The sequence below is a fragment of the Desmodus rotundus genome, chromosome 1 (assembly GCF_022682495.2).
Source record: "Desmodus rotundus isolate HL8 chromosome 1, HLdesRot8A.1, whole genome shotgun sequence".
In the NCBI taxonomy this organism is placed as follows: Eukaryota; Metazoa; Chordata; class Mammalia; order Chiroptera; family Phyllostomidae; genus Desmodus; species Desmodus rotundus.
Genome location: NC_071387.1, coordinates 148,177,437 through 148,249,525, shown reverse-complemented (window position 1 = coordinate 148,249,525; position 72,089 = coordinate 148,177,437). Strand labels below are relative to the sequence as shown.

General features: G+C 38.8%; 1 protein-coding gene across 2 annotated transcripts; it reads left to right on the top strand.

The window, feature by feature from the left end:
• The first annotated feature begins 37,349 nt into the window (after positions 1–37,349).
• FEM1C (fem-1 homolog C) lies at positions 37,350–69,773 on the top strand. 2 transcript variants are annotated; one of them, XM_053911593.2, is made up of 3 exons: positions 37,350–37,683; positions 38,507–39,236; positions 66,980–69,773. In XM_053911593.2, exons 2-3 carry the CDS (start codon positions 38,693–38,695, stop codon positions 68,287–68,289), a joined length of 1,854 nt encoding a protein of 617 aa, XP_053767568.1. In that variant the 5' UTR covers positions 37,350–37,683; positions 38,507–38,692; the 3' UTR covers positions 68,290–69,773. The 2 variants fall into 2 exon arrangements, with proteins under 2 accessions (XP_053767568.1, XP_053767561.1); XM_053911586.1 differs by having other exon boundaries at positions 37,350–37,759.
• Positions 69,774–72,089: the final 2,316 nt, after the last annotated feature.

The window sequence follows — 72,089 nt, the reverse complement described above, 5'->3', positions numbered from 1 at the left end:
TGACCCATGACCGGGGTGGGGCTGTCCCAAGGCTGAGAAGCTGTTGCCACAGCTGCATTGCCAGCAAGGTGAGGTACAGTGTGTTTGCCTTGGGCACTCAACCCTGTGCCTTTCCTCCTCATTGCCAGGTCTTAATGTCACCTGCTGGGCAAGTCAAAGAAGGTGACTGTACTCTCTGTACCTGCAGGTAAGTCTGAAGGACAAGGAGGAAATTTCAGAGAGCTGTGGAGCACCTGATGAAATGAAACCATAGCATCTGAAAATTGTGGACCCTAGGCCAGTGACTAAAAGTAAAGAACTAACACAAGAGGACCGGTGGTGTTGTCCATGAACCTGATGTTTCTTATGAGATTCTGCGTAGAAAAAAAAATGTACTAGATTTGGAACATTTAGTAACTAGTTAAGAATAATACTCATATAAATTTTTATTTTAAGTCATATTTGGAAATCCACATTGTCAACATACTAAGTTTGAATTGGAGTAAATATTATAGTATTTGAAACTGCCACTAATTAATAACTCAGAGCATGGATATTATTTGATTAAAAGCTCACCAAGTTAACCTGTGTGTGTGTGTGTGTGTGTGTGTGTGTGTGTGTGTGTGTGTGGTGGGGTGGGGTGGGGTGGGGAGATGTTGCGCTCTCTCCTCCTCTGCCAGTGCACTGGCTTTCACGTCTGTTTACTCCAACATCTGTGCTGGTTCACACCTTCCTCCCTTTCTGGCTTCAGCAAGAGTTGTTCTGGGGAAAAATAACTCCTTTATTTAGTATAGCACTCCTCCCATTCTCTTCAAATAGAGTTAGTTCTGAGTCATTTTACTCTGAGGTGAATAAATAGGAATGCTTTTTATAGCAAATAACAGGAACCTGCATTTAAGCAGTTTCATAATCTAATTAGGTATGTTTCTTTCAGCCACCTACTCAAACAACAGGTTGAAAAACAAGGAAATCTGTACAAACTAGCTCCTCCCAGGGGATTTCCATGGATATATTGGACAGAACACATAACCAGTTCTACAGATAGATGTCTTAAGTCTATTTATAAATAAAAACATTATACATGAATCTAAAATTATATCGTGGTAACAGTTGCTCAGTTCAGCAAATATATAAAAACTATCATACACTTTAAATGGGTAAGTTTATGGCATGTAAAATATACCTCAACAAAGAATAAACAAACAAAAACTCCACAAACTGCAACAACAAAATGGTATTGTGATTTGGAACATAATTTGGCAATAGCTGGTAATGTTGAAAATGGGCATATTTACAAACCTAGCAATTCCTCCTCTGGATTTGTACCCTAGAGAAATTCTCCCATGAGTACCCAAAGAAGCAATTGCAAAGAGGATGTCTATTGCAATATTCTTTGTAAGTGAGGAAAAACTGGAAAAAATATAAATGTCCACCAGTAGGAGAATGCAGAAATACATTGTTAGGCACATACAATTGATCACTATAGAGCATTTAAAATAACTAACAAAGCTGCATATATCAACATGGGTAAATCTCAAAAAACATAAAACTGGGGAGAGTGGAGCAAGTTGCAGCATAATATGAATAATTTATGTTAAGTTTTAAGACAAGACAGCATATATTTTTAATGGATACTTACATAAGCGATAGTATATTATTTTCTGTGCTTTTCTGTATGTTTGAAGTAACTCAGTCATTTTCTAAGCACACACAGTCATGTTAAGTGCTACAGAATTTTAAGCCCTGGCTGGTGTGGCTCAGGGGATTGAGTGTGGGCCTGTAAACCAAAGGGTTGCCTGTTTGATTCCCAGTCTAGGGCATGTGCTGGGTTGCAGGCCAGGTTCCCAGTAGGGGACACTTGAGAGGCAACCACACATTGATGTTTCCCTCTCTTTCTCCTTCCCTTCCCCTCTCTAAGAATAAATAAATAAAATCTTTTTAAAAATTAATTACAGATGTGATGATTTGAGGAATGAAAAAATGAGGAAGACTCAGTGGACACATAAATTAGAGAAATCCATGCTGGTAATAATTGATTTCATTTTTTATCACCTAATGTGATGGACACTTACTTTACATCATCTCCATGTTCTACATGATAAGTCTTATTAATCCCTGCATAATGAAGTTGGGGACATAGTAATAAGCCCAAGATCACAGGCTGGTAGGTGATGGAATCATTGGAGTGATCTGGCTCTAAGGGGGGTGGTTCTTTGGCTTCATAATGCTGCTTCTCAATGGATCTGTCTGCTCTTCCCGTGGTGGAGAATTTAGAAGAGGGTGGTAGCACAAGGAGAAAACCATAGCAATTTCTAAGTAAAATCAATAAATGGCATGGTGGGTGAAGGTGCCCTATTTTTAGTCTTTGCCTACTATGAATAACTGGTGACTGGGAGTCAAGAGATACATGTCCCAACTCCATTGTGCTGCCATCTAGTAACTTTTCCAGTCTTGCGTCTTTTTAAAAATAATTAATTAATTAATTAATTAATTTTTTATTGTTGTTCAAGTACAGTTGTCTCCATTTTTCTCCCACCACTCTCCCTGCCCCACCCATCCCCACCTCCCACCCTCAATCCTACCCCCCTTTGGCTTTGTCCATATGTCCTTTATACATGTTCCTTGATAACCCTTCCCCTTTTCCCCCCTGTATTCCCTCTCCCCTCCCCTCTGGTTACTGTCGGTTTGTTCTTTGTTTCAATGTCTCTGGTTATATTTTGCTTGCTTGTTCGTTTTGTTGATTAGGTTCCATTTATAGGTGAGATCATATAAGACTGAAGTTTTGCCCTAAATTTTGCTTAGGACTCCTGTTTTATTTTATTTGCTTTCTTTGCTCATACTACATGATGTGTATATTAAATGAAATGCTGCTTTGATTTAGAGGGAAGAAGAAAAATAAGGGGGACAGGGCAAAAGAGAATTCTGTTTATTTCAAGAAAATTAGTGTTACAAAGCTCCTGGGTACATACAACTGAGGTTTTTTACGTCTTCATAACAACAAGGTTCAACCATGTACGAAACACTGACTAAAGGAAATAAATATAGACATCCACATACACTCTGATCTATGAGTTTCAGGAGGAGCTGGTTCAAACAAAAATTATTACTTTTCATACTGAGATCATACTATAGGTAAAATTGCTATGACAGAATGCCATATGTTTTGATGAGAGTGCAGCCACATTATCTGGGATCAATCCTAGTTCTGCTTTTTGCTCCTTGGGTAACTTTGGACCAATTAAACTTTTCATGTTTCAGTTGCCTCGTTTGTAAAATGGAAATCATAGTAATGACTACCTCTTAGAGTTGTTGTGAAAAGTATAGGAGTTAATACAAGTAAACTGATTAAGAGCGGGGCAAGGCATTCTAGGAAGCCCTTTTCATCATGACCTTGCCCATTAATCACGGCCGACTGCTAAGCGATTAGCTGAGTAGTTAGATGCAGATCTTTATAGTTGCCCTGTTTTTTTTTCCCTTCCAGACCATATGGGTTTACTTTCCTCACATAAATTTTCCTAAAGCCAAAGAACAATCCATCTGCTACTTAAACAAAAGCAGATTTGTTGCATTTAACTTTAAAAAGAATGTCTATAAAGATGAGCTCCACCTTGCGGTGGGCCTCATCTGCACTGCCTCCTTCTAGCCAAGGCTGGGTGGCTGATGTAGTCAGACATCCAATCACTGCAGAAGATCCAAGGGGGAGAACTCAAAGACTGTGCTGTAAAGCCGAGATGACATAAGGTCAGTAGTCACTGGTCTCAGTGACTCCCAATACTTTGTTTCACTAAGTTTAATATCAGCTAAAGAACTGGAAGGCTCCAGCCATTCTTCAGTTGGTCAGTCCAAGTGTGTGCTGCAGTGGCTTCTCCATTGCTAGCAAGCAAGGAGAGGAAGGTGAGGGCAGTAGCCCTGATTTCGGTCACCAAGTGAATTCTGGCATTGGCTAGTGCTTTGCTACCTGGTTGGCATGGGGAGTAGATAATTCAGACTACCGGACAATTGGGCACTTAGGGGAACAATAGGTCCCGAATATTATGCTCTGTGGAGATATTTTTCTTACTCTTTCTTAGACTGCCTCCTTAGTATCCAAGCTATTATCAGTGGTTACCAAGGCCTACTCAATTTAAAAAATTTAATTTATTTCTATTTAATTAAAAAAACATTATATATTCAAATGCTTCAAAATTCAAAGGGTACAAAGAAGCAATCCAGTTTCTATTCCCAAAGCCAATTACTAGGTCCTTGGTTCCTCTCCCAAAAATACTCTATGCATATTTTGGGGGGGTTGATTCCGCCTGTCTTGTGTATTAGGGCTTAGATGATCACCGCCAGTCGGCATCACTCACCTGCTGTCCTGCTCTGTGTGAGCAATCTCCAGACTCTAAATTAAGCCCATGAGATTGGTGTCAGGGAAGGAAAAAAAGCCCTAGGGACACATCACCACTTGAATACCTGTCTTTTTTATACATGTGTGCATGTACATGTATCTGTTCATATTTATCATTCAATCTATTTCAGAGGTCATCCCATATCAATACATGAAGAGCTTCCTCATTTCACTTTTCTTGACTATCTAATAGTTCATTGTTTCAATGTATCATGATTTATTTTAATCAGCTCCAAATGGTGGGCTTTTCGGTTGCTTCCAATCTGCCATTTCAATGCTTCTATAAAAAATAACCTTATATGTGTGATATTTTGTGCACGTATGAATGGTTATATCAGTAAGATAAAAAGCCCAGTAGTGGACTTGCTGCGTTAATGAGCATGTGCATGTGAAATTTTTACAGATACTGCCAAAGTACTCTCCACAAAATTTGTACCAATTTATACTCCCACCAGCGTTATATAAGAGTGGCTGTTCCCCAGATCCTTCCAAGAGTGTCACCAAACTTTTTGATCTTTGCCAATCTACTAGATAAAAGAAAAATAGCTTCTCAAAAATAGTATCTCATTGAAGTTTTAATTCATATCTTTTAAAAAGTAAAGTTGAACATCTTTTCATATATTTAAGAGCCTTTGGTGTTGCCTTTTATGTAAAGTATGTATGTATGCCTTTTGCCCAAGTTTCTATTGGATTATTTGTCTTTTTGTATTGATTTGTAGGAGTTTTTTATGTGTGGGATAAATTGGCCCCTGACTCAGATTTAAGTTGCAAATATTTTTCTCAGTGTAGGTTCCAACTAGGCTTATGGTAGTTTTTTCCATGCAAAACTTTTTTTTTAATTATAATAACATTATTTGTCAATTTTTTCTTTTATCTGAGTTTTTAATTTTCAAGATTAGAAAGGACTTCCTCATGTAAAGATTACTAAAAATTATCCTCTAGCCCTGGCCAGTGTGGATTGAGCATTGGCCTGTGAACTGAAAAGTCATCAGTTCAATTCCCAGTCAGGGAGTGCCTGGGTTGAGGGCCAGGTATTCGAGAAGCAACCAATCATGTCTCTCTCACACACTGATGTTTCTCTCCTTCTCTTCCCCTCTCTCTAAAGGTAAATAAATAAAATCTTAAAAAAAAATTATCCTCTAGTTTCTTCTAGTTCCTTTGTGGTTTTATTGTTCACATTAAAGTCTTAGACCTCTATGGAATTTATTTTCGTGTAAAGTGAGAGATGTTGGTGTAATTATTTTTTTCAAGTTACTCCAACACCCTTTTTTGATAATTGGTCTTTCTCCAATAATTTTAAATGCCACCTTTATCATCTATTAAATGTTCACATATGTATTTTAGGTCTATTCCTAGACTCCATAGTGTCTCCTGTTAATCTATCTATTCCTATATCTTTATCATACTGTTTGAATTATTGTCACCTTATAATATGCTTTAATATCTGAAAAAGCCAGTCTAACCTTATTACTCTTAATTTCAGAATTTTCTCCTATACTTGCTTATTTAATATTTCATATGAATGTGAAATATTAATTTTAATATACCAATATTAAAATATGCTCATATTGTTGTAAAAATTCTTCTGTTACTTTTATTAGGGCTGCTTTACATTTCTGGCCTAGTTTAGGAGATTCAATATCTTGATGATGTGTATCTTCTCATCTAGGAACATCTTATGCCAAAGAGTAACATAGATATGCCATCCGGAAGCTTTGAACAAAAATGCCAAACTTTTGTGTGCACTGCGTGTGCTAAGGGCTTAAAGTGGGCTTTGCACTGGAGAATCAACATTTTTACTTTGGGTCTTGGGCAAAATATGTATATCTCTGTGTTGTGATTATGTCTTTAAAATTAATAGTAAGTATTTTAATGTTTTTTCTATATCCTTATTTATTAGTCTATTTTATCTACTTATATCATAACAAGTGTGGTTACATTTCCCACAATAATTGCAGGCTTGTTTTCTTCTTCTTTTCCCTGTCCCCGCCCCCCTTTGTCAACCATCAGCTTATTCTCTATATCCATGGGTCTGTTTCTGTTTTGTTTTGTTAGATTCCACATATAGGTGAAATCATACAGTATTTGTCTTTCTCTGTCTGACTTACTTCACTTAGCAAAATACCTCCTAGGTCCATACATGTTTTTGCAAATAGCAAGATTTAATTCTTTTTTGTCACTAAGTAATATTCCATTGTATAAATACCACATCTTTATCCATTCACCTACCAATGGACACCTAGGTTGCTTCCATAGCTTAGCTATTATAAGTAATGCTGAGATGGACATAGGGGTGCATATATCTTTTTGAACTAGTGTTTTTTTCCCTTCAGATAAATACCCAGAAGTGTATTCCTGGGTTGTAGGGCAGTTCTATTTTTAACTTTTTTGAGGAACCTCCATACTGTTGTCCATAGTGACTGCGCTAATTTACAATCCCACCAATAGTGTACAAGGGATCCCTTTTCTCCACATTCTCACCAACACTTGTTTGTTGATTTTTATGATGATGGTCATTCTGACGGGTGTGATCTGGTATCTCATTGTGGTTTTGATTTGTATTTCCCTGATGATTAGTGACATTGAGCATCTTTTCCTATGTCTGTTGGGCATCTGTATGTCCTCTTTGGAGAAATGTCTGCTCAAGTCCTTTGTCCATTTTTTAATCAGATTGTTTGGAGGGTTTCTTTTGGTGTGAAGTTGTGTAAGTTCCATATATATTTTGGATATTAACCCTTTATCAGATGTATTATTTGCAAATACGGTATCTTCTGCCATTCAGTAGGTTGTCTTTTCATTTTGTTGATGGTTTCCTTTGCTATGCTACAACTTTTTAGTTTGATATGGTTTCAGTTGTTTATTTCTTCTTTAGTTGCCCAGCATTTATAATTTAAGAATATTAGGAACCTTAACAATTCATGTTTTAATATTCAATAATTATATTTCAAAGCAAAAAATGATTAAAAATATGTAGAAAACATGTTCAAGAATGCTTACATAGGGATCATTTCTTAAGTTGTATAAATGTCTGACCACTATGCTGTGCACCTGAGACTAATATAATACTGAATGTCAACTGTAACTTAGGGTTTTTAAATTTTCATTAATTAATTAATAGGAAATGATGTAAATGCATATCAGCAGTGGTTTGATTAAATTATGCTATCTTTATCTTCAAATACGGCTGAAACATTTTCTGATTCAAACATTTTCTTTTCATATTTATTAACATAAAAATTCCCATTATAATTGTAAGTGAAAAAAGCAAGAAACCAAAAGTATATTTAGTATGGGTCTAATTTGTTTCTAAAAGCTGGATGTGTATATACTCTGAAAAAAGACAAGAAGACAATAAACCAAAATGTTAACATTAGCTGTCTACAAGGTTGGATTTTGGGTAATTTGATTTTGTGTGTGTGTGTGTTTTGTTGTACTTCCCTACTTTTCTGCAAGAAGCATTATTATTTTATAATCTACATAATGTGATTATTAATGAAATCTTAACAATTAGCTTGCATAACAAGGTTATGGGTGAATAACAGGCATAGGAAGTATATTAGTGGTTAAAATATTTTCTAAAATTGGAGCAGCCAATAAATGCTGAATGCTCCTCCATTTTATTTATGACATAATTGCCTTTCCTGAAAGAGCCCTTATTGAAATTATGGTTTCCTAATGAATGTCTGATATATAACAATATAGCTTTAAAATTGGTAGCTTATAGAAAAGTTTTTTAAAGCAACACAGTAGGAAAATTAATTGCACATAATCAGATAAAAAGTAATCATTAGACAATTTTATTATTTACCAGTAGTTTGCTGCACACTTGTTATAAAACAAAACAAAATCAACCCTTGTTACAATTTTACCGTCAAAAGAAACTTTAACCATTTACTCATTAGCAAGAAGAAAGAGTCTAATAATATGATTGTGAAGTAGATCATGAGTAGGTGAGGTTACCAATACGGCTGCCCTGTTTTACTACCACTGAGATACCTATTCCACACAGAGCATCATTTTCCTGCGGTGTGTTCATCTGCTCCCAGGATGAGTGTCATGAACTGCTACTCATCCTGTGCTGAGGACTTGTGTTCACTATTCTCAGACACAAGGAAATGTGGGAAGTTGAACTCAGCTCTAAGAAAGGGACATTTCACCTAATTATGGTTTTATTTGAAATATTTCTAGATTGAATTTTCTTCTTATTCCAAAAAGTATCTTATTGCTGAGTTTTTAAATGTTATTTGAATTTCCTAAGGACTTCAATTTATACAGATTTTTATAGACTTTATAGATTTTTATAGACTTTTCTGACTTGGATAATAAACTACTTGGAGGTAAAATTTTGTTGATGCATTACTATACATTTTAGTCAATGAAAATCTGTCAAGGTTTAAAATGAAAGAAGATTTTTATAATAGCAGCCCTTCATTTTGTGGATTGGGATGAATACATTTTTTTTTTGAAGATATGTGGTTTTATTCATTGCTGAGGCTATTATTTAGACCTTCCTGTGTAACATATTTGTACTCCAGTGTTTTTCTGGGAAATGGTGATTTTTCTTTTTTCTTATTTTTTTAATCTAACTTTTTTGGACATTTTTAATTGTATTTTTTTCTATTACCATTTATCCCCCTGACACCCTTTTCTACCTCCCCCCACTCCCCTTTCTCCTGCAATCTTCACACTATTGTCCATTTCCATGAGTCCTTTTTCTCGATCTCTACCCCCTCCCCTCCACCCTGCTGAGCTGTCGGCCTGCTTTCTATCTCTGAGTCTGTTTCTATGTTCCTTGTTAGTTCAGTTTGTTCATTAGATTCCACATATGAGTGAAATCATATGGTATTTGTCTTTCTCTGACTGCCTTATTTCACTTAGCACAATGTTCTCCAGGTCCATCCATGCTGTCGCAATAATAATGACACCGTGGATGGACAATTATAATGGGCATTTTTACACTAATAATAGTCTTCTTGGTCAAAAGTATCTAAGTATGATTTTATTTTTTAGCTTTTGATCATTAGGAACTTGGATTTTTATTTTCTATTTTACCAACCATTTCTAAATTGACCAAATCTAAGCATACAAGTAATATATAAACCAAATAGTTGATGTTGTTTGACATCTTAAGGGATTAAACGTAGTGCAAAGGAACAGGAACAATTAGGTGAGTTGTCACAGAGCATTAAACTATTAGATGAGCTTCTGGATCAATCAATTACTTTCCAAATCTATAAGTTTTGTTAAAGAACCCTCATGAAAGAGACTTGCATTTTTAAAAATGAAAATAACATACAATTGACCATCAATCACACACATGTAGCTCTGTGCTTTGACGTGTAAAGATACAACTGTAAGTCATCAGTCTGAGGCTGAGAAGAGGGCTTGCGCCTGAGCTTAATCATTTTGGCACCGTCATTTCAGACTTCCAGCCTTCAGGACTGTGAGAAATACATTTCTGTTGTTTATGTGCAAAAAAGGAGAATGTGCCTATAGTTAAACAAGTTGGGTTTATTACTTGCAGCAGACAGGGAGATTGTACATCAACGGGATTTATGAAGCATCTCAGTAAAAGGGAATTAGAAAGAATGGATTATTGGATTGGGGCTCTAGAGCAAATGCTGTAGGAAAGTGGGGGCAATTCTACAATTGAGTATCAATAAGTGATATCCATAGAGAGGGGAAATTAGAACAAGGACAAAGTAAATAGCTAATAAGTATCAATCATCTTGGCCAAGGTAGGAGATATTTGGTATTTTATAGGCATCATGCTGCTTTTGTTTTTGACTGTGTTTAGGCTAAATTATGGAAGGGCCTTATTTTGTCTTATTTTATCATGGTCTTAGAATAACCTTGTCTGAGGTTCATGTTCTATGAGATGATTTATGTCTAATAGGAGATTAACATGGTCTAGTTGTGAGTGTAAGGCAAGCTTCTGAATGTTGAGTACTATCATTTTTGTTTTCGTTCTCAATGCAAAGTGCAACAATATAAGATGCACACATGATTTTCTAGATATAATGCTGTTTTGAAATTCAGAATCAAAGTTAATAAGGCAATGGTGCTTTAATATTAAGGGAGAAAAATGCTGTTGTTCCTTTTAATGGTTCATTTTGGAAAATTGTATAATCTCTTTGGCTGATTTAAGGAAGTTGGACTGGGAATATCCCAACAACAGCATGAAAATATTTCTTCAGAAGAGTGTGTCTCCGGTGGGCCATGTCCTCCATGCTGGTACAAAAGATTTTAAAAAAAGGAACTTTCTACTTTGTTTTATTCATCCACAGTTATATATTTTTGGCAATCAAATCCCAGTAATCATTCCTAGTTTTAAAAAAAATCTAGTGTTTATTTTTTAAAAATCCTTTGACGGGACTTGTTTTATCTATTCTTGTTTATATAGTTAACAGAAGATTACAGAATATCATGGTAATCACTTGTTAATTAATATACACGGAATGGTATTATAAGTCATATATTAGTTTCAGTTGATGATTTTCATTCTAGAAATACTGTAATGCCGTGTGGCCAGTTGCACACTAATAATAAATCATGAAGACATAGGGGTAGGAATAATGATAAAAGCTGCAAATGGATTCCATATCACAAGCTGGAAAATACATTACATAAGGAAAAGCCAAGGAAACAACAAAAAACATTTTAGTAAGTGTCATTTCTTAAATTTTTTTTAAATGGTAGTACTTGGATAATAAAATGACCCAAAATAGGTGCAAAACTCTCTGTCCCTCTCTCATGCACAGCACTCCTAATATGCATGATTTTAACTTAGACAGGATTTTATTTCTTATTTTATTCGTTCATTCATTTATTTCATCCACCCACCCTACCTCTCCTCCCCTTTTGGCAATCATCAGCTTGTTCTCTATATCTATGGCCCTGTTTCTGTTTTGCTTTATCTGTTTATTTGTTTTGATTTTTAGATTCCACATATAAGTTAGATCATATGGTATTTGTCTTTCTCTAATTTCACTTAGCAAAATATGCTCTAGGGGTATTATATTAATATCCTCCATATTTGTTGCAAAGACCATTTTTTTTTTTTCATTCCGAAAAACTATACAATGGTTGGACTTTTTCCAGACAGACCTCGTATATGAAAGGGACCCCAAACTCCCCTGGAATTTATTTACTGAAAAGCTGTGGATTTATTCTTACATGTTTAAACTTCAGTCACCTTCAAAGTACTCTCCATTTGATGCAGTACACCTATCGAAATGTTTCTTCCACTTCTCAAAACAGTTTTTGAAATCATCTACTTTAATGCCTTTTAGTGCTTCTGCAGTTTTTTGTTTCATTTCCCTCTTCTACATCAGCAAAACATTTCCCTTTGAGGACTTTTTTCATCCAGGTAAACAAAAAAAATTGCTAGGGGCCAGATCAGGTGAATAAGGAGAATGGGGGGAGGGGGACATGCTGTTTTTGGTCAAAAACTGCTGAACACTCAGCAGAGTGGGCAGGTGCGGTAATAAATCACCCATCATGAAATGGGCAAACATGTTGAAAGAGTCTTCAAAAAAGACTTCACTGAAGCTGAACGTGACCTTTCACAACACCACCTGGTGCACTGATAATAGACGGGTTCCTAGAACACTCACCTAGTGGGGGAAGCCTGTACTCCAAGGGGCCTGCCCTCCAGAATATAATTCCAGGTTTTCTGGGGTCCTCTCTCGTAAACACCCATATTCTAAAATCTTTTTGTTTTTCCTGCGAGGAATATCAAGAGTAAGGATCACCTTCAAGCTTTGTCACTGCTTTTTTGTTTTTCTTTCATGCCTGGCTATTGTAAGCTGCTGTTCGTTTTGCCCCTGCTCTTCTGAGTCGTATTCCACATAGACTTATTCCTGTGGTAATACAGGGTGGGGCAAAAGTAGGTGTACAGTTGTTCATATGGGAAATAATACAATAAATAATAATACAAGAATAAACCCTGTTTCACATGCTCACAACTGTAAACCTACTTTTCCTGTACCTTGTATTTGTAATCTATTATAAACCTGTCTTGAATTAATACGCATACAGGTAGCTCGACAATAATCTACTTTATGATGGTCCCAAAGTGAAAAGCAAAATGGACAGCCTTTTGACTGTAACGTCCCCTCCACATGTGCTGCCAGAAAGGCTCTAGTGTGAAAAGAGGGGAAGCAGGATACTGAGGAAAGAGGAAACTAGGCTAATGGCTTGGTTCTGCAGTTCTCAAGATCCTTGTCAGTGGAAGGTAAGGGTGAAGACACTATTATTGTGGTTCTCAAACTTTATTGCACACCAAAATGATCCAGAGGGTGTTTTAAAACACCAACTACTGAGCCCTACCTCCAAGAGTTTCTGATTGTTGAGGTCTCAGATAGGGCTGGAGAATTTGCATTTCCAATGAGTTCCCAGCTGATGCTGATATTGCTGATATAAAAGCCACACTTGAAAAACCTTTACTCTATGAGTACATTTCTATCTGTTGGACCCCTAGCGGTAAAGATTATATGTGCCTTTTTTTAAATTTACCTCTCAACAGGCTGAGATCAGTTCAGGGTAGCCTAGTCTCAAATCTCCTCTTGCTGCTAGTCCTGAAGTCTCTTTCCTGGACTCTTGTTTAGAGCCTGAGACTTGGATCCCAGTCTTCCAAGACCAGACCCTACTTTCTCCAATATCTTAGCCTGGGTTCTCCATCCTTAAAACATCTCTTGGCCTCACCTCCAGCCTGCCTCCCACACCCATGTAATTTGCAGTGCCTGCCAACCCCTCTTCTGCTTGTATCAACTATTCCTGGCCTGACATGTTCTGTTATCATCCAAATCCTTTGTGAAACTTACCACTTATAGAATTTTGATTTAGTACAGTTCCATTGCTGTGATTAGTATAATGAATTAGAATTTTGTTAGGGATTGAAAGGAAATAGAAATGTGTGATTTGATTGAATTTGGAAGTAGGACTATGTGATTGTTAGCTGTTGAATTATTATAACTGAAAAGAGAATGAGCAATTGATTTGAATAATAACTGACTTCAATTATACAAGGTAAACTTACACTGATCGTCAATATATATTTAAGAATTGTGTTAATTTTCTCTTGCTGCATAATAAAATTGCCACAAACTTAGTGACTTAAAGTCACACCCATTTATTAGCTCACAGTTCAATCTGTCAGAAATCTGGAAAGCAAGAGTCGTTCACTACTTGATGCTACAGAGGGCTGAAATCAGTGTCAGCTGTCTGCATTATCCTCTGGAGGCTTGATTGAGGAAGAGTCTGCTTCCAGCCTCATTCAGGTTGCTGACAGAAGTCAGTTCCTTGTGATTGCAGAACTGAGGTCCTTGTTTTCTTGCTGACTATCAGCTGGGAACCATTCTCCACTCTGAAAGAAAGATCACTGACATTCTCTTTTCACAAGCTATCTCACAACGGGGCAGCAATGGAATCCTTCATAGCCAGCGGCAGAATTTCCTTGCATTGAATCCTCCATGCTTTGAATCTCTCTGACTTCCTCTGCTTCCACCAGCCAGAGAAAACTGTCTCCTTTGAAGGGCTCACATAATGAGATTAGGCCTAGCTGGATAATCTCCCTTTTGACATTTGATGTTACATAATCATGTGAATGATATCTCATCATGTTCACAGGTCCCACCCACATTCAAAGTGGAGGTGATTATACAGGGCTGAGGGACATTGGGGTAGACTTCTGACTATTTCCATCCACCCTCTGACACCGATCATCCATGTCTGTTCCAGAGACAAAATACATGTACTTTCTTCCTAAGCTTCTCAAGGGACTTATCCCTATATAGCATCAAAGTCCAAAATCTATCTAAATATCATCAGCTCAAAAGTCCAAAATTCATCATATATATCAGGTATTGATGAGGCTTCTGGATATAATTAATTCTGGGCCCAATTCCTCTATATTTGTGGATCTGTGAAACTAAAGAGACAAGTTATCTGTCCCCATACGTCCAACATACAATAGTGGGACTGGCATAAGATAAAAGCCACAGGCATTTGAGTTCAAAGAGGGAGTAATGGAAGGTACAAAGGAGTTATCAGTCCAAAGCAGTTTTGAAATCCAGCTGGGCCAACTCTGATCTGTTTCAAGGCTTGAGAATATATCTCCTTCCCTCTCAGCTGCTTTATAGGCTCTTGGCTTCTCTCTCCTGGCTTTCGGTTCTGCCCTCTGGGTGAGGGTCATTATTAGAATAATGCTACTGTAGCAATTATTTTATTTTTTGTGTAGCTCACATTTCAGGTATCTTGAGGAATTCATGGCTGATACATAGGAATCTATGCGAACACATACTCTAATGATAAGCACAACCCCAATGTCTATAAAGCTGATAAAATGGTATCCCAATTTTTAAGCACAGTGATATTAACCACATATACCAAACCATGGGTCATACCCCCAGGAGTGAGCTCATGCTTACAAGATGACTTCTAAAAGAAAGGAGCACCCACTGGGAATGGTCATCTGATAGGCGATTGTCTCAATAATGGAGTATGAGGAAATTAAAGAACTGAGAAAAAGTTCACAAAATGCTTTAAACAAAGTCCACTAGCATTTCTTTAAGCCAAGGTTTCTCTAGAATAGTCAAATCTCATCAACAAGAAAAAGCCAACCAGACTACCAGTCAAGATGACGGGATAGGTCAACACGGCTTGCCTCCTTGCACAACCACATCAAAGTTACAACTAACATATAGAACAACCATCACTGAGAGCCATCAGAAATTGAGTTGAATGGAAGTCTGACAACTACAGAATTCAGTAGACCACACCCATCCAGGTTGGTAGGAGGGGCAGAGACATGGAATGGGCTGGTCCCACATCCATGTGTGGTGGGTAAAAATTTGGGAGGGATATCTTGGGAGTGAGGAGTCCCAGCTCCACACCAGGCCCCCCAGCCCAGGGTTCCAATCCCAGGAAGATAAGTCCCCATAATTTCTGGCTGAAAAAAACAGTGGGGGTTCAGTCAGAGGAGGAAACTTCTGGAGTTCAAACTTCTGGAGGTCCTCTTAGAGAACCAACACACAGACTTACTCAAGCTTGCTCCCTCTGAGCTCCAGCACCAGGGTAGCAGCTTGAAAGGCACCAGAAGCATAGAGGGAGAGACTGAAAGTCTGGCAGCTTTCTCTCAGACAGAAAGGCTAGAAGAGGCCATGTCCCTTTGCTGAGCCCTCCCCACACAGAGCCACACAGCCAGCAGGTGGGTGACATATCTAAGATTCCATCAACCTAGCCAATACTGTTTGCCCTGCTCTGGGGATCCCCAAGACTCCATCCCACCCAACTTATGGGCCCACCTAAACTGTTAACCATGACATTTGTGTGTGAATGGGGCTGGTCTTGGCTCATGCTTCACAGCTCCCTAAATCCTATCAAACGAGCCAGAGCCAGCCTCAGTGAGCCCCTAACCCCCATACCTCTTGCTAAGTAATCCAGGCCTGGCACTAACAACAGTCAGCCTAGGTTCACAGCTTGGCTTTGCCTACGAATCTCTAAGCCCAGCACAAGTAGCAGCCGTTTCAGATTACTTTAGAGCTCAGGCAGGGTGCCCTGGGCACAACACAGGTGGGGACTGATTTTGGACTGCACCACCCAGGAAACCCCTGAGCCTGCGCACACAGTGGGCAGCTATAAACCATGTCAGAGTACCACCACCCTACCCCTGCACAGCTGATCCGCCACAGAGGGTAGAGGTTAGTGTTCAGTGGTCACAGCCAGTTCTTGCAGCTGATTGGCCTCAGTAAATCCCTCCCATTGACCTGCCAACAACAATCAAGGCTCAACTACAAGAGGAGAGTGTACTCAGCCCACACAAAGGGTGCACCTCAAGTACCCAGCTTAGGTAATAGGGGAGGCTATGCCACTGGACCCTATAGGACATCTACTTCAGTAGGCCACACTAAAAAAGGAAGTCATAGCAACTCTACCTAATACACAGAAACAAACATAGGGAGGCTGCCAAAGTGAGGAGACAAAGACACATGGTCTAAATGAAAGAACAGATCAAAACTCCAGGAAAAGAACTAAACAAAATGGAGATCAGTGATCTACAGAAATAGAGTTCAAAACACCGGTTATAAGGATGCTCAAGGAACTTAGGACCTCAACAGCATAAAAAAGATCCAGTCAAAGAGGAAGGATACAATAATTGAAATAAAGAACAATTTACAGGGAAACAACAGTAGAGTAGATGAAGCCAAGAATCAAATCATTTAGAATCATTTAGAATTGAAGAGCAGATAAAGAGCTTCTCAGACAAGGAAAAAATTAAAGGAGTTCATCACCACCAAATCATTATTATATGAAATGTTAAAGGGACTTATTTAAGAAAAAAAAGATCAAAACTATGAACAATAAAAGGGCAATAAATACATATCTATCAACAATTGAATCTAAAAAACAAACTAAACAAACAAGAAGAACAGAGACAGAATCATGGATACGGAGAGGGTTTTGATGGTTGCCAGATGGGAGGCGGGTGTGCAGAAATGGGTTAAGAGGTGAGGGGACTAAGAAGCACAAATAGGTAGTTACAGAATAGCCATGGTGATGTAAAGTACATTATAGGAAATAGCTGAAGAACTTATACACATGACCCATGGACATGAACAACAGTATGGGAATGGTGAGGGAATGTGGGGTGCTGGGTGCAGGGGGGCAAGGGAAAAAATTGAGACAACTGTAACAGCATAGTCAATAAAATACAATTTAAAAGAAAAAGCTAACCAAATCTAATTTGCATGTGGGTAGCCCCCAAAACCTAATCTAGAGCACAGTGACCAGTGTATGAACGACTCTTGTGGTGGAATTTTGGAAGTGGCATTTCAATCATACAACCTTGGAGACCACGTCCATGCAAGGCTGTCCTGAGTGGGACACTTGGACAAAGCCATGAGATGGATGACATGGGCAAAAGACTGATCCTTAGTTTAATGACTTATAGCAGACAGGGGAGAGTTAAGAACCACTTAGAAGGGGAAGCCAAGAACATTCTTAATTTAATGGTTTGTAGCAGACAGGGTGAGCTAAGAACCACGTTAAAATTTAAAGGGGAAGCCTAGAACATAATTGTAAGTTTAATTTTGATTTAAAGGGAATTTTTGAGGTTTCTAAGTAGAGGGAATAGGATTAATGTTGGCACTAGAGTAAAAAATGGACTAGTGGGAGAGGTGAGAAGTGGATGGGGAAAGTAGTTACAGTGATAATGTGGACATTTCGTCCTTCACATATTTAAACAAGGGTTCAGACTCACTGTCAGCGTAGGATCTTCGCTGAGATGGTGTTTGAGTAGCAGTCATAGATTTGTGCTAATACAGTCATCAGTTCTTGTCCAGACTCTACTGTGAACTGGGACAAGTATTATAGTATGTTATTGTTAAAATTACTACAGCGCATAGGGTTATGTGAAAATTCCATTTGTGGTAGGAGAATCATACACACTTTGCCAGCACAGATAGAACAAGAAGGTTCCAGCTTTAGTACATAGGTAAGGGATACAATTTATAGCCAGGAGTGCCTCCTGCGTGTAGAACACTGTGCTCTGTGTTTTATAAATATTTCCTCATTTATTTCTCAGAGTAATCCTTTGGCAGTAGGAACTGTAGACCCATTTTACATTTGGGGAAACTGGGACTCTGAGCGAGGTTGCTGTTTGCCCAAGGACACTATTACAAGTGGTGGTTGCCTCTGAAGCACTCTGCACACTTTTCTCATAGCTTGCCCCTTAAATTGAAATGAACTGCATATGTGTCTTTTGCCCACATCAGACAGTAAGATAGTCAGGAGAGGGACTCTGTCTTATTTTGAATCTAATGCAGGCAACACATGTGTGTTGAACTGAATTGTCTGCCACTAAAGTCTGTGCTCTTATCGTCTGGCATGATGTGCTAATTGCCTAAGTTTAGCAGCTGTAAGACGATTATAAAAATGGGGCAGAGACACAATTAAGGCCTGCAGGCAAGGAGAGTGCAGAGTTTTAGCATTAGAAGACCTAAAAATGATGTATGTCCTTCTCTTCAGAAGAATCCATTCTCAAAATTCTTCATTCATGCAAATTCCTTTTGATGATGGGAAACTGCACTCCATGACAACACATACTGAGGGGGACCCCAAAACACTGATATTATCTTCTGGAGGGTGGACCCCTGGTAGTACAGGCTTCCCCCACTAGGTGAGTGTTCTAGGAGCCCATCTGTATCTTTGTACCAGTTGGCGTTGTTGTGAGAGGCTGCGTTTAGCCTCAGTGAATTTTTTGGAAGACTCAATGCGTTTGCTCATTTCATGGTGAGTGATTTACGAGCGTACCTGCCCACACCACACTGAGTGTTCAGCAGTTCTTCACCAAAAACAGCGTGATGCCCATGCCCCACCCTCCCTATTCACCCAATCTCGCCCTGAGCAACATTTCTTTTTGTTTCCCTGGATGAAAAAGTCCTCAAAGGGAAATGTTTTGCCAATGTGAAAGAGGTGAAACAAAAAATGGCAGAAGTACGAAAAGGCATCAAAATCAACGAGTTCAAAAACTATTGAACAGTGAGAAAAGTGTCTTGATAGGTGTATTGCATCAAATGGAGAGTACTTTGAAGGTGACTAAAGTTTAAACACGTAAGCATAAATCCACCATTTTTTTTTACAAATAAATTCTGGGGTTTTTTAGGTCCCCCCTCATAGAAAACTGTTGTAGGACTTCTTTCTTCCTTTAACTTCTTCTCCACCTCCACCCCTATCCCACTTCCCAGAGCACACAGAATATTGAGCAGATAATTACTATATGTTTCCTATGTTCCTGGCACTACTGCTTGTCACTAGGGAACAGAAAGGGCTCACAGATCAGCACACAGTAACCAAGGCTGGACAACGGTAAGGAACAAGGACCTATGGGAATACATAATAACACAAGTTAGTCTTCAGGGTTTGAGAACTTGTGAAGGATATTTAAGTGAAGGCCTGAGGCAGCGTGGTTAAGTAAGCATTAGCTGGAACAGGATGATATGTGAAGCCTGAAGCCAAGTAATGAGCAGGAGTAGGACACAGAGACAGAACCGCAATACCCTGATGGCAGGTGAGAAGGCATGGAGGAGAATGGTAAGAATGAGGATGTAGAGCAGGTATGGGCCAGATCCTGGAAGGCCTTTAAACCATATTCAAATCTGTAGACTTCTTCCTAAGAGCAGTGAGAAGCCACTGGCTCAATTGAGAAGGGTAGCATGATATGTATGCTTTTCTCTCTGGGTAGTTGAGTGGAAAATCAGTTGGAGGAGGCAAGAACAATTGTTAGAAGATGAAGGCCTCAGTCTGGGAGGGTTAATGGGACAGTCTTTAAACTATTCTGTCCCCTGGCAGCACCAGTACTTCATTCACCACCAAGATATTTCTCTGCCGGGTGAAACCTACTTTGCATCCATCATGAGTCTGGATCCTTCATGAGAGCAGAGTTGTGTGGGTGCTCGCTGTGGCTCTGCCTCCCTCTGCAGCCTGTCCAGTCCAGATACTCTCACCTACCACATGATGCATGTTTTGGCTTTCTTTTACTTTTGCAAGTGCATGGAGTTCTTTTTTCACGTCACACTGGGCTCTTAGTAAATGGTATTTATTTCCACCTGGACCACTCCTTCTCCCTGCTCCATTCGCTTGCACTAGTTAACTCCTTCTCCTCCAGCTTTCTTATCAACTGTCATTTCCTCAGAGCAGCCTCCCCTGATCCTAAGAGTGGATCAGGCCCCCTGTCATACTCTCTCAAAAACACCCTGTATTTTTCCTTCCTAGGGCTCATCTCAGTTTGTATATATTGTTTATTTGTTATTATTTTTCAGAAACCTTCTGATAGCAAATGAATGAAACCCTGCTCAAATTGGCTGAAGCAAAAACCAAAAGAAGTAGGAGGAGGGATGTACTGGCTCACATAATGAGCACCTGGGACAGAAGTAGTGTGTTGTCTAACTCCAGGTAGCAGCATCCAACAACTCTGAAGGTAAGCCACACAGTGGAAATGGCAGGACCCAAGGGCTCAGACCGTGCCATCCGGACAGCCTTGGTGCCTGTCCATGTCTCCTTCACGCATGTTCATTTCAGTTTCTGGTAGCTTGCCTCGTGTGGTGGCAGCCAGCAGCTTCGGCTCCTATTCTCCCAGCTGCAGACCCCTGGGAAAAGATTCTTTTTTATCACAGGAAGTCCCCAAATTGATTTCCAAAATCACAGTGTGGTATAAAAGGAAGTTTATTTCTCTCTCAGGTAAAAGAAATCCAGAATTAAGTACTCTCTGGCTTGCGTGTTTCTCTTCAGTGCCTGGGACCCAAACTCTACATTTTCCTCAGTCCACTTCAACTTTATGGTGCAATATAGCTGCTCCAGCCTCAGCCATCGGACTGTATTTCACCCAGACTTGAGAGGAAGAAGGACACATTGTCTGTCCTTAAAAACGTTGTCCTGAAGTTGAACACAACACTCTGTTTATATACCATTGGCCAAACCCTGGTTTGTAATTTTTTTAATTTTTAAATTGCAGTTGATGTACAATATTATATTAGTTTCAGGTGTACAACATGTGATTAGACATTTATATAACTTACAAAGCAATCACCCCAATAAATCTACTACCCATCTAATATGGCACCAAATATAGTTATTACTATATTATCGACCATATTCCCTACATTGTACTTTATGTTCCCCAAACTATTCTTTTTTAAATTTTATTTTTAATGATTTTATATTTTAAACTATATTTTATTATCTATGCTATTACAGTTGTCCCAATTTTTCCCCCTTGCCCCTTCCACCAAGTTGCCCCTCCCCAACTCCCTCAGGCAATCCCCATTCCCTTCCTTGTCCATATCCATGGGTTGTGCATATATGTTCTCTGGCTACTCTATTTCCTATGCTGCACTTTACATCCCCATGACAATTTAGTAACTACCAATTTCTACTTTATTCCTTCACTTTATTCACTCATTCCCCCAACCCCTCTCGTATCTGGCAATTATCAAAATGTTCTCTGTATCTATGAGTCTGTTTCTATTTTGCTTGTTTGTTTATTTTGTTTTTTAGATTCCACAATAAAGTGAAATCATCTGGCATTTGTCTTTCATTGTCTGACTTATTTCACTGAGCATAATACCCTCTAGGTCCATCCATGTTGTTGCAGATGGCAAGATATTCTTTTTTTATGGCTGAAACTTATTTTGTTGTATATATGCACTGCTTCTTTGTTATCCATTCATCTATTGATGGACATTTACATTACATTCATATCTTGGTTGTTGTAAATAATGCTGCAATAAACACATGGTTGTATATGTCTTTTTAATTTAGTATTTTGGGTTTCTTTGGATAAATACCCAGAAGTGGAATTGCTGGGTCCTTCTTTGTCTCTTGTTATAGTCTTTGTTTTAAAGTCTGTTTTGTCTGATGTAAGTATTGCTACCCCAGCTTTTCTCTGTTTTGTTTCCATTTTCATGAAATATGTTTTTCCACCCCTATACTTTGCCTTCATGTGTCTTTAGATCTAAAGTGAATGTCTTGTAGACAGCCTATGTAAGGTCTTGTTTTGTCATCCATTTACTATAGTCTTTTGATTGGAGCATTTAATCCATTTGCATTTAAAGTAATTGTTGATAGATATATATGTATTGCCATTTTATTATTCATATTTTTATCTCTTTTTCTTCTTTTTCTTAAAGAAGACCCTCTAACATTTCTTAAAATACTAGTTTAGTGGTGATGAAGTCCTTTTGCTTTTTCTTGTCTGGGAAGCTCTTTATTTGTCCTTTGATTCTAAATGATATCATTGCTGGGTAGAGTAATCTTGGTTGTAGGTCCTTGCTTTTCATTACTTTGAATATTTCTTGTCAATTCCTTCTAGCCTGCAAAATTTCTGTTGAGAAATCTGCTGACAGTCTTATGGGAGCTTCCTTGTTGGTAACTAACAGCTTTTTTCTTACTAATTTTAATGTTCTTCCTTTGTCTTTAAACTTTGGCATTTATGATGTGTTTTGAAGTGGGCCTCTTTGGGTTCATCTTGTTTGGGTCTCTGTGCTTCCTGGACTTGCATATCTATTTCCTTCACCAAGTTAAGGAAGTTTTCTTTTATTATTTTTTCAAATAGGTTTTTCAGTTTTTGCTCTCTCTCTTCTCCTTCCAGCACCCCCAAATACAAATGTTGATATGCTTGAAGTTGTCCCAGAGACTGCTTACCCCATCTTCATTTTTTTGGACTTTTTTGTTTTGTTTTGCTGTTCTGATTGGTTATTTTCTGCTTCCTCGTAATAGCTAATTTGATTCTCCCCTTCATCTACTGTACTGTTGTTTCCCTCTAACTTATTCATTTCAGTCAGTGCAGTCTTCATTTCTTACTGGTTCCTGGTTACATGGTTTCCATGTCCTTTTCTAATGCTGTTGAAGTTCTCACTGAGTTCCTTGAGCATCTTTATAACCATTGTTTTGAACTCTGTATTTGGTAGTTTGCTTGCTTACATTTCATTTAGTTCTTTTTTCCTGGGATTTCTCCTGTTCTTTCATTTGGGACCTATTTTTTTGTCTCCTCATCTCAGCCTCTTCCCTGTGTTTGTTTCTGTGTATTAGGCAAAGCAGCTCATATCCCAGACTTGTAGAATGGCCTTCTGTAGGGCCCAGGGTGCAGCCTCCCCAGTGACCCAAGCTGGGCTCTCCAGGTGTGCCCCTCTGTGGGCTGTTTGCACTGTCCTGTCGTAGCTGAGCCTCAATTGCTGTTGCACATCACTGGGAGGGACTGACTGACAGATCTATCAGCTGCGAGGACCAACTATGACTACAGGGAAGGAACTGCAGTGCAGGGGCCCACCCCTCAGAGCAAAACTTGTTTCAGTGGGGCTTTGGTGCCAGCTGAGTCTGCCTGTTGAGTGTGTCATTTGTGGAGGTGATTGTGTTGTAATGTTCCATGGTCTAAAGGTGTCCACCCATTGTACTGGCTCAGGGGCCAACTAGGAGGTACAAAGTTATCCATAGCCTGTCTCCTGACAGGGGTGACCTGGCATGAGCTACAAAGAAATCGGAAGACACCTGCTACTTGTGCTGGACTTGGAGGTGCTCAGGAGAGGCCATGCTGCTAACTGAGGCTCACTGCTGCTAGTGTCAGGCTGGGGCCACTTAGCAAGAAGTGCAGGGTATGCAAAGGCTACATGCTGCTTGTTTGAAAGATTTTAGGAAAGTTAGAAACATGTGCCGAAAGAGGTCATTTGTATAGAAAAGCCACTGGATGAGGCTTGGATGGGCCTGACAGTTGTTCAGGACAGGGTCTAAGGCAATCACTAGGGTGGGGCGAACCATGTTGGCCAGGTTGATAGGAACTCAGATATGATGCCTGCTTGCCAGCTCTGTAGGGGATAGACTCAGCAAATGAACAATGGCCTCTGCCAGAACTTTTGTCTGGGAGAAAGCTGCCCCTCCAAATCTCCTCCTGAAACCATTGGCCAAATCTTAATCACATGGTCACACATAACTGCAAGAGAAGTTCTGCCCCTCTTATACTGGGAGTTGTGTTACTAAAGAAGAAAGTGAACGGATATTGGATAACAACTAACTTTTCTGTCCTTCAGCCCTCTTCCGTAATTTGCTAGAAAACTAGGGAACTGGCAGAAGTGTCTCGCAAAAGAAAATGAGTACTGCTATCCAAAGAGAGGAAAATCGCTTCTGCATCTTGAGATCTAAGCTCCATGCATCAGCTAGATTTTAAGTTTTCATGTAATAGAAAATTCAACTCAAATTTTTGTAAACTTAAAGATTTGTTGAATTATGTAACTGAAAATTCCAGAAGGAGAGTGAACTTCAGGAGTATTTGATTAGGCTCTGTGATCTCTTGTTTGGGTTTATGATTTTGTGTAAGATCCATTCTCCTCTGGCTTTCTTCATCATGGCAAAATGGTGCCAGCATTTCCAGACTTTGCACCTGCACACCACATCACACCAGAAGGACTGTGTCTTGCAACCACTCCTATTGTCATAGACCAACTGGGCCATCACTATTTCCCCACCTTTGGAAGTCTGGGATGGTGTCCACTCCACTGGAATTGCAAGGCTAATACAAAATGAGAGAAGGAGAATTCTTAACAGTGAGGTCTGGATGCTGTTAGGGGGTCAAGAAAGGGAAGAACAATTATTGGGTGGGCAACCAATGAATGTTCTTTACCCTCCGTGTGAGCAGAGACTAAATCTCTAACGCCTAGCACTATGTTATTACAAGTAGATGCTCAATAAAGATTTGGTGAATGGGTACCAAAGCACAAAATAGGTTAAGTACATACCTCTACCATAACCTTTGCCATCTGGCCCCTGGGGCTAGTAACACTACCCTCAGGCCCTTTTCACCCTGTGGGTGAAATGAACGGGGCACAAAAATATTCCAGATTTATCCTGACCACAGACCAAGGCCTGGCATCTAGGCCCCCACTAGCATGGACATCCTCATGGAGGCCTATCATAGGGGGCAAGGTTCAGAAAGTAAAGCTTCCTAGATGAGGTGTTTACTCAAAGAAGCCAGAAACAGCTAAGTATAAACCAAAATCAATATGAGCCATCCATGGTTTTTGCAGGGGAACATGGACACGTGGCAGATCTAAAGGCTACAAATAAGCAGTGAATTCAGGGAGCAGGGGTCTAGGAGTCAGGATTGGTGAGAAGACGGGTGGGAAACAATTAAGGGAAATAGCTGAGGATATAAACTATGAGCAGGACCAAGGTGGAGGCCCTTTTCTCACTGGTATTTCCCCAGTGATAGAGGGGCAGTTCTTCCAGCTGAAGGCTATGGGGCAGGTCTAAGATGGGTGGGAACCCTTCAAGGAGACAACTGTAAGCAGAAGCTCAACTCCAGTACCTGGGGACTTAGGGATTGTGGCAGCGTGGAAAGCAAACACCCATTACTGAAGAAATGTACTGGGGAGGCAGTGTACACAATGGTTAATGACAAGTTCTAGAGTCAAATTGTCTAGATACCATTCTGCCTGTCACTAAATGACCATGTGATTTTACTCAAGTTACTTAACCTTGTGACCCCTTGGTTTCCCCATCTGTGTAATAGTACTTAACAGTATTTTTAGGAAAAACCAATACAGTAACAATCCTCAAGCTTTTATGCAAACACAGAAACACTAAATAAATGCTCACTGGTATTGGCAGCCACAGCAGGTACTAATTAGGAAACCATGATCAGCACTGGAACCCTCAGATGCTACCCTTGAATTGCCATGCCCCTCTTTTCCTTCAGGGCTTTACGTAAGATATTCCACATGCCTGGGACGTCATCTCCCTCCCTTATGTCTAGCTACAACTTCCCCACCTTCTTCAGGTCTCAGCTCACACATCCCTTTCTCAAGGTTGGGGGCTCCTGCTGTTCTGATGAGTAAGGACATATGGGCGTGCCTCCTTGTGTCTAGTTTGGTCTGGGAAGTAGGACAGAGGCTAAGTCTTCCTGCCCAAAGTCTGGTTAAGTACCTGACATAGAAACAGACTCAGACTCAGAGATGAGTTATATTATTATAGCTAAGGGACCCAGATTGATGGTTTTAGTTTAAAAAAAAAAAAACCCACCCTGGATATTATTGTTTATTCTGAGGGCAGTTGAGGCATAACTTTAAAAGTTAGGGCTCTTCTGGGCAGGGAAACTATGAGATTCTAGTGCTGGAACCCACTGAATAGACACTGCATTAGAGTTTTGGTGTGTGCTGTTGGTTTGTTTTGCTGTTGTTGTTTGAGAGGGAAATGGAACGTGGAAACATTGCTTTTTTTAGTCATTGAACCAGAAGGCAAACCTGGAGATCTAAGTATTATCCTCAGGAAATCTGCTTGGCTATAGAGCCAGTGACTGAGCTGGTTTCCAGCATCATCTCCAGCTTGCTCAGTAAAAGCAGAAGTTGATTTTTACTTGCACCCTTTAGGGTAGCAGAAGCTACACCTAGCCCTGCCCTATTTGCTCAGGTTTGAATTCCTCCTGAGCAAGGTTGTATAACATCAAGTTCAAATTATTTTACCTGGCTTCCTAAGATGCTCCATGACCTGACTCCTTCAAAACTTGGCCTTTATTTCTTACCATTTCCTGTTGCAGGTTGTTGCTCAGCCATATGAAATTTCTTTCAATTCTTTTACTGCCAGGCACTCTCTTGCCTCTGAGTCTTTCCCTCTGCATGGAAATTTCTTCATATCACCTCTTCATCTATTCAGACTTCTGCATAATCATCACTGCCTCTGGAAAGCCCCCATCCCACCCCATTGCCCAGCCCCAATGAAGTGCTTCAGCTCCTCCAGGGGGACACGTTCAACTTGACCTTGCTCACACACCCTGCATTCCCAGGCCATGTCGCTGGGCGTAGCACAGAGTCAGCAAAAACATGTGTTGAAAAAATGAGTGGCTGAATGAATTGGTAAATTAATGGATGGATGAAATATGCCTGTTCTCCACAAATGATCAATCAGAAGCTTACTATGAATAGAGACCTAGAAGATGAGGGATTTTTTTGGTGTTCTTGGATTGGGTGCCCTAAACTATTGAATTGAAGCCTACCCAAAAGGCATGGAAAACACTTAGGTAAAATAACAAATAAATAAAATAGTAAACTGATATAGCCAAAATAAAATAAATCATGGTAAACAGATTGTACTGAGCTTACATAGGGTTGTACTAAGCACAGCAGTACTCAGCTCTGCGGATAGATCTGCCAGTGTGCTTCTGAGGAATTGATCTATACTTCTCAAGGGGAGAACCTGATGCCTACACCACAAATCTGCTTCCAATGTAAGTCTTCAAACAGTTCCTTGGGCGCTCTCCACAAGAATACTGTCCTCACAAAACTGACACTATGGGCCTTATCCCCTTCCAAAGGGGAATCCTAAGTCAGGATTGGATTGTAAGTATGGTGGGCTACTCTGGCCTTATGGGGCAGGAAGAGAGCCTGAGACTTAGCATGGGACCTACCTACTGGCATGGGACAGGTTTTAAAGGACTAACTTAGATAACAGAGAATAATGCCAGTAGAACAGCCAGACAGAAGCCACTATTATCAAGAAATGAAGCGGCCTCAGTCACAATTGACAGCCAACAACTGGCATGAAGGGTTCCAGCAAGAAAGAGTCGACATGACAGGGTCCTCACCATCATGGCTGAGTTCAGGGAAAGAGTAGACACAGGACATATTGTAACTGCCCATTGGTGGCAGGAAAAAGAAGCCAGAAACCAGCAGGATTGGGGTCAGGGAAAGTTACTTTGCTGCAGCACTGGCCTTTTCAGAGAGGGGTCAGCAGTGAAACACACAGGGGTCATGTAGAAAGGACCTAAAGAAGGAGTGCGAGGCACAAAGTCAGTGGATATAGTCACTAGATGCTGAGGAAGTCAGATGGATGGGAAATGAGATGGAGCTGAATCACCTTACAGAATTCCACAGTATGACATAGTGAATTTCACTGGGAAGATGAATGGCATGATGTTCCTAGAGCTTCAGCACCTGGGAGGTGTTGAAGCAGCTCTGGAATAGGGGGTCACCTTGTCAGAGATAGAATTGTTGATGGTGATTCATCCCTGTGCACGAAGAAGGGGGCCTTCAAGCTGAGGGCCCCACGAGGTGGCTGGCAGCTCCTGTGTAGGGATGAACAGGTGGGTGTGAGAGAGGGCAACCTGAAAGTAGAATCCGGAACTGCGACAGGATGTGAAAACACAGAAGGAGTGAGGGTTGGGAAAGCAAAATTTATTTCCCGGGCTCTGTAGAAAGTAAGGCACCAGAAGATCATTTGAATGTTTAGGGCCTGGCCAACAGGGGCTTTGGAGTGATGTCTGAGGCACTGTCCCCAGGGCTGGCAGAGGGGGTAGGAGTGCCCTAGATCTAGGCTGGGGTAGCAGTAGAGGACCTAGATGGACTACTGGGTTAGAAGTGATCTGACTCCTGCTAATAAGTGTGGCTCCTAAGACTTTGGGTGGGGTCTCATATGTTTGTAACTGACAAGAGCCTGCTCTGTCTACATCAGTCTGGGCCATGTCAGAGAACTCAGTATCACCATTGCTCACTTGGGGTGTGACTCATCAGGCTGTCAACCAGGTTGGTAAACCCCCAATAAGCAAATCTCACAAGCTTAGTAGGGTGGTCCATCAGTCATAAAGCCACATCCTCAGGCTAAACCGCTCTATAGCAGTCTTGGGTTGTCTGCCCACATCCAACTGAGCAGACACTAATGTAACTGGAGGAAATAATTGGAGGAAACATGGCAGGGATCCACACCTGTGATGTCATCTTCTCTTAAGAAAGTCGAGGACAAGGACCTTTAAGACCAAGGTTCTAATGGGCATAGGAATCATCTCTAGGATTTATTAAAAATGTAGACTCATGTGTCACATCAAAACTAGTAAATCTTAATTCCTGAGAGTGTGTTCCAGAAATCTTCATTTTAAACAAGTTTCCTAGGTAGATCTTATGGACCATTTTTGAAGAAACATGTATGTGGAGGCCCATGCTGCTGTAGCAAGTAGAGATGGATTTTTCATTTTGTGGGGATTCAATGAAAACTGCCCTGATCTGGCTTATTCGTGATGGCCTAGAGGTGGTTGCAAGGAGTTGGGGAGAGATGTGGCCTTCGAACTGTGCAATGTTTGATAAAAATTATATAAGACAGATATATGTTGAGGCTGGATAATTTCTGGACTCATCAGCCTGACTGGGACTGAAGCCAAGGAGTTACTGCTGAGGTTGGAGTTATTCCCTGGTGATTGGTTGAACACCCGCACAGACATGGGCAGTCAGTCAGGGGCATGGACACAGGTGAGGGCAAGAAGAAGGACTGAGACTGAAGCTGTAGCCAACATCATCAACACATAGGGATCATTTCCAGCTGGTCTGGATGTTTTGACAGGAGGGTACTGCTGAGAGTGTTCCCACATCTGAGATGACTTGTCTCCTTCATCTGCGCCACTGCTAGGAGACTCTCTTAACCTATAAAGAATTCCTCATAACAGATTCCCTGCTCTGAGTTACCAAGTACATCCTCATCTTTCCAAGAATCTTGGGCTTCTATGCTGAAAATGCTGGACAATATCGGCTGGACCGGGCTGGGATGTGACGGGGGAGGCTACCAGTGGGTAGAAGCTGATTCCTAAGACTCTTCAAAATCTTTCTTATTCATTGCTCTTACAGAGAGAGTTAGAGTTAGGACCCTGAAAACTTCAGGAAATGAGATAACAAAGAAAAGAAACATACTTTTATGACATAAGATTTCTAGCTTGTGATAATGTGATGAGTAAAATTATAGCACCATACCAAAGTGGGTGACTGAGTCAAGAGAAAATTATCAGAATTTGGTGACTGAGTTGCTGCCTTATCTTATATTATTCAGGGAAGTAGAGAGAGGCTAGATCAAAATACACAAGGGGAATCTGGAAATTTCCCTGCTGAAAGAATTCTGCCTTGCATACTTCTACAAGTTTAACATTCATTTGAGCTCACAAGTTTCCTTTTTAAAATGCTAGTACCCCAAGGATATATTCTTGCTTTAAGTAGATTACTTTCACACTGAGCCACATGCATTCTAAAACCTCTAAGAGAGCAGCTGCACTGAGAGGATGTGAATTCTGGTTAAGCTGCAGAAATGAGAAATGGTGAATAATGATGCACTTTGAGGGAGGGTAGTGGGGGATTTTTGTATCTTTAGGAGGTCACCTAGGGTACCACCATGTGCCTGGGGGGTAAGTGGAGAAGAGAAAAGGGGCCAACTCCTATGTTCTCTCATCTCCTGCTTTCTCCATAGGACTCCCTCCCTTCTCCCATTCCCTCTAATCCTTTAAGATCCAGTTTAACCATTATCTCCTTTCAAGACTTATCCAAGGAGAGTTAGAAGCTCCATACTTTGGGCTCTCATGGTTGTTTATATACACATATGACTCTCATCTGTTTATAGTTACATTTCTCCCACAGACCATAAACTTCTTGAAATCAGGGGTCATATTAATTTAGTATCTAACATAGTAAAATAGGATTCAATAACTATTGATACGATGAATAAACTTATGACAATTAAAATACTTCACCTTGGCTAAACAAATTGTCAGTGTTAATAAAAAATTCCTTACATAAGAAAGGCCTTCTAAATAGTGTGGGAATCATATACATTGTTATGCTATTTTTTGTGTAACTTTTATATTCATTAAAGTAGTTTCCTTTTATGCTTTTTAAAGCTGTTGTCCAGTTAGTACTAAAAACAGAAGGTATTTTTTTTTTTCATTTATCCTGGTCTCTCCCCAAATTAGACCAAGTTACAAAGTTTACCAAAACCATGCCAGCTGTTTCATTGAGGTTTCTGGTTTAAACAGACCCTAGTAAGAACTAAACATTTGAAAATCCCCAGAGGGAAAACTTTATAGGAGATTATATGGACCAAAAAAATCACAAGAGTGGCCAGGCAAATCTGGGAAAATTTGATGTATCGTTTTACACATACCACTAGCTGAGCAAGAATTTAAAAACTATCTAGTGAGGACAAGGTTCAGTGAATTCAATATACTCCCTTGCTGCTAGTATAGCAAATTGGCCTTTGTGGGAAAGCTATATGACAATATTATGAGAAGACAGAAAGTCATTCCATAATCCAACTCCTGGAAATTTATCTAAAATCAATATGTAGAAAGAAGAAAACAACTTACAGACTTGAAAATGTTCATTTTTCTAGTAATAAGCATGCCACCTCTCTGCTAGTCTATTTCCTCCCCATCACCTTTTTAGGTATGGGGTAGTGTCCCCTTTGGGCTTACAAGTCCTCTCTAGGGGCCTTTCTGCCCTAACAGGCAGTTGTGAAGTTCTAGGTGTCAGGCAAGGCAGATGAGCCAGATCTGTGGACTCAGTGACACAAGGCTTCCCCTTAAGGGTAGACTGGCTGCCTTGGCTCCTTGCCATGGTTCCTCTTTTTGCCTGTCCCCCCCCCCCCCCCCCCGGACTGACTAGAGTGGGTCATTCAGAGGATCCCTCTGCTCCCTTTCCCTTTTTCCAGGCCTCTAGTTCCCACCTGGACCATCTGAAGACTCCTTAAACTTGAGTCCATGGTTCTTCTTGTTATACCCCCAAAAGTATTCTGAGGCTTTTCGGAAGACAGTAATTGCTGATTTAACCAGAGTCCAAAGTCTTAGCTACCAAACTGGTGCAAACCAAACCAGCCATGCCAAACAAAACCTTTTTCTTACTGTTAATAGAGGGTGGGGAGGAGGTAGGTGTTTAGAAAACAACATAAGGTCTTTCAGTAAAAAAAAGAAAAAAGGAATTTTCATTGAGTTTCTATTTAAGGAAACAAAAAATTAAACAAAAGATTGGAAGAACAAATATTGCCAAAATCTTTAGAAATGGAGACAACCTCCAACAGGGGTTGATGAGTAAATCCATGGTCTTCAAACATTTTTGCTCACATACATCAAATACTGTTTACCCTCTTACACATTTCCAGGTTAACAGCTAAATTTTTTCAAAAGTTTAGGTAGAATTGAAGGATGCAATTTCCTGCATACTATAAATATTGACATTTTAAAATAGAATAGTCACTCTTTTAATTGAATTCAATGAAATCTAAATACGGTAGTAATTATGCCTACTACCATCCACTTAAAAACTATATGATTAAACTTTCTTACCTACAGTATATTTTACATAATTTATTTTTTTCTTTATACTTATAACTCCATTCTACTTCTCTACCCCTCAGTAGTATACCCTAATTTATTGTATTTTTATGTTTGAATGTGATCAACTATATTTCTCTGTAATGAAAATATATATACATTTAAGTTAAGAAATTAAAACTTCCTGTGACTGAAAGACTGTAAGTGCTGAAACATTTTCTTCTACATGGAGATACCATTATATTTATTACTAATAAGAAAGTATTCAAAACAATATAAAATATATTACAAATATTTGTAGTTATTAAACATGTAAGTTTTTACAATCAGTGCATGAATTTATTGTTAAATATTACTTCTTACAAGAATGAGACAGAGTTTAGCATTAATGCTTTCTCAATTTTTAATGTTTATAAATTCTAAGAAAATGTCTTTACATAAATAAGTAGATGGAGCTATAAGGAGTTTGTCATATCACTGTCACTTAATTCTTTGAACATCTTCCAATTTATAAACTCAGAGATTTTAAGATCATACTTTGTTGAAAGCAATTACGTGTAAATCATCTGACTTGTAAAAGTACTTGTTACCGAGTCATTAGAAATATACATTTTCTCAATATAGCCCATATTTTAAAATGAGAAAGAATGACATGAATTGCCTGAGATTTTTTTTTTTGCCTTTGGGTTTTTTTTTAAATCTTTTTTAAAAATATATTTATTGATTATGCTATTACAGTTGTCCCATTCCCCCCCCCTCACTCCACTCCATCCTGCCCACCCCCTCCCTCCCACATTCCCCTCCTATAGTTCATGTCCATGGGTCATACTTATAAGTTCTTTGGCTTCTACATTTCCTACACTATTCTTACCCTCCCCCTGTCTATTTTCCACCTATCATCTATGCTACTTATTCTCTGTACCTTCCCCCCCTCCCCCTCCCTCTCTATGGTTCTGTTCCTGTTCTAGTTGTTTGCCTAGTTTGCTCTTGTTTTTGTTTTAGGTGTGGTCGTTAATAACTGTGAGTTTGCTGTCATTCTTACTGTTCCTATTTTTGATCTTTTTCTTAGGTAAGTCCCTTTAACATTTCATATAATAAGGGCTTGGTGATGATGAACTTCTTTAACTTGACCTTATCTGAGAAGCACTTTATCTTCCCTTCCATTCTAAATGATAGCTTTGCTGGATAGAGCAATCTTGGATGTAGGTCCTTGCCTTTCATGACTTGGAATACTTCTTGCCAGCCCCTTCTTGCCTGTAAGGTCTCTTTGATCAGCTGACAGTCTTATGGGAAGTCCTTTGTAGGTAACTGTGTCCTTTTCTCTTGCTGCTTCTAAGATTCTCTCCTTCTGTTTCATCTTAGGTAATGTACTTATGATGTGCCTTGGTGTGTTCCTCCTTGGGTCCAGCTTCTTTGGGACTCTCTGAGCTTCCTGGACTTCCTGGAAGTCTATTTCCTTTGCCAGATTAGGGGAGTTCTCCTTCATTATTTGTTCAAATAAGTTTTCCAGTTTTTGTTCTTCCTCTTCTCCTTCTGGCACCCCTATAATTCGGATGTTGGAACATTTCAAGATGTCCTGGAGGTTCCTAAGCCTCTCCTCATTTTTTTGAATTCTTGTTTCTTCATTCTTTTCTGGTTGGATGTTTCTTTCTTCCTTCTGGTCCACACCGTTGATTTGAGTCCCAGTTTCCTTCGCCTCACTATTGGTTCCCTGTACATTTTCCTTTGTTTCTCTTAGCATAGGCTTCATTTTTTCACCTGGTTTTCAAACAGATTCAACCAATTCTGTGAGCATCTTGATAACCAGTGTTTTGAACTGTGCATCCGATAGGTTGGCTATCTCTTCCTCGCTTAGTTGTATTTTTCTGGAGCTTTGAAGTGTTCTGTCATTTGGGCCATTTTTTTTACCCACAATCAAACTGGGCCCCTCTGGTGCTGGTTCCCGAGTGGCTGGGCTTGTGCACGCCCCAGGCCCCTGTGGGTCTCTCCAACGACCTCTCCTGTGAGGCTGGGAGTCTCTCCTGCTGCCGCCCCAACCCCCACGGGCATTTTCAATCAGAGGTTTGAGGCTTTATTTCCCCACGCTGGAGCCCTGGGTTGCGCGGTCTGCTTTGTTCCCCGCTGTTTGTCCAGTTTATCTGTGCGTGAATGTGGGGCCGCGGGGTGCTACCCACTGCTCTGTCTGCCCCGTTCTCCGCCACTCTGAGTCCCGCCCTCTCGGTTTATCTGCAGGAATGTGGGGCCGCAGGGTCTGCCAGTGGTCAGACTGCCTGCCCCGTTTGTCCCACACTCCGCCAGTCTCGGTCCCGCCACAGCAACTCGAGTCCTCTCCGCCCCGGTTCCCGTCTCCACCCCTCCTACCGGTCTGGATGAACGTTTATTTTTTATTTCCTTGGTGTCGGACTTCCTTGCCGTTCGATTTTCTGTCAGTTCTGGTTGTGCGAGGAGGCGCAGTGTGTCTACCTATGCCGCCATCTTGGTTCTCCGCCTGAGATTTTTAAACCCTGGATCAATGCACCATTTAAAGATTCTCAATGAAGGAAAGTTATGCCTTTTGTTTTTGCAATTTGGTAAATATATGGCTATTGTGAAAGAGTTGGAAAATGAAACAGGGAGACACTTTAACTGCATTCCTTCACCAGCAAATTAGTTTTAGGAAACATTACATACCAATGCAAGTTGAAGTTTCAGAAACTGGTGGCCTTAAAACTAAGTGTGCATGTATTCCTCCAAAATCCCCTTGGGGATGCACATCTCAGTTTGAAGACCACTGATGTAAATTTTTACATCATCTTATTGAATTTGATGTGAGAGATCAGCTTAGGTTAGGCTTCAGTTGAGGTACTACACTGGTGTCTATACCTTGAGAGTATAGAACTTGACCTGTACACTAGTAACAAAACAGACAGTGCTCTTGATTGTTATTGCAGTTATATAGATGGCTGCTGTCACCCTTCATATTCTAGTTTCTGTGTTCTTGTCAGTGGTAGTAACCTTAGCTTCAATTTTGGGGTACTTATGTTGAACCTATGTACTGGCTATCTAAGGGAAATATTATGTCCCACTTAAAAATGATAATGTCAACTGAAGATCATTGGTGCCAATGCACCATCAACAAAAATCCCTATTCTGTTGGTGTTTCAGCTTAGCCAGTCCCCAGTCTTCAGTGAAAAGGAAAAGTATGCTCTCTGAGCCAGATAGGAGCTGTCATACATAAACAGAATTCCCCACCCCTGGCCTCTGACTGGTCCATCCTCATGCAAATAAAGACTCATAATCCTCACAGTTTGATAGGTCCAAAGGCACTATCCTGATCGGTCAGAATGGCTCTACTTGTTTGGAGCTTCACTGCACTGATTGGATGGAGAAACCTCAATCCGATCAGTTGCAATAGCATTCTAGGAACTCCTTTATATGGCTGGCTCTGATGGCAGAAATACGGGGTAGGCAGGCAGTTCAGTGCAGGCTTCTCCATGAAGTGCAGTTTGCATAAGAGGCCCCTGCATAGAAATGGCTGCTAGTCTCTGTTTTTTTAAACTTGAGCCCAGTTACCACCAACAGCCCTTCTTAGTAGGTGTCCTTTTTCCCCTCAGGATTCACAATTATTACCACTAAAAAGATGAGAAATATTTAGAGTATGTTAAGGGATATAAGCAAAATACAAGGTCTGTCAGAAGGTATTCAGACATGTAATATGAAAAATAGAGACATTTATTGAAGAAGAGACAAGAAACATTGTACATAGGACAATGACACCTCAGTCCCCTTCAAAGTAGGCACATTGGGACCTCACAGTTCTCCCAATTGCCACCTAGTATTTTCCTCAATCTCATCGACAGTCTGAAATCTCTTCTCTTTCAAAGGTGATTTTAGTTTGGGGAACAGCCAGAAGTCACAGAGTACCAAATCTGGGCTGCAGGGGTCTGAGTCACATGGGTGATTTGATGTTTCACCAAAAAAACTCCGCATGAGACATGATGCATGAGCAGGCACATTGTCTTGATGAAGCTGCCAATCACCAGTTGCCCATAGCTGCAGCCTTCTGAATCATCCGAATAGTTTCTACATTAGAATGTTCAAGGTTAATGCAAAATTTGATGCAGATTTGTTGCTCTACTCACTCTGTCATTTTGAATGAGATAACCACACAGTACACATGCTCACTCAACGTCATCTACCACCCCACTGACTAGTACAGTGATGCAGTCATTGTTTACACATGCGCATTCCAGTCCACTCTCCTTGGGGGCCAGGTTACATCTTGCAAACTGTTCTTATATTAACAATGGCTGGACTTTTTCTGGACAGACCTCAGATATAGTTGTATGAAAATTATAATTTCGATTATTCAAAACTACATAAACTTTTGGACAACACTAAAAAATATGCAAAAAGTAATTATTTTGTAAAATGTCATTACTGTTACATGCCTTTAATCATTGTCTTAAAATAATGACGATGATTAAATTTCTGATGCTGGGGGTCAGATAATGTCACCTCTAACATCTCCTTTCTCCCAGTGGTACTAAGAAACTGTGTGTGATAGTTTAAGTTCCCCAAAATAAAGTGTTCAAGAGATTGAAGATCCTTTTTCCAAAACCTAACTTTCATCATGACTCATTATAGGTGTTACTCCCCAAATATATTTAAACTCTTCAATTTAATACATGCCATGTGTAAATATGAAAAATTCCAGAAGTTTATTTCCTGCTGTATGAAGTAGTAATCTCATTAACTTTTTAGCTTTCTTTCATTTCCTGGTTGTTCAGAGTTCAAGAAATCAACCTTGCTTACTTGTACTGCTCTCAAGTTTTACCATTCCTCGTAGCCTTTATATTTTTTAAGTACACATTGAAAAAAATTAGTCATGTTTGGCAGCCTCCAAAACGAATCTTTTTGAGAATTCTCAAATCATTTCTTGTGTTTTTTTTTTCCTTTTCTTTCTTTCTTTCGTTCTTTCTTTCTTTTTGAGATCTATGAGCTCGGTGTATTTCAGGGCCCACCAAAGGAAGGGGAGAACAGGCTAGCCTGAGAAAATTTCTGTGTATGAGGGAGTAATGATGGTTACCACCACTCTGGGGTTCATGGCAGTGGGACCCAAAGCTTTCCCGAAATAAGCGTCACTAGACAACCGCCGGTAAAGCAGAAGATCGGAAGACCCTCAGCGTCTACACTGGCCTCCGCCTACCATGGCGCTGCTTGACCCGGCCCCCTCCTAGCACTCAGTTGCCCCCTAACCCTCCCGCCCCGCGCCGCGCGCGCAGGCACTTCCTCCGCCGGGCCGTGGCCACGCCCCCTCCGCGCCGGCCCGCCTCGGCCGGCCGCCCCGCCCCTAGGCTGTTGCTCCCGGCGGCCGCCGCCCTCCCCCGGCCCAATGGCGCGGCTGCCGCGTCAGTGATGTGAAGTAGATCCCTGGCTCATCCGGCCCCAGGCTTGTAGCCCATTACACCATCCGCCGCGGCAGTCGCTGCAGCCTCTGGAGCCCGCGTTGACTGGGAGGGCGGGAGGCAGCTCAGCGTGGCGGGGCGGGGCGAGCTGCGCGGCCGGACTTATTCCTGTGGGGCGCGGGGCATGGAGGAACTGTGCGGCCGCAGACGGAGTGGGGCGGCCCTGGCGGCGGCGAGGACAACGGTTTGAAGTTGAAGAGGGCGGCCGGAGCCCGAGCGGCCAGCGGCGGCTGGAAGGACGAGCCTACGGGCAGGTAGCAGTGACGGCGGCGGCCTGCCGGATCCCGGGCCCTGGCCTGAGGCGCCCGCGGGGAGGCCTGGGCGGGAAGGGTAAGCAGGGCGCCCCGGGCGGCTGAAGGTGGCAGCGGGCCGGGGGCCACAGGCGTGTCGCCCCGCCGGGAGGGGTCGTGGTCGAAGGAGGGCCTTGGGGAGGGGCTGCTCGAGTCTGGAAAAGGTAGAGGTGAAGGTTCTGTAGGGCAGCTGTGGTTTGGTGAGCGGCGAATCCCTTGGGGGCGGAGGGGTTAACGCGGGCGAAATTAGCTAAAAGGCAGCCGGATTTCCTGAGAGCCTCGAGTAGTCTTAAAGGAAAGGAAAGCTTTCGGGTGAGGGGGGTTGGCCTTAGCTGGCCGTGGTTGGTTGTGTCTGACTTTTTGTTCCTCCACGAAACCCCTTCGTGCCACAATGAGGCCTTCCAGCCTCGCGCCCTTGGTCCCCTCTCTGCAGATGTAAGAGAAACAGTTCTGAACCCGCGTCTCCTGCCTCTTTCGGTTGTACTCTGCCTGGGCGTGTGTAGAACAAAACTAGAACGAAAGCGTGGCTGCTTAGGAGGCGAGAAAACCGGTTGCCTGTAGTGTTTAAATTTATATAGAGAAGAGACCGCCTCCCACCAAAACATGGGGGTCTCTGTGTACCTTTTTGTAGTCTCCTTTTTCACTTTTTTTGGGGGGGTGTATGTAGGAGGCGGTAGTCCCTAAGGTGTGGCTTTTCCTCCCTTCCCACAGAGTAGAAATTAAGAAAAACCAAAATGTTTTTGCCTTTGCCTGTGGAAAATTCAAAACTACTTTTTCTCCCCTCTAGTTTGGTGCTCTGGTTGTCAGATGTTGGAAGGCAATAGGACAGAACATACCGCGGTTTTATATCCGTCCTGGGGTGCAGTGATTAACAGCGAACTTCGGTTCCTGTAACTCTTGCCTGTGTCCGTAGAGTTAAGCTGGAGCTTTGCTTTGAAGGATAAATAACGCACAGCCTCTGAACTGGACATAAATGGATCTAAAGACAGCAGTATTTAATGCAGCTCGCGATGGCAAACTCCGGCTTCTCACCAAGTTGTTGGCAAGCAAATCCAAAGAGGAGATTTCCTCCTTGATCTCTGAAAAAACAAATGGGGCCACGCCACTCTTGATGGCGGCCAGGTATGGTCACCTTGACATGGTGGAATTCCTCCTAGAGCAGTGCAGTGCCTCCATAGAAATTGGGGGCTCAGTCAATTTTGATGGTGAAACCATAGAGGGGGCCCCCCCTTTATGGGCCGCTTCTGCAGCAGGACATCTGAAGGTGGTTCAGTCTTTGTTAAATCATGGAGCGTCTGTCAACAACACGACTTTAACCAATTCAACTCCTCTTAGAGCTGCCTGTTTCGATGGCCATTTGGAAATCGTGAAGTACCTTGTGGAACACAAAGCTGATTTGGAAGTGTCTAACCGACATGGGCATACCTGCTTGATGATTTCTTGTTACAAAGGACACAAAGAGATTGCTCAGTATTTACTTGAAAAGGGGGCAGATGTTAATAGAAAAAGTGTTAAAGGTGAGTTCTGCTTCCTTTTTAATTTTTTTAGTTGTTTACCACTTATTTTCTGGAAACTTGATATATGAGTATAAGCAGTGGTGTTGATTTAATAAGCCAAAACTGAAATAATTGCTTTGATTATGTATACCTTCCAGTATAACCTTGTTGATTGTTTCTGTGACATTTGATAACATTGAACAAATGTTAAAAAAAAGACTTCTATTGCTATGTTAAGCATTTTCTGTCCCTTACTTGGGGTAACTTCTAATTGCTGGAAAATGGGTTCTTCAAAGTTACGGGGCATGTTAGTGGCAGTTGGATCTGAGGCCTTAGCTTGTGTTTGATCTTTTTGAGAATATACTTCAATATAATATATTTTTCTTAGCTTTAATTTTTTTAGAACACCTTGGAGTAGAAATGACAATATTTAGTTAGTCATTTTCTTGATTATCTTAGGTAGGTATTTCTTTTGTTGTTCTGTCAGGGAAGGGTAGGCCAAACTGACCTGGAGGGATTAATATCAATGGAAAAGGGGAAAAATCTGTTCCCTTATTCCCTGTTTATTGTGTGGCCGGTAGAAAAATCTTTTTGTACAGAACATATATTAAATATAGCAAGAAAGAAAACAGATTTTTAAAAACTGCTAACAATACTGAGAGCAAAACAAGGATTAGGTTAAACTAATGTGGATTTGTTGGCTAGCAACAATGTAAACAACCTTTGTCCAGAAGAGCTCAGGTTTACAATCGTGTATAATTTCCAGCAATTGTAATGAACTTAAAGCAGCATATGATATTTTAGAATTATTTTAAACCCTTAAAAAGACAACTGGTAGTATAATTTTGATATTTCAAAACCTGTTTTTCTTAAACATTTGTTTATACAGCAGCAAAAAATTTCAGTGCTCAATTTAAAAAAGTATTGTATTAAAACTTAAAAGTAGTGTATTTACATGGTAAAAAAAATATTCAAACAGTACATATTGGTTTACAGTGTTTATAATGAAAAGTAAGTCTTATCACCCACCGGCAACTACTATTTACAGTTTTTTTGTGTGTGTGTGTCCTACAACTAATACAAGTATACTTCTCTATTATTCTCACCATTTACCTATTAGTTGATACATACTGTTTTTTAAAAAAATCTTAATTTACCTCGGATGTCATTCAACTCCAACACACATAGCTACCTCAGTCTGTTTCGTGGCTACACAGTACCTCATTGTACATAAGTTATTTATCTGGTCTCTATTGATGGACAGTTTGGTCATATCCTATAGAAACAATGCCACTGCAAATATTCTTGAACAAATGTGTCTTTGCACACTTGCGAAATGAGAATAGCTATATTATAAATACTTATAAGTGGAATTGCTAAATCAAAGTAAATGTGCATTTATCATTTTGGTAGTGTCTGTCTTTCAGAGATGCTAACCCATAGTTATGGGGCATACAGTTAGTGGATATATTTATTAAAGTTACTCTCTTTAAAAAAAAGGATTTGTTATAAAAATGCAACATGCTCGTGATTTTTCTGAAAATATTTTCCCCCCAGAGGAAATATAAAAATATCACAAAATGCAAACACTTAGAGATAACCCTTTTAAAGATGTTTCTGAATTTATACATAGATATATGTATGCAGTTTATTTTATATGCTCTTCTATAATCTATTTTTAGCTTAATAAATGTTATCTTTAATGTCATTAATTTTAGCTCTTTAATTTCAGTAGCTATATACTCTTGTGTTAATGGAGTTTTATGTTGCTTCTGGCTTTTCAGTAAGCATTCTTATCAATGTTTTCAACTGTTTCTGACTATTTTTGAGATAGGTTGTTAGGTCAATAGACAGCCTGACTTTTTTTTTTAAACACTTATTATTGTTTTTAAGAACATTTATTTTAAGAGAATAGATGACTGCTTAAGTGACCATGTTAATACTGGGAATGCTTTGAAATCATAACTAAAAGAGAAAGGGTTAAAAGATATGGTTACTTGTTTAGACTTGTTGGATTTTTTTGTTTCTTTGTTTTGGGCTTTTTATTGATCAGCCTAACGATGGGCAGATTACTGATGAACTCATGTATTTTAAGTCAAATTGGGATATGTTTTAAACTCTTATGTTGTTGTAGAGGTGAGTACTGGTACTCTTTCCTGTGTGTTTTTCAAAACTGCTTTATATACTCCTGGAGATATAATATTTGAGAGAACTATACTATATAAATAATTCATTATTTTTGTGAGCATTTTTCCCAATAAACTGTAAACAGTATTTAACTTGATTATCTTTGATATTTTAAAAGAATATTCCTTTTCAATCACTATTCTCATACAGCTGTGTATGTGAGCACGTGTATACTCTCTCTTTTGGCTAATGGTCTGCTTATTCTAGTCATGTTTTCCCCCAGTGTCAATATCAAATATTTATGTCTTCCAAAAATATACATAGCCTCTATATCACTTTGTGGGTGCTAGTCTTACCTTTGCATGGTGCATTTTAATTTTGACAATGATTTTTAATGGTTGTTGGGGCAGATTAATGTACATCGTACCCTACCCTGTTCTGATCCTGAAGTTTCCAATCTTTGATAATTACTCTCATTGACTCTCCAGTTTTTTTAAAGCTGTGCAGTGGTGTCCAACCTTTTGGCGTCTTTGGGCCACACTGGAAGAAGAAGAGTTGTCTTGGGCCACACATTAAATATGCAAACACTGATGAAAACCAAAAAATCTAATAATGTTTTAAGTAAATTTACGATTTTGTATTGGGCTGCATTCATAGCCATCCTGGGCCACATGCAGCCTGTGGGCCATGGGTTGGACACCCCTGGAAAGGGGCTACAAAATGCAGTAACCAATTGAAACTGAGGCAGAAACCCTGGAGAAGGATCTGATAGCATTCAGAAGAATCTTTCCCACATTTTTACCCCCATCCCAAAAAATGGAAAAGACTGATAAGACTAGGGATAAAATGGAATAATTTCTCAGGAAATTTTATGTCAACTGTTGGAAATGTTTCTGAACGAAGAAAATGCAAATAGATTGTGCTTGATCTGCTTAAATATAAAATGTATGTGTCTTCTATATTCCATTACTTTTTAATAGGTAGTTGGCATTTGAATATGTTATTTAACCTTTATCCATTACTTTTTAACAGGCTGTTGGCATTTTGAACATGTTTTAACCTAAGATGGAATTCATTCATTAATGGAGAGGTCATTTATTGAATTGCCTCAGTGTGCCAGGCAGTTAGACTTAGGATATACAAAGATGAGTAAGACAAGACATCCAGTCTGTGATTCCCTGCCCTTGAGCTCATGGTTTGATCAGAGAGACAGGTTCATAAGCAGATACTTAAACCACAATACGGTTATTGGAACAGTACTGCTATTTTCTATTAGATATTTGGAAATACTTTATCCCTAAACAACTCATTACCTGAGGGGACAGTGGATTACTTCTTTTCCCATGGCATTCAAAAAGGGGAGAAAAACTTTCAGATATTTAGAAATAACTTTTCCAGTTTAACAGTTGATTTTTTTAAAATATATTTTATTGATTATGCTATTACAGTTGTCCCATTTCCGCCTCCCCTTCACTCCATCATGCCCACCCCCTCCCTCCCACATTCCCCTCCTATAGTTCATGTCCATAGGTCATACATATAAGTTCTTTGGCTTCTAAATTTCCTATACTATTCTTACCCTCCCACCATCTATTTTCTTCCTACCATTTATGTTACTTACTCTCTGTACCTTTCCCCCCTCTCTCTCCCTCCCGCTCCCCTGCTGATAACCCTCCATGTGATCTCCATTTCTATGGTTCTGTTCCTGTTCTAGTTTGCTTAGTTTGCTTTTGTTTTTGTTTTAGGTGTGGTTGTTAATAACTGTGAGTTTGCAGTCATTGTTACTGTTCATATTTTTTAAATCTTCTTTTTCTTAGGTAAATCCCTTTAACATTTCATATAATAAGGGCTTGGTAATGATGAACTCCTTTAACTTGACCTTATCTGAGAAGCACTTTATCTTCCCTTCCATTCTAAATGAAAGCTTTGCTGGATAGAGTAGTCTTGGATGTAGGTCCTTGCCTTTCATGACTTGGAATACTTCTTGCCAGCCCCTTCTTGCCTGTAAGATCTCTTTGGAGAAATCAGCTGACAGTCTTATGGGAAGTCCTTTGTAGGTAACTGTGTCCTTTTCTCTTGCTGCTTCTAAGAGTCTCTCCTGTTTAATCCTGGGTAATGTAATTATGATGTGCCTTGGTGTGTTCCTCCTTGGGTCCAACTTCTTTGGGATTCTCTGAGCTTCCTGGACTTCCTGGAAGTCTATTTCCTTTGCCAGTTTGGGGAAGTTTTCTCCTTCATTATTTGTTCAAATAAGTTTTCAATTTCTTGATCTTCCTCTTTTCCTTCTGGCACCCCTATGATTCAGATGTTGGAACGTTTAAAATTGTCCCAGGGGTTCCTAAGCCTCTCCTCATTTTTTTGAATTCTTGTTTCTTCATTCTTTTCTGGTTGGATGTTTCTTTCTTCCTTCTGGTCCACACCGTTGATTTGAGTTCTAGTTTCCTTCCCACCACTGTTGGTTCCCTGTACATTTTCCTTTGTTTCTCTTAGCATAGCCTTCATTTTTTTCATCTAATTTGTGAACAAATTCAACCAATTCTGTGAGCTTCCTGATTACTAGTGTTTTGTACTGTGCATCTGATAGGTTGGCTATCAATTCATTGCTTAGTTGTATTTTTTCTGGAGCTTTGATCTGTTTCATTTGGGACATTTTTTTTTTGTCTCGATGGGCCTGTTACATAAAGGGGCGGAGCTGTAGGTGTTCACCACCAGAGCGGGGCAACCCACATGGCTGCACTGTGACGCTGTATGTGGGGAAGGGGCTGAGAGGGAGCAATGGAGCTTGCTCCACTCTCTGCTGGTTTTCAGTCACTTCCTCCACTACCCACAATCAAATTGGGCCCTTCTGGTGTTGCTTCCCGAGTGGGTGGGTTTGTGTATGTTCTAGGCACCTGTGGGTCTCTCCAGCGAACTCTCTCCTGTGAGGCTGGGAGTTTCTCCCACTTCTGCCTCAACCCCCACAGGTGTTTTCAGTCAGTGGTTTGAAGCTTTATTTCCCCACGCTGGAACTCTCTGGGTTTCGTGGTCTGTCGCCAGGTCTACTAGCTGCTGCCTCGCTGCCAGCTGCAGCTTTGCCTGCCCCGCTCCACAATCTGCCACCTCGCTGGGTCCACCAGCCTCCGCCTTGCCACGAGTCCTCTCTGCCTGGCTGCCCATCTCCTCCCCTCCTACTGGTCTGGATGAATGTTTTTTCTTTATCTCCTTGGTTGTCAGACTTCATACGGTTCGATTTTCTGTTAGTTCTGGTGGTTTTTTGCTTTTAAATTGTTGTTGTCCTTCTTTTGGTTGTGCCAGGAGGCACAGTGTGTGTACCTACGCCTCCATCTTGGCTGGAAGTCCCAACATTTGATTTTTGAGACAGGAGAGTTGGTTGCTATTTAAAACTATATAGACCCCAAATCAAAAGTGATTACACAAGCCAGTCTTAGAACTGTCATGTTCATCTCAGCACTTTATGGTTTTAGTCATCTTTGCTTTTCTTTTGTTCTTTATTATAATTTCTTTTAAAACTTAGAATAGGACTTTGCAGATGTATGATAAAGTTAATTAAAGCCCTTCAATTATGCTTTTATACCAAAATTTATCTGGTAATTGAGCAGCTGAAAGTGATTGGGCACTACAGACCAATGGAAGAGCTCTGAGTTGGGATTGGGGAGGCTGACCCTAGAGCAGCAGTCCTCAACTTTTTTGGCACCAGGGACTGGCTTCGTAGAAGACAATTTTTCCATGGACGTGGGTGGGGGGACAGGGGGAGAGATGGTTTGGGGATGATTCAGGTGCATTGCATACAAGCTCATCTGTTGTGCGACCCAGTTCCTAATAGGACCGGCATCAGTCTGCGACTTAAGAGGTTGGGGACCTCTGCCTTAGAGGACATGTTATCCTCATGCATGGACCACTCATTTTAGATACACAGGTAATTATGTAAATTGGTAACAATATAATTACTGTACATTTTCTGTGGGCAGGGCATTGTGTTGGACATCGTGGAAGCTATGAGAAGGTTCAGGACATCACATTTGTTAATTGCTAAAGGAATGGTATGAATATACATTGTACGATTTTATAAAAGTGTACTGACTGGAAAGGCTTCCATGGAGAAGTTGAACTGGGCCTTGAAAGGATTGTTGGGGTTCATATCTGCAGAAGGCATTTGATACAGTTTTTAACGCATAGGAAATGGCATAAGGAAAGCCACATTGAGAAATGTGCTTGGAAGGTCCAGGAATTGGGAAGTAGGTATGCTATTTAAACCAAAGGGCACTCAGGTAAATTATTGAGTTGGCCAAAAAGTCCATACTGTGGCTCTAGTAGTGCTTAGTTGTCTTTAACTTCATTCGAAACAATTTTGTTGGATTGTATTGTCACAGTTGTCATATCAGTATGCATTAAAAAAAAAAAAAACCCATCAAAATCGGTGAGTTTTTGTGTAGCCATTTTAATACTGAAGGTGGAAGAAATGTGCAACATTTTCAGAGTATTATGCTTTGTTATTTCAAGAAAGGTAAAAAATGCAACTGAAATGCAAAAAAAGTTTGTGCAGTTTATGGAGAAAGTGCTGTGACTGATCGAAAATGTCAAAAGTCGTTTGCAAAGTTTCATGCTGGAGATTTCTTGCAGGATGATGGATGGTCAGGTAGACTAGTTGAAGTTGATAGCAATCAAATAGAGACATTAATTGAGAACAATGTTATATATACCACGTGGGAGATAGCCAACATACTCAAAATATCCAAATCAGTAAAGTTATTGGTGAAAAAGAAGAATGTGTCTTTTGTTTTATGGAAAAAGCATACTGACTTTTTGGCCAATCCAGTATGTTTCTAATTAGCTCTTTGAAGCTAGAAACCTAGTGTTTGTATGCATGCATTAGAAAGAGTATCTGGCCCATAGCGGGTATTTGGCAGATGGGCTTGTTAAATGAATGTCATGGATTTACGAGGAAAGATTAGAAGCTCTTTGCTAGCAAGGACTGTGTTTTGTGGTCCTACCAGTATGGAAGGAAATAAATACATGAAAAACTGACAGTAATTGTGAAAAATAAGTGGCACAGATAGAATTCTGTACAGGTTTAGAAAAGGGAGAAATTCATGTAGGGTCATATTAAATATAGCTAGTATGTAAGGTTTTGAGACAGTTTGAACAGTTTATTTGCCTTTTTGTTACGGATATTTTCTAACTTTTATGTAAGAAAAGAGAAGAATACATGGAACCACTATGTATTTATAACTTTGCTTCACTAATTATCCACATTTTCCAAAGTTTTAAAAAATATATTTCTCCTCTCCTTTTGTTTCCTGCAGTAGTATAAAGCAAACTTTACCCCAGGCAATATATTCTTTCCACAGTATAGGTATTTGAGGGTATAGAAGTATCTCAGTCAAGAAAATGTAAAAGAAAGAAAGAAATTACATATATGTTACTGTTAACACAAAGGGATTTCAACTAAAAATCTACCCTATAAATTAACTGTTAGTATTAAGATAATGGACAAAGATAATGATTGTTGTCACACAGGTAAATTATTTCAGTATACTACAGGACTGTCTGAGAGTGTTGGAAGATGTTTTCTTTTTCTTCCTGACTTCTCACCTGTTGGTTTCCTCAACACACCTACTTGCAAAGAAGAGTAAAAGGGAGAGACTTAAACGTTTATTTACCCTGTAACATCTGTATTTATTTGGATTTTAAAATGTTTAAATAATTGACAGGTTGAATTTATTAACATTTTGATCCCAGATCATCAAGTTGCTCCTGCAAGTTGTTCTTTGTTCATTGTTTTCCCTTCTGTTTCTCCTTGTACATATCTCTGTAATCCCAGGGAACTTGGCCTAATTGGAGAAGCTAAGCTGTAGATGACGTGTAAATTGAGTTCAGTAGGAAAGTAGTGTATCCCTCTATCCCTGTAGGTTGGATTTTGAAATGTGAATCCTCATAGAATTGAAGTTGAATTGAAATGAATAAATCCTTAGTACTGCTGCTATTTCAAGAGCTGTAGGCAGCACCAGGAACGTAAGGCAGATATTGTTGTTTTACTTAAAGACCAATGGGTAGGTCACTGACCTATGTGGTTCTCTCACTGAGTTCATCTGTATCAGATTTTCCAAGAATGATTAATTAAATTTGTTTGATTAAGCCAAAATTCAGGAAGCCCTTGGCATTCTTAAGATTTATGCTATTGAAACATCAGGAATGTATGTGATGGAAGATCAAGGTGAAGTGGTGGGAAGAGGCCCAATTAAAGGAGTCATAAGGATGCAAATTTGATTAAATCATCTCTTTCTTTTTTTCCCCTCCTTTAGGGTAGAGCTGTTGTTGAATAGAGTGAAGTAGAGAGGCCAGAAAGGAAATTTTAATGAAATCTCAATTGTAATGATGTTTTCATCAACTTTATATTGTGTCATTTTCATCAAATTACACTAATATTAGTTGTTTTGTTCCTGATCCTTAGTTCACATACTCTTAGTCTTGAAAATTTTACTTAATATTAAGACCCATTTCAAAGGCAGTTTTTCATCCTCCTGCTCAGAGATGATAATGCATCTTACCTCTACGGATGCATATATTTTTTACCATTTAACTTTGTCATGAGCTCAAGGACTTGTATTGTTCAACCTCTTTATGTTCCTAACTGAGTACCTTATGCAAAAAATTAATGAAGGGCAGGCACATGGTAATCTTAGTACAGTTAGTCTTTGATTCTGTTTTGTTGCCTTTTTCACCTCAAACTCTTGTCCCTTGAGTATCTTAGAATATGCATGGGGGTGTGAAACATTCTAAGCAGAGGAATCTCCTAAAGTGTTTCTCTCTACTCCTTCTCACATTCTCCCTTAATACATACCAGTTAGTTATTCCAGGAATAAACTATTGGAATCAGCATTGTTTTACAGTTGAACTGCTCACTCTTTCCTCATCTTTATAAATGGACCTCTTATGGACTCAGCTTAGTCTCAGATACAAAGTTGAAGAGGAGCGATGGCCAAGCACAGTAGGCTAAAGAGGCCCTATTGTAGCAGATTTGAGCATTTCCAGACAAATCTGTTACAATAAAAAGCCCTTTAATTGTTGCTAATATTAGTCAAAATTTACACTTTTACCAAAAACACAAGTACTTTGATTTTAAAACAGTTTTCACATACCATTCACCAATTTCAAGTGTACAAATCAGTGGTTTTAGTATGTTCACAGACTTGTGCAACCATCACCACAATCACCTTTTCATCCCCACCTACACCCCTGGCAAAAAAAACTCCATATTCATTAATAATCACTCCCATTCCCCCCTCCACCCTCCTCCCCAAAGGGACTAGTTTTAGACAACCAGTAATCTTCTGTCTCTTATCAGTTTGTCTGTTTTGGACATTTCATATAAATGGAATCATAATATGGGTCTTTTGTAACTTCTTTCACTTAGCATGTTTTCAAGGCTCATCCATTTTATAGCATGTCACCACTTTATTTTTATTGTTGAATAATCCACTGTATAGATACACCACTTTTATTTGTTTATTACTTGACAGACATTTGGATTGTTTCTACTTTTTAGCTATTAGGAGTAATGCTGCTATGAATGATTGTGTAGAAGTTCTGAGTATGTGTGTTTTCTTTTGAGCACAGGTAGGGATGGAATTGCTGGATCAGTGGTAACTCTGTTTAACCTTTTGGGGAACTTGCAAACTGTTCCAAAGCAGCTGACTGTTTTACATTTCTGTTAGCAGTGTACAGACATTTGTTATTACCCTTCTTTTTAAGATAGCCATCTTAGTGGGTGTGAAGTTATATGTCACTGTGGTTTTGATGTTTATTTCTCCAATGGCTAATGATGCTGATCTTTTCATAGTTCTTATTGGCCATTTGTATATCGTCTTTGGGGATGTGTCTGCATATCCTTTGCACCTTTTTAAATTGTGTTAATTTTTTTATTGCTGAGTTGTAAGAGTAATTTATGCATTCTGAATACAAGTCCTTTATCAGATATATGACTTGCAAATCTTTTCTTACATTTTTTGGATTGTTTCTCATTCTTTTGATGATGGTGTTGTTTACATCAATTTCAATTATATTTTACAAACTAATTTTTAAAAATTCAACTGTGAATCACTTACTTAGATTTGACTTAAACAAGAAAGCTTTTAGGAATAGGCATCAGTAGCATTCGTTAAAAGACCTGAAGTGCTAATCTTAGTTGCTGTAATTTTAAAGAGCCCTATAATTTTTTGATAGCAGGCACATAAAAGATAGGAATTCATGTTCAACTGTGGTAGTTGCAGTGCATAGCAGTGGGGTCAAGATTTACTGATAACCGTTCCTACGTAGACAGGAAGTTTTCTGTGGATCAACTGTGCAATGTAGTTGTAAAACTAGTTGTAAAAATAGCAAACCCTATTTTTGCTATGGCATATCAGTGTTTAAAGAGGAATAGTGAAGTTGTATTTCTGTATGGTGTAAAATAGGGCTGTGGCCTGATTCTCCTTTTGAACTTATAATTCATATCACTTGATATAGCTATTAGATATCTTAGCTATATGGCAAATACCATATTTTTCAGTCTGTAATGTGCTTTTTTGCCAAATTTTTGAGGGAAAAATAAGGATGTACAATACACATGGGTAGTATTAATTCCAACCTATATAAATGTTTTTAATTCTTTTATTTATAATTATGCATTAAAAGTGTAACTCTAGAAAGCAGTAATGATATCTGTATGCAAAATAATACCCTGGAATATGAAATCGGTTTTGTTTCTAAGTATAAATAAATAAAAAATCGAACAATTAAAACAAAAGAGCATTATACACGGGAGCGTGTTATACAGGGCAAAATACAGTATCTATACAGTAAGTCCTCACTAAATGTTGTCCAAGTGACTCTAAGTGAAAGGATGTATAATGAAACCAATTTTACCATAGGCTAATTGTAATATACAACAGTTAAGTTCCTGTGACATCTCATCAATGTTATAACTAAACAACACTAAATAAAATGACATTACTTGTGGATCTGCTGTATAGCAAACAAACAAAAAGATTTCTCCTCTATTTCCTTGCTTCTAAAATAGCAAAGGCCGGCAGCAGAGGTACCACTTGGAGCCACCCCTAGGTCAGCTGAGTCAGATCTTCATTTTATTGTGATCCTCTGGTGATTTTGCACACTAAAGTTTGAGAAGCACAACTTTATTTGACTTATATTGAAAAAACACAAACACAAAACTTGAACTATGTGAAGATTTTCCAGACAGTGGAATCTATTGAATTGATGTTGTTAGAAATACTAATTTATAACAAACACTTTATATTTGTTAAATATTTTACTGCCCTTATGAGGATAGTTTTGTTTCATTAAAAAGACGAATTATGCCCTGGCGAATACCTAAGGCTCCTCTCCTTACAACATAATGGGTGTGCCAAGACAAAGAAATATGGCCATGAAAGAACAATCAAATCTCCAGAAAAACAAGTAAGTGATGAAGAGACAGCCAACCAATCAGATGCAGAGTTCAAAACACTAGCAATCAGGATGCTCACAGAAATTGTTGAGTATGGTCACAAAATAGAGGTAAAAGTGAAGGCTATGCAAAGTGAAATAAAGAAAAATATGGAGTGAATCAACAGTGAAGGGAAGGAAACCAGGACTCAAGTCAATGATTTGGAGCAGGAGGAAGAAAAAAACAATCAGAACAGAATGAAGAAACAAGAATTCAAAAAAATGAGGAGAGGCTTAGGAACCTCTGGGACAACTTTAAACATTCCAATATCCAAATCTTAGGGGTGACAGAAGGAATAGAGGAAGAGCAAGATACTGAAAACTTATTTGGAAAAATAATGAAGGAGAACTTCCCCAATATGGCAAAGAAAATAGACTTCCAGGAAGTCCAGGAAGCTCAGAGATTCCCAAAGAAGTTGGACCCAAGGAAGCACACACCAATGCACATCATAATTACATTACCCAAAATTAAAGAGAAGGAGAGAATCTTAAAAACAGCAAGAGAAAAGGAGAGCATTACCTACAAAGGAGTTTCCATAAGCCTATCAGCTGATTTCTCCAAAGAAATCTTAAAGGCAAGAAGGGGCTGGAAAGAAGTATTTCAAGTCATGAAAGGCAAGAGCCTACATCCAAGATTGCTCTATCCAGCAAAGCTATCGCTTAGGATGGAAGGGCAGATAAAAGTGCGTCCCGATAAGGTCAAGTTAAAGAAGTTCATCATCAAGCCCTTATTACATGAAATGTTAAAGAGATTTATCTAAGAAATAGAAGAAGATGAAAAATACGAATAGTAAAATGACTATTCATGTCATGCGAAATAGTAAAATTTGCAACTACCACCAACCAAACCTAAAAAACAAAAGCAAAAACAAACTAAGCAAACAACTAGAACAGGAACAGAATCACAGAAATGGGGAGTACATGGAAGGTTACCATCGGGAAGGGGATAGGAGGAGAATGGGGGACAAGGTACAGGGAATAAGTATAAATGGTAGGTACAAAATAGACAAGAGGATGTTAAGAATGGTATAGGAAATGAAAAAGCCAAAGAACTTGAATGTACAACTCATGGACATGAACTAAGGGGGGGAATGTGGGTGGGAGGGGTGTGCAGGGCAGAGGGGAATACAGGGGAGAAAAAAACATGGGATAACTGTAATAGCATCAATAAAATAATACTTAAAAATTATTCAACAAAAAAGAATTAATTCTCTTTACTGTTTGGGAGTGATTTAGAAGCTGACTTAATTCCAAACCTGGTGAGTCTACATAATCTCATCCAAATTGAGATATTTATAAATGCCTTGAAATTTTTTTATGATTTAAGTGGTTGATGGATAACATTCCATCAAACCCACACTATCTGCTTTGGAGCCAGGAAACTCTTGGGGCTCAATATAGTTTTTACTCAAAATACTAGTCTGTTTCAGAATGCTTAATTTAAAAAAATCCTGACCCCATTGCTATGCCCCTAAATAGTTGAATGTGAATTCCTATCTTTTAGGTGCCTACTATCAAAATATTATAGGTCTCTTTATACCAACTAAGATTAGCACTTCTGGTCTTTTAATGAATAGTACATGCTTTAGTGCATGAGTACTTCCCATAATTTCTTTCCCTTAATAGCCATCTCAGAAGCATCCCAATGAATATAGCTACTTTTTATCCTTCTAAACGTTCTTAGCACCATTTAAGTTAGATAGATGAAAATTAATATATTTGGATCATACTATTTTAACCTCTGCAACAATAATTTAACTGAATTAACACTTAGGGTCTATTATCTTGAATTTTAAGAATTGTCCATTTAACACATAATATCTTTTGGGAAGTCATAAAAATATTCATTATGAATTCATTTTCAGAAATTTTAATTTTTTTCTCCAAGGTAACAACTTCTTAATTGGGCATTGAGAATTATATAGTGCAATACTTCCCTTTTTTCTCTAGCTAAAGGTAAATTCATTTAATTTTATTTCTTAATATCCTTAATTTTATCTAAGATGCTTGGTAGTATTTTTGAACTCTGTGTTATATTTTCATTGTCTTGCTCACTCTGAGGACCAAAATAACATTAAGGGGTGGAGATACAAATTTATTAAAAGTTTTATTTTTTTTAAATCCTCACCTGAGGATATGTTTTTATTGATTTTAGAGAGGAAGGAAGGGAGATACAAACATCAATGTGAGAGAGAAGCACATTGATTGGCTGCCTCCTGTAAGCACCCTGACCGTGGATAGAACCCACACCCTAGGTATGTGCCCTGACCAGGGGTGGAACCCATAACCTTTTGGTGAATGGGACAGTGTTCCAACGAACTGAGTCACCTGGCCAGGGCAGAGATACAAAGTTTTTGAAAGTGTAATTATTGTATTATGGAATTATTTTTAAGAAACATAGGAACCAGAGAAAGTGTTCAGTTGAATTTTCAAGTGTTGGTATATGTTATTACTTAACAAAAGTTTAAATCAACAAAGTTACCTAGCAAAAATTAAATATGATTTTATTGGCCTTTGGCATGTAACTTAGCATAGACTAGTCACAAAATAGTAACTCAGTTTTTACATCAGAAACAGAAATCAGGAAAAAAATCCCATTTGATATAGCAACAAGAAAAACAAAGTACCTAGGAATAAACCTAACCAAGGAGGTAAAAGACTTGTACTCAGAAAACTACACATCACTGAAGAAAGAAATTAAGGAAGACACAAACAAATGGAAGCATGTACTATGCTCATGGATTGGAAGAATTAACATCATCAAATTGGCCATACTACCCAAAGCGATTTATAGATTCAATGCAATCCCTATTAGAGTACCCATGACATATTTCACAGATACAGAACAAACATTTCAGAAATTTATATGGAACCATAAACGACCCCGAATAGCTGCAGCAATTTTGAGGAAAAAAAAAAAAAGGAGGGATCACAATACCTGACATCAAACGGTATTACAAGGCCACTGTAATCAAAACAGCCTGGTACTGGCATAAAAACAGGCACATAGACCAATGAAACAGAACAGAACAGAGAACCCAGAAATAAACCCGAGTCTTTATGGTCCATTAATATTTGACAAAGGAGGCAGGAGCATAAAATGGAGCAAAAATAGCCTCTTCAACAAATGGTGTTGGGAGATCTGGACAGCTACGTGCAAAAAAATGAAACTCGATCACCAACTTACACCATACACAAAAATAAACTCAAGATGGGTAAAAGACTTAAGTATAAGTCGTAACACCGGAAGAACCAAGATGGCCGCATAGGTAGACACACTGTGCCTCCTCGCACAACCAGAACTGACAGAAAATTGAATGGCAAGGAAGTCCGACACCAAGGAGATAAACATTCATCCAGACTGGTAGGAGGGGCGGAGAGGACACGCGTTGCCGTGGCGGGAGTGAGACTCTCGGAGTGTGGGATGAACGGGGCAGGCAGTCTGACCACTAGCAAACCCTGTGGCCCTACATTCGCACACAGATAAACCAGGACGAACGGTGGGGAGCGAAGCAGACCATGTAACCCAGGGCTCCAGCACGGTGAAATAAAGCCTCAAACCTCTGAGTGAAAACACCCGTAGGGGTTGGGGCGGAAGCAGGAGAAACTCCCAGCCCCACAGGAGAGGTCGTTGGAGAGACCCACCGGGGCCTAGGGCGTGCACAAGCCCACCCACTTGGGAACCAGCACCAGAGGGGCCCAATTTGATTGTAGGTGGCAGAGGGAGTGACTGAAATCCGGCAGAGAGTGGAGTGGGCGCCATTACTTCCTCTCGGCCCCTCCCCACGTACAGCATCACAGCGCAGCGACCAGCGTTACCCCACCCCGGGGAACACCTAAAGCTCTGCCCCTTTAAGTAACAGGCGTGCCAACACCAAAAAAAAATGGCCCAAATGGCAGAACACTTCAAAGCTCCAGAAATAATTCAACTAAGGGAACAGATAGCCAACCTATCAGATGCACATTTCAAAACACTGGTAATCAAGAAGCTCACAGAATTGGTTGAATTTGGTTGAAAACTACATGAAAAAATGAAGGCTATGCTAAGAGAAACAAAGGAGAATGTACAGGGAACCAATAGTGATGTGAAGGAAACTGGGACTCAAATCAACGGTGTGGACCAGAAGGAAGAAAAACATCCAACCAGAAAAGAATGAAAAAAAAAATTCAGAAAAATGAGGAGAGGCTTAGGAACCCCTGGGACAATTTTAAACGTTCCAACATCTGAATCATAGGGGTGCCAGAAGGAGAAGAGGAAGAGCAAGGAATGAAAAACTTATTTGAAAAAATAATGAAGGAGAAATTCCCCAGTCTGGCAAAGAAAATAGACTTCCAGGAAGTCCAGGAAGCTCAGAGAGTCCCAAAGAAGCTGGACCCAAGGATGAACACACCAAGGCACATCATAATTACATTACCCAGTATTAAACAGAAGGAGAGAATCTTAGAAGCAGCAAGAGAAAAGGACACAGTTACCTACAAAGGACTTCCCATAAGACTGTCAGCTGATTTCTCCAAAGAGATCTTACAGGCAAGAAGGGGCTGGAAAGAAGTATTCCAAGTCATGAAAGGCAAGGACCTACATCCAAGACTACTCTATCCAGCAAAGCTTTCATTTAGAATGGAAGGGCAGATAAAGTGCTTCTCAGATAAGGTCAAGTTAAAGGAATTCATCAACAGCAAGCCCTTATTATATGAAATGTTAAAGGGACTTACCTAAGAAAAAGAAGATCAAAAATAGGAACAGTAAGAATGACAGCAAACTCACAGTTATTAGCAACCACACCTAAAACAAAAACAAAAGCAAACTAAGCAAACTAGAACAGGAACAGAACCACAGAAATGGAGCTCACATGGAGGGTTATCAACAGGGGAGTGGAAGGGAGAGAGCGGGGGAAAGGTATAGAGAATAAGTAGCATAAATGATAGGTGGAAAATAGACAGGGGGAAGGTAAGAATAGTGTAGGAAATTTAGAAGCCAAAGAACTTATATGTATGACCCATGGACATGAACTATAGGGGGGAATGTGGGAGGGAGGGGGTGGGCAGGATGGAGTGAAGGGGGGGCGGAAATGGGACAACTGTAATAGCATAATCAATAAATACATTAAAAAAAAAATATATATATATATAAGTCATAACACCATAAAAGTCCTAGAGGAAAACATTGGCAGGAAGATCTCAGACATTCCACGCAGCAACATCCTCACAGACACGTCCCCTAAAGCAAGGGACATAAAGGAAAGAATAAACAAATGGGATCTCATCAAAATAAAAAGCTTCTGCAGGGCTAAAGAAAACAGCACTAAAATACAAAGGGAACCAATAGTATGGGAAAACATATTTGCTAATGATACCTGAGACAAGGGCCTGATCTCCAAAATATATAAAGAACTCATATAATTCTACTCCAGGAAGATAACTGAATTGAAAAATGGGCAAAGGACTTGAACAGACACTTCTCCAAGGAAGACATACGGAGGGCCCAGAGACATATGAAAGGATGCTCAGCATCACTAGCCATCAGAGAGATGCAAATTAAAACCACAGTGAGGTACCATCTCACACCGGTTGGTGGCCATCATAAACAAATCAACAAACAAATGTTAGGATGTGGAGAAAAGGGAACCCTAGTACATAGTTGGTGGGAATGCAGACTGCTGAGGCCACTGTGGAAAACAGTATGGAATTTCCTCAGAAAACTAAAAATGGAACTGCCCTTCGACCCAGCAATTCCGCTGCTGGGATTATACCCTAAGAATCCTGAAACACCAATCCAAAAGAACCTATGCACCCCAATGTTCATAGCAGCACAGTTTATAATAGCCAAGTACTGGAAGCAACCTAAGTGCCCATCAGCAAATGAGTGGATCAAAAAATTATGGTTCATTTACACAATGGAATTCTACGCAGCAGAGAGAAAGAAGGAGCTTATACCCTTTGCCACAGCATGGGTGGAACTGGAGAGCATTATGCTAAGTGAAATAAGCCAGGCGATGAGGGACAAATACCATATGATCTCACCTTTAACTGGAACATAATCAACAAAAGAAAAAAGCAAACAAAGTATAACCAGAGACATTGAAATTAAGAACATTGTAACAATAGCCAGAGGGGAGTAGGGAGGGGATAGTGGGTAGAGGGTCTATAGGAGCTACTATAAAGGACACAAGGACAAACTCAAGGGGGAGGGTGGAACTGGGGGAGGGAGGTGGGACTGGCTGGGATGGGGTGGAGGGATGGGGAGAAAATGCAGACAATTGTAACTGAATAAAAATTTAAAAATAAAAAAAAAGTCACTCAGTTTTTAAATTCAGCTTGTTATATTTTTCACAAAAACTTGCATTTAATACTTAGAGCATTGCTAAAGCTCTTGAATGAAATAAATGATAAAGCAAAAATATGTAGCCATATCTTGTTCTATTGCATTTCACTTTATTGCACTTTGCAGATACTGTGTTTTTTACCAATTGAAGGTTTGTGGCAACCCTGTATTGAACAAGTCTGTTGGTGCCATTTTTCCAACAGCATTTGCTCACTTTGTATTCCTGTGTCATATTTTGATAATTTAGTGTTTCAAAGTTTTTCATTATTTGTTATGGTGATCTGTGATCAGTAATTTTTGATATTACTGTTATCATTGTTTTAGAGTACCACAAACCATGCCCATGTGATGATGAATTTAAACTGTAAATGTTTTCTGTGTTCTGACTATTCCACCAACTGGTTGTTCCATTATCTGTTTCCCTCTCCTCAAGCCTCCCAATTTATTCCCTGAGACACAATAATATTGAAATTAGGCCAGCTAATAACCCTCTAATGGCTGTAAGTGTTCTAGTGAAAGAACAGTCACAAGTCCCTCACTTTAAATCAGAAGCTAGAAATGATCAAGCTTAGTGTGGAAGGCATGCTAGATTTCTAGCCAAAAGCCAGATCTCTTGTACCAGTTAGCCAGGTTATGAGTGCAAAAGAAAAGTTCTTGAAGGAAATGGAAGGTTATACTCCAGTGAACACAAATGATAAAGCGAAACATCCTAAATTGCTGATATGGAGAAAGTTTCAGTGGTCTGGTTAAAAGATCACACCAGCCACAATGCTCCCTCAAGCCACAGCTTAATCTAGAGCAAGGCCTTAACTCTCTTTAATTGAAGGGAGAGAGAGGTGAGGAAACTGAGGAAGAAAAGTTTGAAGTTACCTGAGGTTGATTCATAGGTTTAAGGAAAGAAACTGTTTCCATAACATAAAGCGCAAGGTGAACCAGCCAAGTGCTCATGTAGAAGATGCAGCAAGTTATCCAGAAGACCTAGCTAAGATGATGAAGGTCACTACTCTAAACAACAGATTTTCAGTGTAGACAAAACAGCCTTACATTGGAAGAAGATGCCATCTAGGACTTTAACAGCTGGAGAGAAGTCAATGCCTGTTGTCTTTATTTTAAAAAACTGCCACAGCCACTCCAGCCTTCAGCACCTACCACCCTTATTAATTAGCAGCCATCAACATCAAGGCAAAGACCCTCTGCCAGCAAAAAGATTACGTCTTGCTGATGGCTCAGATGATGGTTAGCATTATTTTTTAGCAAGAATGTATTTTTAAATTAAGGTATGTACATTGTTTTTATAGACATGATGGTATTGCATACTTAATAGACAACTTAATATAGTGTAAACATAATTTTTATATTCACTAGGAACCCCCCAAAATCATGTGTCTCGCTTTATTATGGTATTTGCTTTATTGCAGTGGTCTGGAACTGAACCTGCAATATCTCCAAGGTATACCTGTATACAGTAAATATAGAAGACAACTGTTTATCATTTAAAAAATTATTTGTATATAGTAAGTCACACAAATCCCAGAAACTGGAATATAAAGAGACATGTCATGAAAGAAAATAAAGTTTGTGAGCAGACATGGAAAAATGTTCTATATAACTAGGTGTAAAGGTAATATAAATCAAAATTCAAAGATTGATTCCAGTCTTAGAATACTATAAAAGTGGAACTTCTGAAATATTTTATATTCCCTTTGAAAGTGAATTAAAAATGTGTGTTATTACACATTTGTGATTCTGTTTTAAGGGAGGCATTAACTTTTTAGTCATTTGTTTATAGAGTATAATTTATGTACAATAAAATCCACATTTTTTAGTACATAGTTCTGTAACTTTTGATAGTTATATACTGTAATTTAACTACCACTACAATTAAGATAGAACAAAAGCTTCCTTCATTCCCCTTTGCAGTCAGTCCCTCTTCTAGCACCACCTCCTTGCCCTGCCCCGACAATCACTGGTCTGTTATCTGTCCTTACAGTTTTTTTTTTTAAATAAATTACTTTATTGTTGTTCAATTACAGTTGTCTGCATTTTCTCCCCACTTCTCCTCCCCACCCCAGCCAAACCCACCTCCCTTCTTTGCTTCCACCCTCCCCCTTGGTTTTGTCCATGTGTCCTTTATAGTAGTTCCTGAAAACCCTTCTCTCCACTGCACCCCGCGCCCCCCCCCCCCCCGGCTATTGTTAGATTGTTCTTAATTTCAATGTCTCTGGTTATATTTGTTTGCTTTTTTGTTTTGTTGATTATGTTCCAGTTAAAGGTGAGATCATGGTATTTGTCCCTCACCATCTGGCTTATTTCACTAAGTATAATGACACCAATCCAAAAGAACCTATGCACCCCAATGTCCTTACAGTTTTTTAAGCACTAATTCTAATAGTGAAACTCTGAAACAGTGAGACTGTCCACTAACAGGGAAGTGTTTATGTAAATTAGATGTCCATTAACAGGGATGTGTTTATATAAATTATGATATGCTTCCTTACTTGAACTTCCACCATGAAGAAAATGATTTTCATGTAGACCTTGTGGTAACGTAACATGACAAAATGACCAAGATGTAGATGAAAAGCAGGCAACAGTTGTACATTACCAATTACAACTTTATCAAAACATATTATGTAAAAGACTTGGAGACATGATACAAAAATTATAGTTGCTTTAAAATTAGACTTTTTTTAAAAAGCCTCTGTTTTCTAAACTTTTAATTAGTGCTGTAGGCTATAATTCAGAATATATTTTTAGTGTTTCCAGGACTTAAAAGTTGTGATTGGATATACTTAGGTTGTTAGAGTATTAACAAGATTTCCTCAGTTAAGAAGATCCCCTTCTTCTAAGATTTTGTTTTTTAAACTTATTTATCCAAAGAGGCTGTTCGAATCACTTTTTGTGATACCAAGTTTAAAAATTTAAGAATCTACCTCAACTTTTCACAGTGTGCTAATTGCTACCTGGGATAGAAAGGAAATATAGGGTCTGTGTACTTTAGGAATATTAACAGTTTAGGTAAAAAAACCCCAAAACTTTCTGAGGCAGTAACATTATACTGTTGTAAGGTATTACATAATATTATAATTGTAAATGCAATATGAATGCCTACTACAATGAGTGATACATTTATTCACCAGGCGTTCTCAAGATGGCAAATTGATATGGTATAACTAAGGAGGCCTCTTTGAGCAACTAAAATTCCTGGTGAGACTTGGAGGACAACAAGTTAAAAAGGTAAAGAAGAAAGTGTATTACAGGAATATTAAGAGCAGAGGCTTGGAGGTGGAAGTGAGCAGACTATTCCTGGTGCTGGGAGAGATATTAAGGATAGAGTGATGTGAAACATAAGCAGAATGTCTACCTTATGTATCACAGGTATTGGTAATGTCTTTTGGATTAGGGTAGGTGTTGGCAAAGTATGGCTCAGGGGTCGCCATATCCTGCCCACTCCCTGTTTTTGGATTGCCTGAGAGCTAAGAAATGGTTTTTGTAATTTTAATGGTTTAAAAAAAGTCAAACGAAGAATAATAATTATTTCATGATGTGAAAATTATAGGGAAATCACATTTCATTGTCCATAAGCAAAGTTTTCTTAGAAAACAACCATGTGCATTAATTTAACATACAGTAGTTTCTCTCTCGTCTGCAGTTATCCACAGTCAGCAATAGTCTGAAGATATTAAATGGAAAATTCGAGAAGGGACAATTCATAAATTTTAAATTGCACACTATTCTGAGTAGTGAGATGAAATCTTTCACTGTCCCTCCCGGAATGTGAATCATTTCTTTGTTTAGCGTGTCCACCCTGTATACGCTACTCGTCTTTTGGTTACTTAGGAGACCTTGGTAAGCAGATTGTTGCTGTATTGTGTTCAAGTGACCCTTATTTTGCTTAAATGGCTCCTAAGTGCAAGGGTAGTTTACACTTTATCGTAGGTATATATGTATAGGAAAAACATACACATGTAGGGTTTGGTACAGTCCTTGGTTTCATGCATCCACTGAGGGTCTTGGAATGTATCCATTGCGGATAAGGGGAACTAGTGTATTGCCTGTGGATCCTTTTTGCTATAAGGCAGTTGACCTTATGGCCACAAAGCCTAAAACACTACTTAGCCCTTTACAAAAAAAGTTTGCCATCTCCTGGGCTAGATTCACAGTGCAGTATTCATACTGGAGGTGATTAAGAATGAGGCTGGAGAGGTAGGATGGGGAAATATTTCTTTGTCATTACAATCCATTTCCCATAATGTATTCCCACTAACCACAATTAAGCTTTACTTCATGTACCATGATGTCTGAACTATAGATTTCTTCCTCATTGCCCTCCCACCCCCACATAAATGGTGTTTGGAGAATCAGTGCAGTAGAATTCTGAAAGCCATCTTAAAGATTTTCAGCTATTTCCTTAGAGGAAGCATGAAAGCTTTTGAGTTGGAAAGTTGTGATTGGTAAGAGTTTTATTATGAGATTGGGCTTGTATTAGGTATAACTTATTCATTGGAGTCTAGTATGATTGGCATTTAAAATATGACCAGTACTCAGAAATGAGCAATACCCTGAAATGGCGATTGAGAAACATGGGTTTGTGTTTTACTACTAATGTTTACTCTGTTTTCTACTTACAGAGTAAGTTTATTTTCTCTTCTTTGCGTAGTTATTAACATAAGATTACAAAGGGGCGATAGTTATATAAAACTTAGGAAAATAAAAAATGCTGTGCCAGCATACTGATCCCTTTTTCTTCTTTGCTTTTTGTTATTTGCTTTTACTTCTTCTGGTTTTAATTTACTGCTTTTCCCCTATAACTTCTTGAGATGGAAACCTAGGTAATTTTTAATTTTCCTCTTTGCTAATGTACATTTAAGCACAGTTTCAGCCATATTCCATAAGATTTGTTAATTAATGTTTTCACTATTATCCAGTGAAAAATATTTTCTATTTGTCATTGGGATTCTTTGACCCATGGGTTATTTAGAAGCATATTTTAAAATTTCATATATATAGGTATTTTTCTAGTTTTTTGTTTTTGATATTTTAATTTGCATTATGAATTTGAAACATACTCTGATTTCAATCTCTTGACATTTGTGTGAGACTCACTTTATGGCGTAGAATATATGATCAGTATTTGTGTACACTCCATGTATCCTTGGGGAAAAAATGGTATTTTAAAGGTATTGAGTTTAGTGTTCATTTATATATATCAGTTAAATTGTTTGTTAATTGTGTTCAGGTCTTCTATAGCCTGTTGGTTTTGGTCTTTTACACTGAGAAAGAAAGGTGTGTTCAGATGTCCTATGATTCTGGATTTGTCTGATATTCCATGTAGTTCTGTTGACTTTTGCTTTATATAATTCAAACCTGTGTTTTCAGATGAAAACAAATCTGGAATTTTATCTTTGTGATGTTTTGAATTTTATGTCATTATAAAATGTTTTTCCTTTTTCTCTAATCATGCATTTTACTTTAAAATCTACTTAATCTAATAACTTATTATAATATCAGACAGCTGTTTTATGGTTAGTTTTTGCATAGGGTATATATTTTTTTCCATCTTTTCACTTCAGCCATTTTTCCCCTTGTATTTAGGGTGTGTTTCGTACAAGCAGCATGTGGTTGTGTTTTATGTCTTTGTCTTCTTAGTCTGACAGTTTCTGTCTTGTAATGGGAACATTTACTTTACTTGCATTTAATGTAATTACTGATATATTTGGGTTTTAATCTCGTAACTACTCTTTGGGTTTTATTCCCCTTGCCTGTTTTGTTCTTTGCTATGGGGGGCCTCCACCTGCAGGCCTCCCAGCCCCTGCCGCCATGGATGAGAATAAGTCTACCAAGACCTGATCTACTTGGGGAGGAAAGATGGCCTATCTCTCAAAGGAGAAGGACCAAGAGCCTTTTCCTCAGTGGGCTTTTATTGGGTTCAATTTGCACAGAAATACAGGTAAAGCTCATCAATCATTATCAGGCAGTAAGGATCAAACAATAGATAACATACAAAGAACTCTGAGGGCTTATTCTGAGTCAGGGTCAGTTAGCTAAAGGGCTATAAAATTTGGGGGAACAAACTCATTTCATGCTTGGACCCTTATCAGAAAACTGAGGACATTCTTAGCAAAGCAGGTTTCACAGGGTTTAATGTGTTCTTTCTTAAGCCTGATTGCCCCGGGGAATCCACCCTTTCCAGCACTGGACTGCACCGCCCTCTGTCATTGTTTCAGGCTTAAGTCAGGCAGGGGAAGTAAGGCAGCCGAGAGATTAGGAGACTTCTTGCAGACAGAATGAGGACTCAGGCTATGTGTCAAAGCCGAGGGACGAGGGTCCATCCCCCCCTTTTTCTATAGCCCCCCAAGTCCTTCCCTGAGGGCCTCTTTGTGATCATGCCTGTCTTAGGTCGTCCCTCCCTTGAGGAATCTTACCCATCATTGGCTAACTGGTCAGGCTCAGGGCCAAGCAGGGTTGAGTAAAAGGGGGCAGAGGCAGTGCCCCTGCCAGGGAGATAAGCTTTGTCTCCTTAACGGCTTATGATCCCAAGGTCTCTGACTCAGCCTTAGCCATGGGGGGTTACAGCTTCTGAAACCAGGCAGGGTGGTCCCCAACATTTTGCTTCTCCTTTTTCCTTTGTTTAGATTATTTTTGTTATTTTTTTCTCCATATTAGAGAGAATATATAGGTATATTCTCTCAGGAATATACATAGGAATATGTATATTACCTACACATAGGAATATATATACCTATATATTCTCTCTAATATACCTATATTTTAGTAATTATATGTCTATTCTCTGTTAGTGGTTACCCCAGATCAGGGGTGTCAAACTCGTTTTCACCAGGAAGGCATCAGCCTTGTGGTTGCCTTCAAAGTGCTGAATGTAATTTTAGGACTGTATAAGTGTAACTACTCCTTCACTAGGGGCAAGGAGCTCTACATTCCGCCCTTTTGAGACAACCTCCATGCTGATGTGGCCCCCTGTGAAAATGAGTTTAACACCTCTGCCCTAGATAGTACTGCTTTGACTTATCAAAGGCTAATGTAAATTTCTAGTTTTACCTCTTTCCAAGAAATGCAGAAATCTTAGAATACATGGTGTGGCAAAAGTAGGTTTACAGTTGTTCAAATGGAAAATAATGTGATAATACATAATAATGCAAGAATAAACTCTGTTTTGTGTACTCACAACTTAGTAAGTCAATATTTGCCCTACTCTCTGTAGTTTATCTCCAAATACCTTTCTTACTTTTATACTGTTGCTGTCAAGCATTTTGCTTCTATGTGTATTTCAAGCCCTTTGAGAAATTATTTTTAAAGTTATTAAAGTTAATAAAGACATTATTTTTAAAGACAATATTTATTTATAATTCTCAAAAATTACTCTTTGATGTTTATGCCCACATCTCCAGGCTTCCATGTAGCTTATCTTCCTTTACCCTAAAAGACACTATACTATTTAATTTATGTCTGCTGGTAATAAGTATCTTAGTTTTTTTGGTTTTCTTTCTCACCTGAAATGGTCCTTTGTTTCACATGTATTCTTGATGTGGGTATAGAACTCTAACCTGGCAGTTATGTTCCTTTATTTTAAGACATTCTGTTGATTCCTGGCTTCTGTTTTTCCTAATGAAAACTTTCCTGAGTCTTAACTGTTGGTCTTTTGTAGGTCAGGTCTACCTATTATCTGATTTTGAGATTCTTCTCTTTTCTTTGGTTTCAGCAATTTTGCCATAATGTACCTCAAAGGTGATTTTTAAAAATTTATCTCTTTTGGTGTTTTTAAAATGTAATAAATTTATAGTTTAATCTTTGATCAGCTTCAGAAAATTCTCACACTTTATCTTTTTAGATATTGGCTTTGGGGTAGTGTTCTTCCAGTAGAATTCTGGTTTTATATCAACCCTTCTGACAACATTCCCTCTTTTTCTCACAGTCTGTTTTGGCATCCCTTCATCTCTATGCTTTTATTTTCTCATTCCTAGTTCTCTGTTCAGCTGTATGTCATCTGCTTTTAAAGCCACCCACTGAGTCTTTCAGTTCTAGAATGTACTTTTTTTTTTCTTTTGTAGTTTCCAATTCTTTAATTGTCAAAATTGTTTTTAATTTCTCTGAACATTCTAAGCATAGTTGTTATTTTAAAGTCGGTATCTGTTAAGTGCATTATCTGGACATTCTGTTGGGCTTTTCTATCAGGTCTTATTTCTCTTGGTTTTTGTGTTGCAGTTTCTTGTTTTCCCTTCTGTCCATTATTTTTTATTGGATACCAAACATCATATATGAATAATATAAAAAATAATTTGAGCCTTAGTATGATAACATCTTCTAAATAGTTTTTGTATTTGCTTCTGGCTCTTGATTATGTAAGTGAGTAATCCTGAATTACTTTAATATTGAGATGATTTTAAATTGGATTTTCATTCCTGTGATGGCTAGTCTGTTTGCAGTTCACCTTAACTTACAGAGTTTAGACCTTCAGATCTATAACCCAAAGTGTTGGGGGATTTTAAAGTTCCCTTCCTAGTGGGCTGTAGACTCCAGTTTTCTTATGTAGTCCTGTAAGGTCGTCAAAAGCTCTGCTCAGTTTTTCATCTGCCTCTTCCAGAAATGGTAGAGGCATTTGGGGGAACCTTCCCCAAATTGTGGGTTTTACTTCTGTAATTGTCTTTCTTCTCCCAGTTGTTGTCCATTGTTAGCTCTTACATGACGTCAAACAGATTTTTTAAAATACATTTTTCAGCATAAACTGCATCGTTTGTACAGTGAACTACCCTTATCATTTAGGAAAGTTTTATGTCTTGAAACTGTTTCCCAGACAGGTTCCTAGATGGCCAGCCAGTGGCCTTGCAGTCAGGTCTTTCTAAGGATAGTTGTCTCAGCCAGCTATGTTAACTCTTTTCTGCACGCATGCCTAACATGACTCACTGTTGAAATTTTCTGTAAACAAGGTGTGTGAATATCAAAGGTCTGTGTGATAATTTTTGTTTTGATACTTAGTAAAATGTTTATAATTAAACTTAGGTAGCTAAAATACTTGGGTGATTATAATGTCTTTATATGTTCCATACAGGTCTTCACTAATGTGCTGGTGCCTGTTGTCAGTTTAATCCATATGTGGGAAGAACAAGCCAGTGTGAGAACATTTAGTACATCTAAAAAGATTGTTTAAAAATTAAATTACACTGGGAAATAATCTATTGTGAAATGACACTTCAGATGTCTCCTTTTGAAGTTAATATTGAACCACCCACATATTTTTCAGATTTCACTGGACTTGTTTGTCTTATGGGAGCTTTTTGAGGAAAGTACTTTGTTACCAAGAATTTTTGACTAAAACAGTCGAAGTTCTCTTGGCAGTCAAATATAAGGAAAAAATAGTTTCTGACTACTATTAGAATTAAATTGGGGAATCTTAAATATTACAGACTAGGTTTCTCATTTCCAAATTTGGAAGCTCACTCAGAAAATTAAGTGACTATCAGCAAAACTGTGAACAGTTGATTAATTTCATCAGTTTTTAGTTTTAGAATATGCACTTGGAAACATTACTTAAAAATATCAAGAGGCTATGGATTAGTTTTGAATTTTATCTTTGGATATCTTTTCATGCCTAATTTGGTTATTTCATTTATTCAACAAATTTAACAAGTATTTCTTGAATCCCTACTGTGTATCAGACACTAGTTTTAGGAACTGGGGGTCGTTTTTTTCTTTTTTGTAATCAAAGTATGTCATATCAAGGGTGGTTTGGAGCTGCCTGTGTTTCCTTAGGTTCTAAAGTATATGCATGCCTTACACTGTATCAATATTTTATCTTCTTTTCCCTCCTCTTAAGGTAATACTGCACTGCATGATTGCGCAGAATCTGGAAGTTTGGACATCATGAAGATGCTTCTTATGTATTGTGCCAAGATGGAAAAGGATGGCTATGGAATGACTCCCCTTCTCTCAGCAAGTGTGACTGGTCACACAAATATTGTGGATTTTCTGACTCATCATGCACAGACCAGCAAGACAGAGCGGATCAATGCTTTAGAGCTTCTGGGAGCTACATTTGTAGACAAAAAAAGAGATCTACTTGGGGCTTTAAAATACTGGAAAAAGGCAATGAACATGAGATACAGTGATAGGACTAATATAATTAGCAAACCAGTACCTCAGACACTAATAATGGCTTATGATTATGCCAAGGAGGTAAACAGTTCAGAAGAGCTAGAAGGTCTTATTGCTGATCCTGATGAGATGAGAATGCAGGCACTATTAATTAGAGAACGTATTCTGGGTCCTTCTCATCCTGATACCTCTTACTATATTAGATACAGAGGCGCTGTCTATGCAGACTCTGGAAATTTCAAACGATGCATCAACCTATGGAAATATGCTTTGGATATGCAGCAGAACAATTTGGACCCTTTAAGCCCAATGACCGCTAGCAGCTTATTATCTTTTGCAGAACTGTTCTCTTTTATGCTACAGGATAGGGCTAAAGGCCTGCTGGGCACCACTGTTACATTTGATGATCTTATGGGCATACTGTGCAAAAGTGTCCTTGAAATAGAGCGCGCTATCAAACAGACTCAGTGTCCAGCTGACCCTTTGCAGTTAAATAAGGCTCTTTCCATCATTTTGCACCTAATTTGCTTGTTAGAAAAAGTTCCTTGCACTCTAGAACAGGACCATTTCAAAAAGCAGACTATATACAGGTTTCTTAAGCTGCATCCAAGGGGAAAGAATAACTTCAGCCCTCTTCATCTGGCTGTGGACAAGAACACTACATGTGTAGGGCGGTACCCTGTTTGTAAATTTCCATCTCTGCAAGTTACGGCAATACTGATAGAATGTGGTGCTGATGTGAACGTCAGAGACTCCGATGACAACAGTCCCCTACATATTGCTGCTCTAAACAACCATCCAGACATCATGAATCTCCTTATCAAATCAGGTGCACATTTTGATGCCACAAACTTGCACAAACAAACTGCTAGTGACTTGCTGGACGAGAAGGAAATAGCCAAAAATTTGATCCAGCCCATAAATCATACCACATTGCAGTGTCTTGCTGCTCGTGTCATAGTAAATCATAGAATATATTACAAAGGGCATATTCCAGAAAAGCTAGAGACCTTTGTTTCACTTCATAGATGATAACTTGACTGTATTCTAGCACTGTCAAAGCACGAATTGTTAACAGTTGTTTCATAAATGAGCACTGTTGTGATAACACCAGCATTCATTTAGCTTGATATCATCGTGCTCTCATCAGCTAAAGCATTATAAGCATCAAATTTACAGGATTGGTTTCCCAGTATTTAATATAAATATACCATATAATATATTGTTTGTGAATTATTGAGAAATGTAATGTCATATTCAAATTTTTAAAATTGTCTGCCAAAGGCTTGTTCTGGTTTTCATTCTGGTTTTGCTTGCTGTTGGGTGTTCAGGACCGAGTTAACCATTCTTCAGTGGTGTCTTTATATTTTCCTGGTTTGTGAATTTCATACAATTGAAGGTCTTTCTTTTTTGCTTCCTTCTCTTCTCCAAGCTTCTCTCATTTCCACTTAATTTTTTTTCCTAACCATTTATTCTTACCATTCTCTACCCCTACTCCCTATTGGACCTATGCTAGGTCGTACAAACTTTATGGACTTGTTATGGACTTGTTACCATTTGCAGTTACCATAAGTGCTTTATCTTCTCTACGCACTGGCTTAAACTTGACTGTTGTATGATAGCATATTTTCTATGCAGCAGTTGGTCAACTTCAACTCAAAACACTGTTGAGTTTGTTACAAAGTTCATTTTCTGAAAGTACTCTTGTAGCATGACAGTTTTTAGAGCTATTGGTTAGCTACCTGAGCTCCAGCTTCCCCCCTGTCACCCGACATCTGAGATTTCTTTCTCTAATCCACTGAAATTATTGTGTGCTAAATTTGGGAAACAAATCTATTCTTACTCATTAACCCAGTTGAAATTTAGGTCTGTCATCTTAATATATCATGCAGTAAAAGGAAGAATCTTTTTAAAGTGACCCACCTTTCATGCTATGCCAGCATTGTCCTGCTTGTGCTGATGATGTGATTAGGTGTAGAGAATTTGCTTAAATTTAATCTAAAGTTTATCACAGCTTAATGAGTCACATTGAAATACTCAGTAATTGAACTGCAAATCACCTTTAGTTACAAAAAGAGCTAAAGCATGTCAGTGGCATGATGCTTGCCAAGCCAGATCTAGGCATCTAGGATAATTAAGGTATTTAAGTGTGCAGTTTACTGCCATAGTATCAATGGTCAGTAGGTGTTCTTTCTTTCTTCAAGTTTTAGTATACCTTAAAAGATAACTTGCATGAATTACTTTGGTCTCAATTATTTGTCACTATAGTTACACACAAAAGGTTGCAGTGCTTCCTTTTCCCTTACTGAAAGTTAGCTTTTTCTTTTTTCTTTTTTTGGTGTTTTTTAAACAGCTTTGCCAATGCCACAGAAAGGGCTCTTTTAACTTAAGATAAGTGGAAAGTACTAAAAAAAGATTCAGGTAATTATCATTCAGCACTTTATTATTCAGAATAAAATTTATGATGGCATATTTGCCCTGCAAATGTCTTAATAAAATTGTTATAAATAAAAAAACGCCTTATTGGTTTGAGAAAAACTCATTTTTACCTGTGAGCTTAATGAGCTGGATTACTTGGATTTTTGTGTTGACATTTTATTCTGAGGGTTGATGAAATGGTATTTAGGGTGTCATTGCAAACAGTCACTTTAGGTTTATTTCACCTTTATTCCGTAAAAGGTTGTAATGAAGAGTAGTAAATAAACAAAACAGCTTTGGCTTTTCTGGTTAAATAATTGAAGTTTAATTTTTTAAAAGGTATCCTTATTTTACTAGGTTGTAAATTTAATTTCACCATTGACAAATGTGAATTGAATATAAATGGTTTCTCTCCAGCCTTTTGATGAAGGAATTTTAATCTTATTTACCATGGGAAAATTTGATGAAATATTTGAACTGCCACATATGTTAAGAATAACATGCGATTTGGACAAATAGCTAGAAATATCAGACGTCAATATTTTGAAATCACTGACATTAACCTTGTGGTGTAAGAATTGTATATCTATGAGCTACTTTTTAAAAAAGAGAAAACCTTTGCAAGTAGAATAAATCTACATTAGTTGATCTCAATAAATTTTGGGTAAAAGAAGAGCAATTAGATTTTTAAGTGATTTAATATTTCCTCCTCTTTTGGGAGGGGGTAGGAGGATATGCTCTTATAGTAAGACACATCTCACACTGTGTTACAGGTGAACTTGAATTGTGCAACTCTAGTATAAAATAAGGATTTCTTTTCTACCATTCAATTATAGATAACTTAGAATTGTTCCTCAGTCTTGATAACTAAATGCCTTATTTCACTTAGGATACAATTCTCTTGTTTGCCATCTCTGCAAATGCCATTAGGAGCGCTTAAAAAATCAGTTTACTAGCTTAACATTACCCATTATTTTATTTTAGAGGAGGTTGGTTAATAAATGTGACCTTGGACACTGTTTAGGCCTTTGTCAGAAAGTATTCTCAAAGTTGTTGGAAGAAAGAATAAGATAAAATTTTTGTGTTATTTTTTAAACTGAAGATGAATAATTTCATACTTAATGAGTTAATTGTACTCATTTGAGTCAATCTAAACTTTACACTGTAGCGTGGTGATGTTGGCTGAAGATCTAAATTCTGATTACATTTCAATAAAAATGCCCTGTTAAAGCCTAATGAATTTTAGATGTTCCAGAGTGGTCATTTCTGTAAAAGAAATGGTCACTTTACTCAGATTCAATACTACTCTATAAAGACAAGTGGATTATAGATTTTAAAGATTCCATTTTCTTGCCCACAAATATGACAGGCACATAAGCCCAAGTCAGCAAAAGATAATTTGGTGCCCAGTATGATTTTAAAGTAAGTAAGTACTCACTTTTAAAATGGCTACCTAATGTGTAATATTTTAGACCCTCCCCACCATCTACAGTGACTTGGAAAAAATATTAAGTTATATTTGAAGAGTAGCTCTTTAAAATCGTATTACCCAGCAGAAAACTTAGGTTGAATTTTTCAGGTATAATCTTGTAAATTAATTTTATCAGAATTATGGGGGCTGAATGAAATAATATTCTTGTGCACTGTAAAGCATTATTGCTTGGAACTTTAACCATTTTAGAGTTAGATACTAAGGAAACTAAAATTAATTGCTCATCTTTTTTTTTTTTTTTGCCCTATAACTAGTTTCTCTGCCTTTTGTCAGTTCCCATTGTGTATTTTTCAAAAGAAGTACTGTATTCAGGTGCCAGCCAATAAGTTGTCACACAATGGAAAATGATATGCCACAACATTCATTGTAAGGTTTAATAAAATTACATTTGCACCAAATACAAGTGTATTATTAACTCAATACTTGATTGATGTTATCTTAATGCTTTTCATAGTGGACTCTGCTTCAAAAACCTAATTTATGGTCAGTTAGAACTTTAGATAGCATTTATTATTATTAATACTTATATGTAAAAAGATGATTTAGGCACAGTTTATTCTAAGTTTTTTTCCAGTAAAGATCACAGAAGCTAAAGATGGGAAGACTTGTTGTCAAGTTCATGGGAAAGGAATTGCTTTTAACTTGTGTTCATGTGTTTTTTTTTTTTTTAACTGGTTTGGTATTAAGTATCAGAAGTATGTCATAAATATATTACTATAAAGGTAAGTTTTATAAATTTTTATCACTTTTAAATCATAATTGGGCTGGCCAAAAAGTTTGTTTGGTTCATTTGTTTTCCCTACGATGGCCCTAGTAGTGCTTTGTTGTCTTTAACTTCATTCGAAACAATTTTAAGATTGTATAGTGACAGCTGTCATATCAGCGTGCATTAAAAAAAATCAAAATTGGTGAATTTTTCTGT

What these genes read in the sequence shown, in the direction of transcription:
- FEM1C (XM_053911593.2), top strand. Translation starts at nt 38,693, where the DNA reads ATGGATCTAAAGACAGCAGTATTTAATGCAGCTCGCGATGGCAAACTC. An exon ending in TAATAGAAAAAGTGTTAAAG is followed by an intron (nt 39,237 to 66,979) that starts GTGAGTTCTGCT and finishes CCTCCTCTTAAG; the next exon opens with GTAATACTGCACTGCATGAT.